The sequence below is a fragment of the Aegilops tauschii genome, chromosome 7 (genome assembly GCF_002575655.3).
Source record: "Aegilops tauschii subsp. strangulata cultivar AL8/78 chromosome 7, Aet v6.0, whole genome shotgun sequence".
Taxonomy (NCBI): Eukaryota; Viridiplantae; Streptophyta; class Magnoliopsida; order Poales; family Poaceae; genus Aegilops; species Aegilops tauschii.
The window spans coordinates 623,313,818-623,385,906 of NC_053041.3; the positions used below are offsets into that span (position 1 = coordinate 623,313,818).

At 44.7% G+C, this 72,089-nt stretch overlaps 2 protein-coding genes and 2 non-coding genes across 5 annotated transcripts; 3 read left to right on the forward strand and 1 right to left on the reverse strand.

Annotated features, from left to right (window-relative positions):
- The first annotated feature begins 1,266 nt into the window (after positions 1 to 1,266).
- Positions 1,267 to 5,735, forward strand: LOC109780883 (uncharacterized). 2 transcript variants are annotated; one of them, XM_073505447.1, is made up of 4 exons: positions 1,267 to 1,773; positions 3,664 to 3,712; positions 3,794 to 4,719; positions 4,877 to 5,356. In XM_073505447.1, the coding sequence occupies exons 1-4, from the start codon at positions 1,567 to 1,569 to the stop codon at positions 4,970 to 4,972; spliced, it is 1,278 nt and encodes a 425-aa protein (XP_073361548.1). In that variant the 5' UTR covers positions 1,267 to 1,566; the 3' UTR covers positions 4,973 to 5,356. The 2 variants fall into 2 exon arrangements, with proteins under 2 accessions (XP_073361548.1, XP_040251022.1); XM_040395088.3 differs by lacking the exon at positions 1,267 to 1,773 and adding an exon at positions 5,367 to 5,735 and having other exon boundaries at positions 3,059 to 3,712; positions 4,877 to 5,004.
- Positions 5,736 to 29,105: 23,370 nt separating this feature from the next.
- On the forward strand, positions 29,106 to 29,265 carry LOC120970213 (U1 spliceosomal RNA). Its single transcript, XR_005764944.2, has one exon. It is a non-coding gene; the product is annotated as a U1 spliceosomal RNA (small nuclear RNA).
- Positions 29,266 to 43,637: 14,372 nt separating this feature from the next.
- On the forward strand, positions 43,638 to 43,798 carry LOC120970018 (U1 spliceosomal RNA). Its single transcript, XR_005764790.1, has one exon. It is a non-coding gene; the product is annotated as a U1 spliceosomal RNA (small nuclear RNA).
- A 466-nt stretch (positions 43,799 to 44,264) lies between these two features.
- LOC109780886 (probable transcriptional regulator SLK3) lies at positions 44,265 to 52,532 on the reverse strand. The gene is made up of 10 exons (XM_020339480.4): positions 52,347 to 52,532; positions 49,978 to 50,794; positions 49,772 to 49,897; positions 49,256 to 49,304; positions 48,209 to 48,423; positions 47,995 to 48,063; positions 46,327 to 46,427; positions 46,091 to 46,184; positions 45,871 to 45,940; positions 44,265 to 45,599 (listed from the first exon to the last, which is right to left on the reverse strand). Exons 2-10 carry the CDS (start codon positions 50,689 to 50,691, stop codon positions 44,533 to 44,535), a joined length of 2,505 nt encoding a protein of 834 aa, XP_020195069.1. The 5' UTR covers positions 50,692 to 50,794; positions 52,347 to 52,532; the 3' UTR covers positions 44,265 to 44,532.
- Between the last annotated feature and the right edge of the window lie 19,557 nt (positions 52,533 to 72,089).

The following is a 72,089-nucleotide window of genomic DNA, read 5'->3' on the forward strand; positions in this document are numbered from 1 at the left end:
GAAACTGGTGGTTGTGCAAAGGGCAGACCTGATGTCCGGGATGCCATCCGAACGATCTGGACGTAACCGGATGAAAATGCCATCTGTTTAGTCATCCGGGTGTAACCCTATGAACACACTCTCTGTTTAGTCATTCGGGCATTCCATCCGGGCTGCGGTCGGATGATCCGGATTGGGAACTGGACGATCTAGGCAACGCCTGGACGATCCGACTACCTGTCCGTATGATCCGACTTCAGCTCAACCCTTCGGTGTCTCCTGGTCCTCTAGCCAGACGATCTGGGATAGAGTCCGGATGATCTAGGCGATGCCTGAATGATCCGACAGAGAGACCATGTAGATGAATATCTTGACTTGGGTTTTGGCTAAGTGGTTTTTCTGAGTGCAATTAAGTGAGGTACTGGTCATGACATATATGAAGATGGGTATGTGTAGGATGATAGTGACATGAAGATATCTTGAGCAAATCTTGAATGGACCCCTTCGATCCCCTCTTAATAGTGCAGAATCCCTATAACTCAAGGTTAAATGAAAAAGCCTACGCTTCTTTTCTTATTATAGTCATGCTTGAGTCATATATCGTTTTGATGTGTCCATGGTCCCTATACAATGATGCCAAAGGGACGAACGTCCTGTGTACACTTAGCAAACATAATTAGTCCCCTGTATGTATTTCTTCATCAAAATCAAAGTATGATTAAGGGCATGATTGCACTTTCAGTCAGGAATAGAGCAACAATTTCTACATTAGCTGTCGACACCATGCAATTTAATTTACCTTTAGGATTTGTAATGAAACTCGATAATTGTTATGAAGCTTCAACTTTAAATTGAAACATTATATCTGCCTTATGCTCTATGAGACAAGGTTATGAATTCAGTATCAAGGACAACGGGTTTTTTTTTTATATTTGACTAATATATTTTGTTTCTTTGCACCGATTGTGAATGGGTTATTCATATTAGTTCTTGAAGGTGAATCTGTCTATAAAATAAATGTCAAGACTTAAGCCTAACATATGCGATTGCATAGTTTTAGATTAGATACTTGAGCCACTCATCATGTTTATAATTGGACGGAGCCGGGTACAGTATATGAATTACTTGTGTACTCTCCACATCACACACGCCACTATCATAGTTTCCCCGCTCGATTCTCACTACTAAGTAAGGGTTTCCCATGGACACGGTCACAGTAAGGGTTCTCCGTCAATCCCCTGTCAATTGCAAAGGCGGGGACGAGAGGATATTACTCTCACCTCTTTACCCCTATATCCCAACCTTTACAATGACATTAACATGCACCATGGCCATACATGGCGGATATGCTGAGTAGGGGCCCTTCACAACATTAACGGAGGTTATCAAATCAAACATTCAATAGAGGATCTCATATCTCTATAAGCGTCCAACACCTATACATACTAGGGTTTACCCATAATCCTGAGAACTAAGGGGATTACTTAGACATGAAGATAACAAGCATTATATGAATGGCGGTGACAAACATGAATGATAAATCAAGCAATCCTCTAGGGTTCGGTATTACAATGGAATGGAGATGAGATGGCAGTGAAGATGGTGATGGAGATGGTTGACGCCGGCATCTCCTTGTACGTGGTGTTGGTGATGGCGATATCCTCCTTGCTGATTTCCCCTTCAAGCCCCTTGAGGCTAGGCCCTCACATTGAAGGGACACAACGAGGCTGCCTCACCACCACCGCCATGACCGATAGGATCAGAAATGACCCAACATGCCAAGTTCAGGAAGAGGTGTTGCTGGGACACGAGAGGCATTGCTATAGAGCGGTGGAGCGCTCGCTATAGCTTTAGGACACACAAACCAAACCTTGCTTGCCCGAGCTACCATAGGTTAAGGGAGCACGCGTCTAAACTGAGCTGGCCCGTAATACGCAAACAAGGAAGAAGAGAAAACACGACCGAGCCATAAGCCCCGCCGACAACATCGGCCGCCCCGTGGCCTCCTCCATTGGTGGTGAGGGGTTTGGATGGGTTGCTTTAGGAGTGGCTTCCAGAGTCGTTTCTCTTGGCGTTGACCTCGTAACCAAATCAAACTACTCTCATACCAGTAATATTGAGTTCATTGCACATGTAAATAAAAAAGAATATGTTTTGGAATTCGCTGTCTTTATGCACATACACCAGCTAACTCAGCTGCATAAACCGAAATAAGAATGAAATGCGTTTTTCCCTAATGAAAACAACAATTTGAAAAGCTCTCCGAAGAACAAAGAAAGCAGATATGCGAACCTCTGTTCCTCTCCCGTCCAGCTCGACTCCTCCGCCGTCCACCGCTCGCCCACCGTGCCGTCGCCTTGCCTCCCCCTCCCGCTCCCCCGACTCCTCTCTCGAGCCTCGGCTCGACGTCGGAGCGGTGAGCCCCAGGTCAACGTCGTCGCCCAGGACCCCTTTCTCTCCCGCCGATCCCCCGGCCGTCGCGGACCCGCGCCGCCGCCTCCACAGGTTAGGCCTCTGAAATCGCGTTTCTGCATACACCCAGCAACGGTCAATGCGGGGATTTGTATTCCCGAGCACTCTAATCCCCCCATTGCTAGCTAGGATGTCCACGGATTTGTATTCAACTGTTGTCCCCAACTCACCATACCTTGAACATGCGATTCCTGAAAACCGCCATTCCCCGTTCCTGAAAAAGTTCCATCTCAACTGGGGGCAGATCCTTCCGCATTTGAGTATAGGCACGGTCTTAGCCCATCTTCTAGTAGTTTGTCAAGCTAGGGCACCCTTGCTTCTTTCTTTTTCTTTTTACAGCACATCCTGCTCTTGTTTTAGTACCACATTGTTTCAGTATACTTGTCTGCATTGCAATACCTTGTAGTATCTACGAAAAGTTGCTATGTTGTTACCGTGTGGCGAATAGAGTGGCTCGTGCATGAACTTGTCATGAAGATGTGAGTCCATGGCTTCAGCAGGGATGGGCTTGTGCATTCTATTCTTGCTATTGTGCTGCCTGATTAACTGAGTGAGTGGTGTAGCATTTATCTGCGCTAATAACTGGTTTCCTAATTATAGAACATTCTGAACGTTGCCTCTTTTCGCCCTCTCAGTCAGTTTAATAATAGATAGAGGGGTCAGTCCCTTGCTGGCTAATTATAGGAACATTCTAAACACTGTCATTCCCCTCATCGCTGTCAGTTTTACCCAGAGCAAAGCAGTCTCTCGATCCATCTGGACCCAATCCCTCTTTGCTGGTAAGGAAACCTGTCTTGCTTGGATCGCTGTTCGTTCGATTCGCTCTCTTGTTTTCTCTGCTGTGAACAATTAAATCTGTTTTCCTTCGAAGATCAATCAATCCCAGTCGACGCCATCCCATCCCATACCCCCGTTTTGCAACTTCAATACTAGCTGACCGGGTTTTGTTCACATTTTTTTCTCTTCTTTTTTTAGATGTTTATTCGCAATTCCTGGGTAGACATAGTACCATCCAGGGGCGGTGCCAGGGCCTCCAGATCAGAATGTCAAATGCATCTTAGAATTTTAAGCTTCTCCTCTTGTTGATCATCGCCCTTTTCTTTTCTTTTTAGAGTAACAGGGAGATCAAGGCCCCTGTTCCATTATGCATGATTAGTTGATCCTGGTCCTGACCATGTTGCTTGTCATGCATCTATAGGTGTTTGATCACAGGTTGAGATGGACCCTCCAGTTGCCGATCCTGGACCAACCAAGGATGAAGGTCAGCAACACATATCAGAATGACGAACATTGTTTATCAACTTTAAGTCACTGATGGTGATTCCAAGTTATGTGTTTGCAGGTGTTGGATCTAAGGGTGAAATGGATCTTCCAGTTGCCAATCCTGGACCGGTGAGGGATGAAGGTCAGCTTCTCCAGTGCCCGTATTGTGATTCCGAAGCAATGCACAAACTAGCGCAATTCTTGCTCCCTGGTTTGGCTGCGGTCTGTGTCGACGGTACGACGGGTGATCTGTTCAGGAGCCCGTCTGTTGTTGCTGTTGACCTCAGGCAAGAAATGGTGGACTACATTACACAAAGAAGTGAAACGTTCATAGCTGATACTCTCATTGAATCGGAGGTGGAACAAAACGCTGACAATCAAATGCCAGATGACCCTTATGAGGTCATATCAATCTTCATGGATGATTTCAGTCGCACGAAAAGGAACATCATTGGCCATGTCTCTGGGTGGTTGTTGAGCGACAGCCGCGAAGATAAGATCGATGATTTTGTCCAGGAAATGGATATGACCCGCTTCTGGCCACTAGAAAGGAGAGAAGGGATCGCCGAGGTCCTCCTCAAGAATGTGGACATTAAAACTAAGTTCCACTGCCCTGAGAAATATGAAAACGAGGAACGTCTTGCTGATCACAAGGCACAGTGTAGCTTCAGGCCTGTCACTTGCCCGAACGATGGATGCCGAGCGAAAGTTTCTGTCCGGTGCATGCAGGATCATGATGCAGCTTGTCTCTTCAAGATCCTTCAGTGTGAGCAGAACTGCGAGAAACGGCTTCTGAGGCGTGATATGGATAGACATTGCGTTACTGTCTGCCCCATGAGGCCCATGAAGTGCCCTTTCGGCTGTGATTCTTCGTTCCCTGAACATAACCTCGAGGAGCACTGTTCAGAGAGTCTCCAGCAGCACCTGCTTAAGGTCCTTCAGGTGATTCACAAAAAAGGTTTTACGGCCGATCAGCTGAACGACCGTGCTCTAGAGCTGGAGAAGGTTAGGCTTTTGATCTTGCAATTTGCAAAGTGTAACATATCTTTCTTCACTGCCCTCTTATTTGCATTTAAATATTGTCATAAATAAATACATATCCTTGAAACAAATGAATAGACTGAACATGTGTTATTACTAAAATGATCTGTACTTTCTGCAGTCTGAAGATCGTGGTAAACTGGCTAAAGCTCGGGATGCAAGATCTCTTACTAATATTGTGAAGGATCTTGAAGCAAAGAAGACACCACCAAGTTGATTAGCTTGAAGGATCTAATATACGCCAGAAATGTGAGCTGGATATTGGCATGGATTAGTTGCAGAGTTGTTTCCGCACAAAGTATATAGAGAAGTAACCTAAAATTTGAGTCTTTCTGTCACTTTTTTTCTTTTCGTTATGATTTTGCAGACAATCAGTTAGGTTTTTCCTGCGTGTTTTTGTTTGAACGGAAATCGATCCAGTTTTTTTAGATGTATTTTTTTCCGTTATTGATGTATATTTGCAATTTTTGTTTCTATGAAACAAGAAGTACATGAGATGATAATGTATTTTCTTGAACAAACAGTTCTATGCTTGATTAGAGCTTGGAGTGTGTGTTCTAGTTCCTGGTGGTCCTTTGGAAACATAATTGATATTTCGTTCCCTATTACAGTTTCTACATCAGCCCCATTTGCAGAAGCTCGTGATCATTCAACCAAAAACTCCAGCACCAGCCCACCCACAAGGGTTTTTGCCACAGGGCAGATGCCCACCCAAACATTCAAAATACATGTTCATGCCATATGAATCCTGTTATGGTAGGTTGCTCAGTTTGATATGGAGGCATTGTCCATGAAAGGTGGTAAACTTGTCTCTGGGATGCAGTGTTTTTCCTCCTGTGCTGATTTGTAGCTCATGTTGTTGACACTGGTGGGAAAAAATAACGGACTCACTGTAATGCTTATGTACCCTTTTGGGAACTGCCGGATAGATCATATTGACATTCCGATATATGTATTTTCCAAACTTATTTATTAGTCTGTTGAAAATTTGACAGTGGAATAAAATGGAAAATATTTGTACTTCATTCATGGTTTCTTGAGTTGTTTGGAGGGCAATTCTTGGTTTGTAGCCTAAGGTTTTCATGCCATAACACCTCAGACATGTGTTTGGTTCATTGTTATAGTTGTGGCTTTGCCACAATTCCTGAACTATATAGTTCACATGCTAATTAATACTAGAATTCTTGCCAAATCTTGTGGTGAACATTTTGTTCGCCACACTTTGCCTAAGAACAGTCGTGCCAAAGTTAGTCATCAACTAAACACAGTCTGAAAGACAGGGGACATGCCAAACTTTGATACGTGGCCTATGAGTAGTTTGATCGATTATGTTTTTGTCAGGGTTTTTTTCGCGTTGTCCAATGCAAATTTTTGGTTACAATTCTCAATTACAATATGTTATAAAAGCATAACAAAAAAGGCCATACCACAAAAGGAAATCTTCAAGACACATCCAATGTGAAAAATTTCCAAACAGGCAAGCGCTATCCTTTGAATAGATGAAGAAGAATATTACCAAAAATCAGCATATTTCGCTTACAAAAATGTAGGACCACTTCAGCCGCTATCATGGAGACGTAGAACAAACTATTTCCTCCGACTTTCAATTTCGTTTTGAAATTTAATAGATTATAATAGATTAATAAATGTGTTGTATCTAGGCAAAAAATAAATATGATAAGTGCCACATGTGTCGCACGAAGGCATTCGGTCCAAACGCCTTAATCACCATTGGATCAATTAGCATATGAATATTGAAACAAAACCAGCACCCACACGTGTGGCACCTAAGAGAATCTACAACCACTCCGCGCCCGTGGACGTCCACTCCGCGCCCGGGCGCATCTGCGGACACTGGCCGATCCAGCCTCAAGTAATGCAATTCATATCTGAATACCTCAAATTAGAAACCTCAAATCCATAACATGCAACATAGCGATCTTTAAGCGGAGCTCGTCCGGTCGGCGACTCGCCGTGGCCATGTCCGACGGCCGGCTGCGCTCCCCGGAGTATTGGTCCGGTCGCCGGCAAAGTAGAGTAGGGCATGGGACACGAGCCGGCTGAGGGGACTCAAGGCGTCGTCGACTCCCATGCCCTACTCTTCCTCGCCGGAGCCCGAAACCTGTTGGGTGCCGGTGGACATCAGATCGATGCACTAGTAGAAAACAGGGCTTTGGTTCGGCCAGAAAAGAGCATTAATCCCGGTTGCATTATGAACCGGGGCTAATGTGAGCATTAGTCCCGGTTCGAGCGGCTAGGGCACCATACATCCATTAGTCCCGGTTCAAATGGGACCTTTAGTCCCGGTTGGTGCCACGAACCGGGACTAAAGGGTGCGATGCCCATTAGTACCGGTTCGTGGCACCAACCGGTACTAAAGGTTAGACCTTTAGTCCCGGTTCGAGCCACCAACCGGTACTAATGGGGTTCGAGGCATTAGTACCGGTTCATGGCACGAACCGGTACTAACACTACTAGGAAAAGGCCTGCTAGTGGCGCACCTGTTTTGGCTACTAATTGCGCACTACAGGTGCGCCACTAGCATCACGCCATTAGAATTTTTTACGAATGGCGCACCACAGATGCGCCATTAGTATATCCCACGGTGCGCCATTACTATCTGACTTAGTAATGGGACCTTTAGTCCCGGTTGGTGCCACGAACCGGGACTAAAGGGTGCGATGCCCATTAGTACCGGTTCGTGGCACCAACCGGTACTAATGGGGTTCGAGGCATTAGTACCGGTTCATGGCACGAACCGGTACTAACACTACTAGGAAAAGGCCTGCTAGTGGCGCACCTGTTTTGGCTACTAATGGCGCACTACAGGTGCGCCACTAGCATCACGCCATTAGAATTTTTTACTAATGGCGCACCACAGGTGCGCCATTAGTATATCCCACGGTGCGCCATTACTATCTGACTTAGTAATGGCGCACCACAGTGCTTAATCTCAAGTCAAATCGCACTCCGTGGTCAAACTTTCCGGAAGGTCACCCATCCTCACACTACTCCAGCCTAAGCACGCTTAACTTCGCAGTTCTATCCAACCCCAGCACCAGCTCACTGTTGGAAATATGCCCTAGAGGCAATAATAAAATGGTTATTATTATATTTCCTTGTTCATGATAATTGTCTATTGTTCATGCTATAATTGTGTTATCCGGAAACCGTAATACATGTGTGGATACATAGACCACAACATGTCCCTAGTGAGCCTCTAGTTGACTAGCTCGTTGATCAATAGATGGTTACGGTTTTCTGACCATGGACATTGGATGTCGTTGATAACGGGATCACATCATTAGGAGAATGATGTGATGGACAAGACCCAATCCTAAGCATAGCACAAGATCGTGTAGTTCGTCTGCTAGAGCTTTTCTAATGTCAAGTATCAGTTTCTTAGACCATGAGATTGTGTAACTCCCGGATACCGTAGGAATGCTTTGGCTGTACCAAACGTCACAACGTAACTGGGTGGCTATAAAGGTGCACTACGGGTATCTCCGAAAGTGTCTGTTGTGTTGGCACGAATCGAGACTGGGATTTGTCACTCCGTGTGACGGAGAGGTATCTCTGGGCCCACTCGGTAGGACATCATCATAATGAGCTCAATGTGTTCAAGTAGTTGAACACGGGATGATGTGTTATGGGAACGAGTAAAGAGACTTGCCGGTAACGAGATTGAACAAGGTATCGGGATACCGACGATCGAATCTCGGGCAAGTATCGTACCGATAGACAAAGAGAATTGTATACGGGATTGATTGAATCCTCGACATCGTGGTTCATCCGATGAGATCATCGTGGAGCATGTGGGAGCCAACATGGGTATCCAGATCCCGCTGTTGGTTATTGACCGGAGAAATGTCTCGGTCATGTCTACATGTCTCCCGAACCCGTAGGGTCTACACACTTAAGGTTCGGTGACGCTAGAGTTGTAGAGATATTAGTATGCGGTTAACCGAAAGTTGTTCGGAGTCCCGGATGAGATCCCGGACGTCACGAGGAGTTCCGGAATAGTCTGGAGGTAAAGATTTATATATGGGAAGTCCTATTTTGGCCACCGGAAAATGTTCGGGATTTTTCGGTATTGTACCGGGAAGGTTCTAGAAGGTTCCGAAGTGGGGCCCACCTGCATGGGGGGACCCACATGAACGTGGGTAGTAGGGGCAAGGCCCCACACCCCTGGTCAAGGCGCACCAAGATCCCACCTTAGAAGGAATAAGATCATATCCCGAAGGGATAAGATCAAGATCCCTAAAAAAGGGGGATAACAATCGATGGGGAAGGAAAATGATGGGATTTCTTTCCCCCACCTTTGCCAACGCCCCAATGGACTTGGAGGGCAAGAAACCAGCCCCCTCCACCCCTATATATAGTGGGGAGGCGCATGGGAGCAGCACCCCAAGCCCTGGCGCCTCCCTTCCTCCCGTGACACCTCTTCCTCCCCGCTTGCGCTTGGCGAAGCCCTGCCGGGATCCCGCTACTTCCACCACCACGCCGTCGTGCTGCTGGATCTCCATCAACTTCTCCTCCCCCCTTGCTGGATCAAGAAGGAGGAGACGTCCCCGCTCCGTACGTGTGTTGAACGCGGAGGTGCCGTCCGTTCGGCGCTAGGATCATCGGTGATTTGGATCACGACGAGTACGACTCCATCAACCCCGTTCTCTTGAACGCTTCCGCGCGCGATCTACAAGGGTATGTAGATGCACTCCCCTCTTTCTCGTTGCTAGATGACTCCATAGATTGATCTTGGTGATACGTAGAAAATTTTAAATTTCTGCTATGATCCCCAACAGTGGTATCAGAGCCAGGTTCATGCGTAGATTCTATGCACGAGTAGAACACAAAGTAGTTGTGGGCGACGATTTGTTCAATTTGCTTACCGTTACTAGTCTTATCTTGATTCGGCGGCATTGTGGGATGAAGCGGCCCGGACCGACCTTACACGTACTCTTACGTGAGACAGGTTCCACCGACTGACATGCACTTGATGTATAAGGTGGCTAGCGGGTGTCTGTCTCTTTCACTTTAGTCGGATCGGATTCGATGATAAGGGTCCTTATGAAGGGTAAATAGCAATTGGCATATCACCATTGTGGCTTTTGCGTAGGTAAGAAACGTTCTTGCTAGAAACCCATAGCAGCCACGTAAAACATGCAACAACAATTAGAGGACGTCTAACTTGTTTTTGCATGGTATGCTATGTGATGTGATATGGCCAAAAGGATGTGATGAATGATATATGTGATGTATGAGATTGATCATGTTCTTGTAATAGGAATCACGACTTGCATGTCGATGAGTATGACAACCGGCAGGAGCCATAGGAGTTATCTTAATTTATTGTGTGACCTGCGTGTCAATGAAAACGCCATGTAATTACTTTACTTTATGGCTAACCGTTAGCCATAGTAGTAGAAGTAATAGTTGGCGAGACAACTTCATGAAGACACGATGATGGAGATCATGGTGTCATGCCGGTGACGAAGGTGATCATGCCGTGCCTCGAAGATGGAGATCAAAAGGCGCAAGATGATATTGGCCATATCATGCCACTTTACGATTTGCATGTGATGTCTGTCATGTTTACATCTTATTTGCTTAGAACGACGGTAGCATAAATAAGATGATCCCTCACTAAAATTTCAAGAAATGTGTTCCCCCTAACTGTGCACCGTTGCGAAGGTTCGTTGTTTCGAAGCACCACGTGATGATCGGGTGTGATAGATTCTAACGTTCGCATACAACGGGTGTTGACGAGCCTAGCATGTACAGACATGGCCTCGGAACACATGCGAAACACTTAGGTTGACTTGACGAGCCTAGCATGTACAGACATGGCCTCGGAACACAAGAGATCGAAAGGTCGAACATGAGTCGTATAGTAGATGCGATCAACATGGAGATGTTCACCGTTGATGACTAGTCCGTCTCACGTGATGATCGGAGATGGCCTAGTCGATTCGGATCATGTATCACTTAGATGACTAGAGGGATGTCTATCTAAGTGGGAGTTCTTTAAATAATTTGATTAATTGAACTCATTGTCACGAACATAATCTAAATTGTCTTTGCAAATTAAGTTGCAGATCAATAGCTCGTGCTTAAGCTCCCTGTTTTAATACGTTCCTAGAGAAAGACTAAGTTGAAAGTTATTGTGAGCAATTGTGTGGACTAGGGCCGTAGTCTGAGGATTGTCCTCACTGCTACACAGAAGGCTTCTGTCCTTGATGCACCGCTCGGTGTGCCAACCCCTCTAGCGTCGTCTGTGGATGTTGTGAACATCTGGCAGACACGTTCTGATGACTACTTGATAGTTTAGTGCGCCATCCTTTACGGCTTAGAGTCGGGGCTCCAAAAGCGTTTTGAACGCCATGGAACATATGAGATATTCCAAGAGCTGAAATTGGTATTTCAGGCTCATGCCCATATTGAGAGGTTTGAGACCTCTGACAAGATCTTTGCCTACAAGATGGAGGAGAATAGCTCAGCCAGTGAGCATGTGCTCAGAATGTCTGGGTACTTCAATCGCTTGAATCAAGTGGGAGTTAATCTTCCAGATAAGAGATTAATTGACAAAGTTCTCCAGTCGCTATCACCAAGCTACTAGAACTTCGTGATGAACTATAACATGCAGGGGATTGAGATGATCCCAGAGCAGTTCGCGGTAGGCCGCGGAAGTAGAAATGAAGAAGGAGCATCAAGTGTTGATGGTTAACAAGACCACTAGTTTCAAAGAAGGGAAAGGGCAAGTAGGGAAACTTCATGAATGGGAAGCCAGTTGCCGCTCCAATGAAGAAACCCAAGAACCCAAACCCGAGACGAAGTGCTTCTATTAGGGGAACTGTCACTGGTAGCGAAACTGCCTCAAATACTTGGTAGATAAGAAGGCTGGCAACTTCAACAAAAGTATATTTGATATATGTGTTATTGATGTGTACCTTACTAGTACTCCTAGTAGCACATGGGTATTAGATACAGGTTCAGTTGCTAAGATTGGTAACTCGAAACAAAAGCTACGGAATAAATGGAGACTAGCTAGGGGCGAGGTGACGATGCGTGTTGGAAGTGTTTCCAAGGTTGATGTGATCACCATCGCACGCTCCCTCTACCTTCGAGATTAGTGTTGAACCTAGATAAATGTTGTTTGCATTGGTGTCTGCGTTGAGCATGAACATGATTAGATCATGTTTATTGCAATGCGGTTATCCATTTAAGTCAGAGAATAATGGTTATTCTGTTTACATGAATAACACCTTCTATGGTCATGCACCCCATGTGAATGGTTTATTGAATCTCGATCGTGGTGATACACATGTTCATAACATTGATGCCAAAAGATGTAGAGTTGATAATGATAGTACCACTTTTGTGGCACTGCCGCTTAAGGTCATATTGGTGTAAAGCGCATGAAGAACCTCCATGCCGATGGAGTTTTGGAGTCACTTGATTTTGAATCACTTGACACATGCGAGCCATGCCTCATTGGCAAGATGACTAAAACCCCGTTTTCTGGAACAATGGAACGGGCAAGTGACTTGTTGGAAATCATACATGCTGATGTGTGCGATCCGATGAGTGTTGACGCGTGCGGTGGATATCGTTATTTTCTCACCTTCACCAATGAATTGAGTATATATGGGTATATTTACTTAATGAAGCATAAGTCTGAAACATTTAAAAAGTTCAAGCAATTTCAGAGTGAAGTTGAGAATCATCATAACAAGAAGATCAAGTTCCTGCGATCTGATCAAGGGAAAAGTATCTGAGTTGTGAGTTTGGCAATCACTAAAGACAAGGTGGAATCGTTTCACAGTTGACGCCACCTGGAACACCATAGCGTAATGGTGTGTCCGAGCGTCGTAGTCGCACCCTATTGGTTATGGTCGATCTATGATATCTCTTACCGATCTACCGCTGTCGTTTTGGGGTTATGCATTAGAGACAGCTACATTCACTTTAAATAGGGCACCATCTAAGTCCGTGGAGACGACACCGTATGAACTATGGTTTGGCAAGAAACCTAAGTTGTTGTTTCTTAAGGTTTGGGGCTACGATGCTTATGTCGATAGGCTTCGGCCAGAAAAGCTCGAACCCAAAGCGGAAAATTGTGTCTTCATAGAATACCCAAACAAGACGATTGGGTATACCTTCTATCTCAAATCTGAGGGCAAATTGTTTGTCGCTATGAACAGGTCCTTTGTTGAGAAAGAGTTTCTCTCGAAAGAATTGAGTGGGAGGAAGATATAACTTGATGAGGTTGTTGAACCTTCACTTCAATCAGAGAGTAGCGCAGCACAGAAAGATGTTTCTGTGGCACTTGCCTCGGTTGAAGAGAAAGCTAATGATGATGATCATGGAGCTTCAGATCAAGTTACTATCAAACCTCGTAGGTCGACAAGGGTGTATACAACTTCTGAGTGGTCACCCTGTCTTAAAGGTCATGTTGTTGGACAATGATGAACCTATGAGCTATGGAGAAGCGATGGTGGGCCCAGATTCCAACAAATGGCTAGGAGCCATGAAATCCGAGATAGGATCCATGTATGAGAACAAAGTATGGACTTTGGTGGACTTGCCCAATGATCGGCAAGCCATTAAGAATAAATGGATCTTTAAGAAGAAGACAGACGCTGATGGTAATGTCACCATTTATGAAGCTCGACTTGTCGTCTCAAAGAAGTTTCCGACAAGTTCAAGGAGTTGACTGTGATGAGACTCTCTCAATCATAGCGATGCTAAAGTCTATTAGAATTATGTTAGCAGTTGCTGAATTTTCATTTACGAAATCTGGCAGATGGATGTCAAAACAAAAGTTTCCTTGACGGTTTCCGTGAGGAAAGACTGTATGTGATACAACCAGGCTGTATGTGATACAACCAGAAAGTTTTTGTCGATCCTAAGGATGCTAAAAGGTATGCAAGCTCCAGCTATCCCTCTATGGACTGGAGCAAGCATCTCGGAGTTGGAACATACGCTTTGATGAGGTGATCAAAGTTTTTTTATACAAAGTTTGCAAGAAACTTGTATTTACAAGAAAGTGAGTGGGAGCACTGCAACATTTCTGATAAGTATATGTGGATGACATATTGTTGATCGGAAATGATGTAGAAATTCTGGAAAACAAAAAGGGTTGTTTGAATGGAGTTTTTCAAAGGAAGACCTTGGTAAAACTGCTTACATATTGGGTATCAAGATCTATAGAGATAGATCAAGACGCGTGATAAGACTTTCACAGAACACATACCTTGACATGATCTTGAAGGAGTTCAAGATGGATCAGTCAAAGAAGGAGTTCTTGCCTGAGTTGTAAGGTGTGAAGTTAAGACTTAAAGCTCGACCACGGCAGAAGAAAGAGAAAGGACGAAGGTCGTCCCCTATGCCTTAGCCATATGCTCTATACGATATGCCATGGTGTGTACCGCGATGTGCCTTGCCACGTGTCTAGCAAGGAGGTATAAGAATGATCCAGGAGTGGATCATTGGACAGCGGTCAAAATTGTCCTTGGGAATAAGGAAATGTTTTCTCGATTGTGGAGGTGATGAAGAATTCGGCATAAAGGGTTACGTCGATGCAAGCTTTAACACCAAGCCGGATGACTCTGAGTAGCAAACCGGATACGTATAATGGAGCAACCATTTGGAATAGCTCCAAGTGGAGCATAGTAGCAACATCTACAATATGAAATAGAGATTTGCGAAGTACACACGGATCTGAATGTTGCAGACCCGTTGACTAAAACCTCTCTCACAAGCAGAACATGATCAAACCCTAGAACTCATTGAGTCTTAATCACATGATGATGTGAACTAGATTATTGACTCTAGTAAACTCTTTGGGTGTAGTCACATGGCGATGTGGACTATGAGTGTTAATCACATGGCGATGTGAACTAGATTATTGACTCTAGTGCAAGTGGGAGACTGTTGGAAATCTGCCCTAGAGGCAATAATAAAATGGTTATTATTATATTTCCTTGTTCATGATAATTGTCTATTGTTCATGCTATAATTGTGTTATCCGAAAACCGTAATACATGTGTGAATACATAGACCACAACATGTCCCTAGTGAGCCTCTAGTTGACTAGCTCGTTGATCAATAGATGGTTACGGTTTCCTGACCATGGACATTGGATGTCGTTGATAACGGGATCACATCATTAGGAGAATGATGTGATGGACAAGACCCAATCCTAAGCATAGCACAAGATCATGTAGTTCATCTGCTAGAGCTTTTCTAATGTCAAGTATCAGTTTCTTAGACCATGAGATTGTGTAACTCCCGGATACCGTAGGAATGCTTTGGCTGTACCAAACGTCACAACGTAACTAGGTGGCTATAAAGGTGCTCTACGGGTATCTCCGAAAGTGTCTGTTGTGTTGGCACGAATCGAGACTGGGATTTGTCACTCCGTGTGACGGAGAGGTATCTCTGGGCCCACTCGGTAGGACATCATCATAATGAGCTCAATGTGTTCAAGTAGTTGAACACGGGATGATGTGTTACGGGAACGAGTAAAGAGGCTTGCCGGTAACGAGATTGAACAAGGTATCGGGATACCGACGATCGAATCTCGGGCAAGTATCGTACCGATAGACAAAGAGAATTGTATACGGGATTGATTGAATCCTCGACATCGTGATTCATCCGATGAGATCATTGTGGAGCATGTGGGAGCCAACATGGGTATCCAGATCCCGCTGTTGGTTATTGACCGGAGAAATGTCTCGGTCATGCCTACATGTCTCCCGAACCCGTAGGGTCTACACACTTAAGGTTCGGTGACGCTAGAGTTGTAGAGATATTAGTATGCGGTTAACCGGAAGTTTTTCGGAGTCCCGGATGAGATCCCGGACATCACGAGGAGTTCCGGAATGGTCCGGAGGTAAAGATTTATATATGGGAAGTCCTATTTTGGCCACCGGAAAATGTTCGGGATTTTTCGGTATTGTACCAGGAAGGTTCTAGAAGGTTCCGAAGTGGGGCCCACCTGCATGGGGGACCCACATGAACGTGGGTAGTGGGGGCAAGGCCCCACACCCCTGGTCAAGGCGCACCAAAATCCCACCTCAGAAGGAATAAGATCATATCCCGAAGGGATAAGATCAAGATCCCTAAAAAAGGGGATAACAATCGATGGGGAAGGAAAATGATGGGATTTCTTTCCCCCACCTTTGCCAACGCCCCAATGGACTTGGAGGGCAAGAAACCAGCCCCCTCCACCCCTATATATAGTGGGGAGGCGCATGGGAGCAGCACCCCAAGCCCTGGCGCCTCCCTTCCTCCCGTGACACCTCTTCCTCCCCGCTTGCGCTTGGCGAAGCCCTGCCGGGATCCCGCTACTTCCACCACCACGCCGTCGTGCTGCTGGATCTCCATCAACTTCTCCTCCCCCCTTGCTGGATCAAGAAGGAGGAGACGTCCCCGCTCCGTACGTGTGTTGAACGCGGAGGTGCCGTCCGTTCGGCGCTAGGATCATCGGTGATTTGGATCACGACGAGTACGACTCCATCAACCCCGTTCTCTTGAACGCTTCCGCGCGCGATCTACAAGGGTATGTAGATGCACTCCCCTCTCTCTCGTTGCTAGATGACTCCATAGATTGATCTTGGTGATACGTAGAAAATTTTAAATTTCTGCTACGATCCCCAACACTCACTTCACAGGCACTTGTTGATATATCTACCATATCAATCCTATTAAACCTTGTTGATGTCTAGGACTTTGTTCATGTTCATGAGTGTGATGAAATTTTGAAAAAATATTTCAAACTTCCCGGTCATATTACGTATCATATTTTGAAAAAAAATCCGAAAAAAGTTTTTTTAAACCAAATTTTTGAAAAAAAAAATAAACTAGTAATTTGTTAGTAGTGGCGCACCGAGGGTGTGGTGCGCCATTACTTGTTTTGAAAAAAAATAAAAAAAATTGTTAGTAGTGACGCACCGTGGATGTGGTGCGTCATTAGTATTTGGACACTAATGACGTACCAACACATGCTGCGCCATTAGTATATAGTAGTGGCGCACCATACATGTGGTGCGCCATTAGTGTCCATATTATCTATAGCCCTTTTCCTAGTAGTGTAAAGGTCCCATTTTCAAACTCTACCCCCCCCCCCCCCGATCGCCTTTTCAGTTTTGTAAAAAGCAAACGAAAATGATAAAAACTTCAAAAATTAAAATCCTTCCAGATGTAGTTATGTTACTACATGTACTAGTTAGGAAAATTTAAAAAACTTAAATTTGGACATGTTTTGCAAAAAGTGTAGGGAAAATGTAAAACGGCTATAACTTTTGCATACGATGTCAGAAAAAAGGTATAATATATCAAAATGTTCAGCACAAAAATCCGCATCCGATTTTGATGGCCTACGGCCTGTTTGCAAATTTTTAGAATCCTCAAATTCTAAAAGGAAAAAAAGTTATGCTCAAATTTCTGTTTTTTTTTGAATTTTTGTTAAATCTGGTCAAACTACTTATTCAAGAAGTATTAGTGTTACTAAATAATTATTCAAGAATATTAGTGTTACTAAATAATTATTTCAGTTTTTTTGAATTTTGGTCAAATCTGGTCAAACTGTGGTCAAACTATGGTCAAACAATGGTCATACTAATTATTCAAGAAATACTAGTGTTACTAAATAATTATTTTAGTTTTTTGAATTTTGGTCAAATCTGGTCAAACTGTGGTCAAACTATGATCAAACTACTTATTCAAGAAATATTAGTGTTACTAAATAATTATTGTTTTTTAGAACAATAGTTTCAAACTCAAACAGTGAAATGTGTGACTTCATGCTGAAGCTAAATTTCCGAGGGTTAATAGGATTGACATCTTACTATTGTCAGGAAAACAACAAGTGCAGACTTGGAAACGAGGGAGAATAGAACCCGGAAGTTAAGCGTGCTCAGGCTGGAGTAGTGAGAGGATGGGTGACCGTTCGGGAAGTTAGATGATTTGGAATGATGAGAGGTGATTAGAGATTAATTGAGCAGTGATGAGGGGTGATTAGAGATTAAAGGTTAAAATAATTCAGAAATTTGAAAATAAAAAAATCAAAAAAATTCAAAAAAAATTCAAAAAAAAAATCATAAAATTTCCTTTAGTACCGGTTGGTGTTACCAACCGGGACTAAAGGTGGACCTCCAGGCAGCGGCCACGTTGAGGGCCTTTAGTCCCGGTTCGTGTAAGAACCGGGACTAAAGGGGGGGCTTTAGTAACGACCCTTTAGTCCCGGTTCCAGAACCGGGACTAAAGGCCCTTTTTCTACTAGTGATGATGGATCTGTCTTGGGACGAGCCGGCGACATCCATCATGACGTGGTTTGCGGCGCCCGGAGTGGTGCACCATACGAGGCGCCGAAGAATGCGACTCCACCTGGCCAACGTCCACCGGCGCGAGCGCTGCCACCACCTTCCGTGCCCGCTGCCGCGCACGGTGGGCACGCCGCGCCATGCATGTTTGCGTTGGACAACACCCATGATGCGTCCATGGCCTCGACGCCAACAGAGTGGTTGCGTGTCTACCACCACGTTCGAATGCCACACGGACCGCACCGCCTCTAGTGAGGCTACGACAGCTGCCCTAGCGTCGGATCCATGCGCCATTTGGGCGGACACAATGGATTCCCGATGGAAGGAGTCTGGGCGCCGCCATGCACGGGCCTCCTCCCAGGATGAGCTCGGGGTCGACGGATCTGGAGGTGAATGACTCGGATCCGCTGCCCGCCATGCCAGAGACGGCCGGGCGCCGCCGGAGACGAGCTTGGGTGGCGGAGGGGAGTGGAGTCAAGTGGCTAGGATTTGGTCTGACCAGCGGATGGGGAGGAATATATGTGGGGTCAGGTGGGCCGTATACGACATTGCGAGAGCGTCCGGACGTGCCCATGCGCCCCCATATCCGCCCCATATTTGGGCTGGATATGAGGGGTGTCGGTCAGTCCGGGCGTTTGAGGCCCATCTGAGACGCCCAACTGAGTCGAAATTTCGTGACCGGTCAGTGATCGGGCGGCATGCCCGGACGTTTGAGGAGGGTTTGGGATGCCCGGTTGTAGATGCTCTAAGGGTTCATGCCACACGTTTCCCCTTTCCGTTCACATATGCATGCATATAAAGAAGAAAGAGATGATGTCAGCAGGAATCTTTTTGTTCTTTCAAGCTTTAAAATATTGTATTCCCTAAATAAAAAAACTGATTAAAATTCTATTTTCACCATTTAATTCACCGCGATGAGATCTTCAAAACTAGATCACATATTGGTATGCTTCACAAACTTTTTTCAGGGCAAAAGTTACCATGTCTATAGCACTAAATTTGCCATGGTGTTTACACTATAGTTACCATGTGTTGTTTCAACTACCTTTTCTCCTAGTTTTAAAGCTACCATTGCATTTCAACTACTATTCACTCATCGGGCGAGGGTCCTAGTGAGCTACGGCGACGACCCGTGGATCCCGAGCAGATATGGGGGGGTGATGCGCGCCACGGTGGGCTCCTGGGACACAAATTCGTCGAGGAGATTCTCAGGTGCGTCTCGACGTGTGGTGGCAGGGGGAGAGGGGTTGTGGGTCGGGTGGAGAGGTCGGCGGTGTGGTGCTGCGCCCGCGGCGACTCTTTTTTCTGTCCATGGCAAATCTACTATACACACCTATCACCCATGTCAAACTCTTTTCCCTTTTTTATCCAATGCAAATATATTTTTTCATGGCAATTTAAAATGTTTTCTTGCGATGGCAAATAAACATGTGTACTTCATGGATCACTAAAATGTTTACTAGTTCATCACGGCAATTTTATTATTTTGATTGCAATTTTTGTTTTTTGGCCATGACAATTAGTTTTTTGGTATGAACGATGGTAAATTTGGTGCATGGGTCATGGCAAATTTGCGTAATCCACCATGGCAATTTTAGTATTTTGACCATGACAATTTTAGTACTTTGGCCATCGTAATTTTTTTTCTATGAACCATGGCAAATTTAGTGCATGGACCACGGCAAATTTGAGTAATTCACCATGGCAATTATAGTTTACGGTTCGTGGCAACTTTTAGTTATTGACCATGACATTGTTTTAGTAATTGATGATGATTTTTTTAATTATAAACCATGTCAATTTGTAGCTTTTATGAGATTAGGGCAAGTGCAGTCTACACATCACGACAATTTTACCTTTTCGTACATGGCAAAATTCATTTCTTTTGTAACATGTTAAATTTTACTTTAAACATAGAATGAAAAATAGTCAAAACATATCATGGCAACTTCAGTGCAAACACCATGGCAACTTCTGACCCAAAAAAGAAGTCGTCAAACAACACCGTGGACGTCACTTCAAGTCACACCCAAGGCTCTCTTCGACACCGTTGGGGTACCATCCAACGTCAATGCAACCGATGGTCTGGTTGTGATCTAAGTCAACCATGCGCCACCGAGCGGTGTGAAACGGAGTATGGGCCTATCATCCAAGATCTTTTCAAGCAACAAAACAAGAAGTTTGGTCATAAGCCTTTCATATTATTTCATTGCTACAAACAAACTCCAACAATAAGAAGTGCATTAGGAGAAATTCAAAAACTACACTAAAGAGATTAAGGTTAATTACACCCATTAAAGATGTTGACAAGGAGGATGAAAATCCCAACAAAAGACCGGATGATAACAAGTATGCAAAAGAGAGACATAAAAGAGGAGCATTCGGCGACACATACAAAGAAGAGTTTGTGATGATTGAGACCAAGAAAGCCTTGGAGGCAGAACGAAAGAAGAGAAGGCGACAAGATGAGTTGGAGGAGAAGACATGCAGGTCAAAGGTTGTGGCCGAAGAGAGGAAGTGGGAAGCGGAGGAGCGTATTATACTAAATATTTTTACTTATTTTATACTATCACTAGCCTTATGTTTCCGTTGATACACCTTACAATCTTGGCAAGTTATTACATATATGTGACAACATTTCACACATATATTTATATTGTAACTCAAAATTGATCATTATATATACATGTCAAACTCTTATCGGTACACATACAAAAGTAGAATGGTGGAACTCCATTTTTTCTTCATGTTTTTGTAAATTTGTTTCAAAAAATATTCATTGAATAATCTAAATCTTGGCCAAATCACATTCACCTAAGCTGTAATTTGTGCCACTTAGATGCACTATAGTGTGTTTATATGTTTTGTATCTGTTTTTAGTATCTTTAAATATCGTGATCAAGATTTTTTGACAACGTACAAGTCCAAAACAAATATCATAAAATAGGTTTGCAGAGTAGGTTTATATAGGTTAGGTGTACCTAAGAGAACAATTCAAAAGCGTATGAGGTTTAAATGTTGTCCTTGAATTATTCTCGCGCCGTCAAATCCACATTGCTTGTTTTATCATGGTTAAATATTTCATACTTCTCCTTAGGCCTCGTTCGGGCCGGTGTTGACATGGTTTGTAGACTTTTTGTGGGGCCATGCTGAACATCCCTGTCGGGGATATACCCCGCGGTATGACCCGGCCGGAAGTATGACCCGGCCGGACTTGGCGCTTCACCGTGACCCGCCGGAGGACTGGCGACTCACGGGTCTGGCGGCTCACTGTCAGATGACTCACGGATGGCCCCGACGACGGGTCAGATAGAAGACTAGGCCCAAGGCTCAGAAGGCCGGCTCATGTGATGATGGGCCGGCTTAAGAAGAAAGGGATGACGAATATTTCCTTTATGAGGAAGCAAGACCCGGACTTGTAATTAACTTGTAAGAGAAGATAGACTAGTCCTAGTCCTACTAGGACTCCACATGTAACCCGCCCCTCTAACTTATATAAGGAGGGGCAGGGCACCCCAAAGAGGGACGGGCAACAAGAAACAATCTCTAGGGCTAAACACCGAGAGCCGGAGCCGGCGACTCTCCCGTGATCATAATGAGACCTAGCCTCAAACAGCATGTAGGGTTGTTACCGGATGATGTTTCTCGGGGCCCGAAGCTGTCTAAACCCTTGTCTTGTGCGTTGATCCGCCCTGCGTCTCTCACCCCAATCAACCCCTCTCAAGCTACTACATAGATGCGCTAGCCTCACGACGTCCTTACACCTAGGACATCTGACGTGTTAATTCCACGACAGTTGGCGCCCACCGTGGGGCCCGCACACGGTGGTGATGAGTTCTTGGAGGGATCTCTCACATGGATCGAGCAGGTCGCAATTGGCCGAATGAAGAAAATTTGACAGGAGATAATCTTCGGCATAAGCCGGCGAATCCCATGGTTTGGAGTTTTCTGTTGTGTGCCACCGATACAACGTGATCCGTCGAAGTCCAAAGTTAAGATCAATTTTTCTACAATCACTTGTCGCCGAGGTTGGCAGGAATTATGCTGCATCCGCTGTGCGCTATGTCAGTTCAATCAACAAACGTGTGTGCAAGCAAGGATCCAACCCCGAGGTGGTTTCATAAAGAGATCTGTTGTTACGGTTCAGAGTAGTATTACTTTGATTATGCTACTGTTCTCATGAAGGCGACACTACTGCAATAAGACTCCTCGGCGGCTGTTCGTATAAGGGGCTTGAAAGGTTCAGATTCGTTTTTAATCTTTGCTTTGGTCAAGGTCAGCAACTAGTACTAGTACGTGAAACTACAGGTAATATTGATTCAGTTTTTCGATCATCAAAAGAAAGACCACACCCCGATTTGTTCAATTGGGGTCGACCTGGAAACAGTCACGACCCGAGAGCAAGTTATCCATGGACACGGACTCCTACGTTTGACCTGCCACTTCCTTGCACGACAAAACGCCGCCGTCGTCGCGGTCCGGTTCAGAGTCGTCCTTGATTTTGCCGCCTCACTCCGAGCCGCCCTCGGCTCCCAACCTTCCTCGGCCGCTGCGGCGCCTCGAGCTGCCAGATCGCCTGCTGCTGCGTCACCTCTGCCTTGGCGCGAGTCCCTGTGCCAAGTCGCTCCTGCAACATGCCGCTACGGCTGTGCTCCGGCCTCAGTCTCTGCCCTCCTCAGTATACGAGTCAGCCTCCAATGCTTCTGTATCTGAGCCGCTGCCGCCGCCTGATGTTTGCTGCTCGTCACGCTCGACATGACTCGTGCGCCTCTGGCCGCGGCCACTCTAATTCAGCTCCCGGGTGTGTATCCGTGGATGGGACGTTCCGGTCAGGCGCATGCATGGAAAACAGAGAAGATGGCGATACGAGAGCTCCATGAAAACAGAAAACTGATCAGAAGAAATACAGAGAAGAAGCGGCCAGGCTAGCCATGTGACGTCAAGCCAATGTGCTTCTCACGTCCCATCAAATTGGCGTGTACGTATGCTGTTTTCACGTCGTGCCTGTGTCTAGCATTATCCAAAATCAGCATCCACGATCCATCCAACAAATCATCAGTCCGGTCTACATCAACATACTGCTGACTTGGCCGTCCGAGCTGGTTTACAATACTGATGCTGACTCTCCCCGTCTGCACCGGTTTACAACGCCGCAGCCAACTCGTCCGTCCAAAAAATACCAGGTGTTATTTTTCCTATGTATTTTATCAGTACATATTAATTCATCCGACAACAATTACTCTGGCTTGTAATATTTTTACGCAGGGCGACTATTAAAAGAAAAAGGGGTGGTGTTATACCACGGATACACGTTCGGCTATGTCGCGCGGCTTCACGGACAGGCGTGTCGTGGTCCGGTTTACATCAACGCGCCGGCCGACTCGCCCGTCCGCACCGCCTTACAACGCCACGGACGACTTGCCCGTCCGCCCTCGCGGCCGGGTCACGCGTCCACGCCGGCTTACAACGCGGAGGACAGCTTGCTCGTCCGCACCGGCTCACAAACACCGTGGCCGGTTTATCTGTCTGCTCCCGCGGCCGATTCACCCGTGAAGGATTCCAGTTTCACCTAGTGATCATCAACTTCATGGCGGATTATTTTCGGCCTAAACACATCAGGTGATATCCATCTAAAATATATTTTTTAGCACATATTATTTTTGTCAAAGAATAGTTTATCTTTGCCTTGGTCTGCAATATTGCTTATACAGGGCAATTATTTATGACAAAAAGTGATATTATACTGCGGAGATGGAGGCACGCCAACATCTTTTGGCACAGGTGGTCTTCGTTATTCAACGGACCCTCGCACCGGCTTACAACGCCGTGGCCGTCTCTCGCGACCGCGCCGGCTTACCACGTCGTGGCCGTCTCTCGCGACCACGCCGGCTTACAACAAGGAGGACAACTCACCCGTCCACACCGGTTTACAATGCCACGGCCGACTCATCTGTCTGTGCCGCCTCTGATGTTACGGTCGTCCTTACCGTCCATCTCTCGCGGCCTGATCTACATCAACACACCAGGCCGCACTTGTCTGGATGAGTTGTTTATTGATTATGAGCAAGTCACTACTTGGGAAGCCCGGTTTTCTTCCAACAAACTGGAGGCAAATTATCATATATTATCAGCCGTCGTCTGCACTGGATGGTTCAATGAGCAGGCGCACGAGTCGCCGCCACTACAGTTTGGTTAACTTCGAACAACCAGTTGGAAGGAGCCATTGGCCGAGTTGTTGACACGGCTCATATGGGATCATTTATAACCCGCCGCAGTCGCTTCAACCTTCTGTGGGTTCACATCGTGTTATCAACACCAATGATATACAAGTTATGCCGGTTTATATCACGGTTAAATATGGAGAATCTCAAGCCAACTCCTCGAGTCATCTTGAGACTCGGGGGCTACAGTGACATGACTCGGGAACCCCGGGTCGTTGGAGGGAATGATAACCCGGTTCCGGAGGCTGCTACCATATTGATGAAACTTTAAAGGCCGTCAGAAAATTGCCGGTTCAAATAAAGATTCCGGTTTAAATCCGGTTCAAGAGATATCTTTCTCCCGCAAAGTTTTGAAGCTCTCAAATCCGGTTCAAACGTCCGGCTGAAGGTAAATTTATATCTTATAAAGCTTTGAAGCTCTTAATATCCGGTTTACAAATTTCCGGTTCAAAAAGAGGTTATCTCTCGCAAAGCTCGAGTTCTCAGGAAAAATTAAAAGGACCAAAGAGAGTCTGTTAGAAAGCACAACTCAAATATAGGTACCCTGCTTTAATGACCATTGAGAGCTGATCGTATTTGAATTTAGCTTAACCCTTTTGGTGTGACCCTGATCGTATTCGAATCAGAGTCGTTAAATATTCTCATGATCACTAGGGGGCTTCCTGTTCAAACATAGGTCGTATTCGAACCAAAGAGAACATAGCTGTCGATACCCTTTTGATCGGCACACTGCCGAGCTCATTGGGGAGTTTCTTGGTCATATTTGAACCATAGCTCAACCCCCTTTGGGAACCGACGTGGATCGTATTCGAATCAGCGTCGTTAAACAACTCTCAAGGTCATTTGGGGGCTTCCTGTTCAAACATAGGTCGTATTCGAACCAAAGAGAACATAGCTGTCGGTACCCTCTTGATCGGCAACGCCAAAGCCACTGGGGGCTATATGATCGTATTCGAATCTTAGCTTAACCCCTTTGGGATGGTTTTCTGATCGTATTCGAATCAGAAGCCTAAAAAATTTTGAAGTCTCTTTTTGCAAACAATTTTTGGATTTTATTTGAAGCTCTTTTTCATATCTAAAGTGTATATGAGTGGTTGTTATTTAACCCGGCTTGATTTTCAATGGTAAATCGCCAGCTTATGACAATCATCATCTATGTGGAAGCATTGGCTTCTAAGGATTGGGTTATCACCCTTACTGCACAGGTCATGTAAACCGGCAGTACAAAATCAATATCACAGTGGTTATATGTGAGATATTATGACCCGCCCTGCGGTAAACCGCCAAGGGATCTTGTGATCTACTTGTGTAGGATAAGACTACATTTGGGTGGTTACCCGCCCTGGCTTTTAACGTTAAGTCGCCAGGGCATATGTTGTTTAAACTCTGTGCAGGATTTACATGGCTATGACTTACATAAATGATTAAGTTCAAGCCCATCATCCAAGATTGAAATTGGTGTCTCAAAAGGGTTGTCAATTCTTGGTTTTCTCAAAGGCTATAAGCCGCCGGGTTATAAAATTTCCGGCTTACAATGGAGGCGTAATAAATCGCCATCGGCCAAGAGTCGCCGGATATTTAAACTCCGGATTTACTTGTCAACAGATAAGGTATTTGAATCTTTAAATAGCCAAACTTGGCTGGATTTTCACTATGATATTGAATGATTGAGGTTTCAAACCGGGTTATTCAAATGTTTAATAGCCAGCATGGCTGGATTTTTATTATGGTTATCAGTAACTAATATTATGATTGAGGTTTTCAAAGTCGCTTTGGCGCAATGGCTATTATTTTATCAATGGATATGATTTATTCTACAATGAAAGGAATAGTCCCGAGTCGCTGCAGGCTTACAACCCGGCACTTGGGGGCTACATTATTCAAGTTGAGATTACATCAAATATGCAAGTCCCATGTCACTGCCAGCATGCACCATGGCACTTGGGGGCTAATGCAAAGTCATTTTTTGCTCACTTCATTGAAGACCCGAATCATCACATCGTAATGAGCCGGCCCTTGGGGGCTACCAATTGCTCCTGGCAACAATTCAAGACAATTCTAGGATGACCCGGCTACACTATTATGACTATAGCCGACTCATGGGGGCTACACAACTGGATTTTATTTAAAGCCATGGTGATAAGTCCCGGCTTATTCATGCTGATTAAACCGGCCCTTGGGGGCTACAGGTAATATGGATATAAGGGAGAAATATCTTCAAATTCTCAGTTTTGAGTAAATCAAATTGACCTGGTGTCTGCAAAAATCATAAACCGGCGTCGGCGATAATTATGACTTGGCGTCATCTATTTATAACCCGACAATTTTGGTACTCATAAGCCGGCAAGTTTTATATCTTTAAGCCGGCTGAATATAAGTTGAATATTTGAAGACCAATATTTTTTTCAAGACAGAGCATTGAAAGCCGACTCAAGTGGATTATCTCTTACAATATTTCTCAACAAGAGACCAATGTCAGCAAATTGACTCTGAAGCTGGCCTGTTGACCCGGATTTTTCAAAGGAAGTATCTGGATTTTTTGCATTGGCAAAATTTGAACATATCTGCTAAAGAGATTTGCTATGAGATTATGGATACATATCAAGAAGGAAGATGACAAGGACTTAAGGATGATCATGTGCCGGCTTACAAAGAATATTTAACCCGGAACACAACCTGTCAAATTTGTTCTTATGTTTATATTGCAGATTAGTTTAACATGGATAAATCCAAATTAAATTGGGGGCTAATGTCGGGGATATACCCCGCGGTATGACCCGGCCGGAAGTATGACCCGGCCGGACTTGGCGCTTCACCGTGACCCGCCGGAGGACTGGCGACTCACGGGTCTGGCGGCTCACTGTCAGATGACTCACGGATGGCCCCGACGACGGGTCAGATAGAAGACTAGGCCCAAGGCCCAGAAGGCCGGCTCATGTGATGATGGGCCGGCTTAAGAAGAAAGGGATGACGAATATTTCCTTTACGAGGAAGCAAGACCCGGACTTGTAATTAACTTGTAAGAGAAGATAGACTAGTCCTAGTCCTACTAGGACTCCACATGTAACCCGCCCCTCTAACTTATATAAGGAGGGGCAGGGCACCCCAAAGAGGGACGGGCAACAAGAAACAATCTCTAGGGCTAAACACCGAGAGCCGGAGCCGGCAACTCTCCCGTGATCATAATGAGACCTAGCCTCAAACAGCACGTAGGGTTGTTACCGGATGATATTTCCCGGGGCCCGAAGCTGTCTAAACCCTTGTCTTGTGCGTTGATCCGCCCTGCGTCTCTCATCCCAATCAACCCCTCTCAAGCTACTACATAGATGCGCTGGCCTCACGACTAAGTCCTTACACCTAGGACATCTGACGTGTTAATTCCACGACAATCCCCGAAATTCCTCTATGGACCATTTGGAACAAAAGACTGTCAAGATGTTTGTAAAAAGGCGCGAATAGTTTGATGTTTGGAATGAAACACTGGATCAAGGTGTTGTCTAGGTAACTGAAATTTAAGTTTTCTGTATCCACAATATGATGTTCCAGCAATTATGATGTTCCAAGAAACTAAGATGTTGCCTTGCCTCAACTAATTCCAGCCATCTATCATCCAAAGACCGAGGATGATAGATTAATTGTAATCGTTAATTTTTAAATACCATGTGTTCTAAACAACTGGATTATTAGTTGATTGTAAACGACTATTAATTTACAATATTACGATCCGTGCCCACTAAAAAAGTACTTCAGTAGAAAGAGGACTATGACTGGAAGATAATTCAAGGAAATTGGCTCATGTAATCCAGCACCCCTAGGGCTTGAAATACCCCTCTCCCAACAAATCCTTGGGGACTATGACTAGTTAACTAGCGGTCATAGGTGCTATGTCCAAGCTAATAGCATGATTCAAACTTCAAATATCGCCTTCACACATATGTGAACGTGTCTCAATACAAATGAGATCAACATAATTATCTAGTCGATCAAATAATGAGGTATTAGAAATTAATAAGTTACCAGCTTATATCACTGCCGATCATGGAGTTGTAACTTGAGAAGTATCTTTCCACTGGTCAATTAATAAGGGAATATATGTCGAACTAGGAGATTCGGCTGAAAAACATATCTTCTTCTTTTGGCGAGGAAAAACATATCTTCTTCGGCGGGCCATAACAATGGGCTGCACTGTTCTCGAATATCTAAGCCAGATCACTCACACTCTCACATAATTGAAGGTTTCATCAGTCAATCAGTGGCAGTGCATCTTCATGGGAAACAATCACACGCAATGGCACAAAGCGATCATTGTTACCCTAAAAAAGCGACCAGTACATTTTTTTTTGTCTGTACATGGTCTGGCACGCACGTGCACATGCTCAACTAGTTATACAACAAATCACAAACCCATGACCACGCCATGCATGCATACGCACACGCATCTAACAAAAGTTAACCAGCTCAACTAGCCAATACACCATGCGAACACCGATCAAATTCTGCCTCACAAAAAGGAAAACAAAAAAGAACACGATCGAATTATTGAGTATCATTGGCAGCAGAGCAACCACCAGTCAACGAGCAAGTTTTTCTTTCTTTTCAAGTTCCTATTCGGGGAACTGGGCCTAGCCCTCAGGAGCCCATCAGTAGCCACAAGTCCAACACGAAACAGGCCCACGTCCCAGCAGCCCGTAAGCTGCAGCAGCAGCATCCCTCTTGTCTTGTTTATTAGTACCACATCGACGCCACAAGAAGATTAGAGGAGGAGGGCTGGCTACATTAGGACTGCTAGGTGCGACGTTGCAACATACTTACCTGGACAGGGTTGACGGCTGATCAAGAAGGGCCGTGGCCTAGATCAATGGCTCACAATGCACTTGGTGAGTGCGTTGATCTACCATCTTCCCAAGTGGAAGAATGGACGTCATAATTTATGGTAGAGGGGGTACGCGTTCGCGCGGCCCCTGCCAATTCAAAAATTTAAAATTTAGTGATTTTGCTTTACTACGTGACTTGATTATTATTTTCTACTTTTTGAAATTTTGATTTGATAATTATTTTCCTCCTGGATTTTTAGTTCAAACAAGAGGCAATTTGAATCGAAGAAAATGGGCAAGAATGCAGAACCCATCCCAGACACATTCCATAATTAACAGGACTGTGGGTTGCACTGCTCTCATGTTTCCTAGCCAGATCCCTCACACTCTCACATACCTGAAGGCTTTATGAGTCAATCGGTGCATGACCATCAGAAAATGTTCAGTCAGCGGCACACAAACTCGAATAAAGAAGAACTAAAACTCAGAGTAACCTAAGGCGATTTTACATAAACACAACCGGTTTAGCAGTGCGTCCATCACATGTTCCACGAGTAAGCTGCCTCGCAGATGAATAATAAAATGAAATGAAATCAGCCGCACAGATAAGATAGACACCACTTGTTATGGTATTAATGCTATGGTATTGTTCGGTACCAGTCTTGTTCCCCTTTATAGCAACAGGTATATACGCCAGTGGATGCATCTTTCAGTTTTGTGTATGGAGGCTAATTTGTAGTTCAGTGCATGATTTAGTGATGCTGCTGTTGGAAAATGTTGCGTGGCCTCCTATCTAGGATAGTATTGATGCATTTCTTGTCTGCAACTTACTCCCTCCGTCCCATAATATAAGAACGTTTTTTACACTAGTGTAGTGTTAAAAACGTTCTTATATTTTGGGACAGAGGGAGTAGTATTTTGGTGACAGTTTCTTATCTGAATAATACAGATGCATGCACGAGGCTAAGGTTCTGGCTTGACCGGTGGTTAAATGGGTTATGCTTGCGTGTCAGCGCACCGGAACTGTTCCAATTCCGCACCGGAAAGAAGCTCTTGGCTGAGGCATTGCTGGATGGACGATGGACCAGACACCTACCTGGACTACTGCCATTGTTCAGTTTACCAAGGCTTAGAATGATGCGTCCCGGGTTCTGTTTTCCTGGAAATGGATCGCAGAGGGGGAACTCTCCTCGGCGTCTGCCTACGGCTTACAGTCGGAGGGATGCGGTCGACCTGCTTCTCAGCATCTGATCTGGTCCTCCAACACGCCCCTATTGTCCTTGGGCTTCTGAAGATGCTTCACACTTGCTGGCTAGGTGTCTTTGAGGGCTCATGATAAACCATATTGTAGGCTGCCGGCAACTTTGGACGACCACCACAGTTAACCCTGCCATCCCCAACAAGAAACGAAGGTTGGTGCAATCCATTTAGTTTTTTTTTAGAAAAGGAGGATGACCCCCGGCCTCTCCATCTGGGAGATGCATACGGCCAGATTATTCTCAAGGAGCTTACAAAGTATTACAACAATATGCCTGAATCCACCATCTTGACAACATCTGCCGCTACTCCTATCCATACGATGAAGGGGTGCTAGCTGGGCCACTACCCAGACCACTCAGCCATCGACGTCACCATGACGCCAGACAGCTACCTCCTCCTGCGCGAGTCCATCCCGCGCATCGGACGCCGAGCCTCCACAGCGCCATGCCGCCGATAACCGCCGCCATCAATGTGTGAGATGAAGCACCGCTCCACCATCCCCCCAGCCATCACTTGCTCCAAAATGATGCCCCCAGGAGGGTTGGCGATAAAACGCCATCATCATCTGATCCGGAATACCCAGATCTAGGGTTTCCCCCGGAGCATCCGGAGCCTGATGACGCAGACTGCAACGACGATGCCTCGACAAGGGAACGACATCTAAGACGCCGCCATCGTCCGCCATGACCGTAGTCGGCGCGATTTTCATCGGCAGTTGCTCCACCAGACGTGCGCCGCCGACGTCGCTGGTCCCTTCAACCGGAGTAAACTCCAAAACGATGCCCTAAAGAGGGAATACGACGCAAAAGCGCCGCCATCGCTCGATCCCAAGAAGATCTAGGGTTTTCCCCGGAGTTGCCCGCGCTGTCAAGGACCAGACAAGGGTAGAATTCCGGCGGATCTGCCCAGCTGCCGACGAGTCGCACCCGCTACCGTGCCGACGGCAATCCAGCGATCAAGGCCCTGGCCGCGCCGCCGCGAACCGATCCGGTCACGCCGCCGCCGTCCCTGGCGACCGCGACGCACCAGATCGCGAGGCCATTTGCCGCGGGGGAGCGAAGTCGCCGAGGCGCCGCCGCCACCCGTCGTCGCGTCCGGCCCGCCACCACGCTCCGGCCCGGGGGCGCCGGCCCGCGCCAGCCCCACCCGAGCGAGAGGGCCCGAGTCCGCGCCCTTGGGCGGCGGCGAGGGAGGAGGAGGAGGAGAGGGGGAGGGCCGGCCGACGGGATCTGGGGGCCTCCCGGCCGCCCACGCGGGGGGCGACTCGGGAGGGGGCGACTCGGGGAGGTTCACCACAATCCATTTAGTGGAAAGAGAGAAAAGAGAGGGTTATCGTCAGCAGAGTTTCTGCGGTGGATTCAGTTTTTTTATCTTTTCATGGACGAGATCACACACCGGAAGGAGGCCAGCCGTCGCAAGATGCTGACTGAAGCTTGCTGCTCGCTCACTCCGCAATGATGCTGTACTGTAACTTAGTTCCCTGCCATTGCCTTGTTTCTCACTTTCTTATTTGTATTTACTTCGCCTGTAAAGAAAAAGTTTGTGCCGTGTGAACACATGTTATCGTGTTTCCTAGTGCCAGATGTATTGATTTGTTATTGCAAACGTGGAAAATGTATGGGCAATTTCTGTTGCTACTGCCAACGGAGTACGGACACAGTTATGTTTTCTACACACGGAGGCAGCGTTTTGCACAGTCTTGAGCTTCTATCCACCGATGATTTACTTGGAGCAATGAATTTATCTTTCCATCATGTTAACTGGATTGAGAATGATTTTTCTTTTACATCATTGGATTTGTGATATCTTTTGGAATTTCTTAGAAGCCTTTATATGCTATGGAAATTGCTATAGTGCTACTCTTGAATAGCAGGGTTTTACGATTATCTGAAATTCTTGCAAAGAAAATATCTTTGATAGCAAACACTAACTGAGCTGACATATACATAACTAACGTTATTGCAGGATCATATCGTTCGAGCTTGTTCGTCCGTTGCTAGTCAGAATGTCTCAAGTCATGGATTCTCCTTTTGTTCTATCTTCTGCTAAAACTAAGGGCAACTCTAACCGGTCCCTTAAAAAGCATTAGAGGAGGGAAATAGGCGCCTAATCAGACCTAGTCAAACTGTCAAACTGTTAGAGAAGGATAATTTATCCTCTGAGCTGCAAAACTGAGCCCAAGTCTCCTAAATATACTCGCTCGGCGCCATGCAAAGTCGCCGCCTCTGACCATAGTCGCTGCAGCCACCATCGACACCCCCGATTCCAGCCGGGGTGGAGAGGGAAGATCTTTCCGTCACCCCGCCACCGGCGTTGACGTGAAGCCGCAGGAAACGACTCGTGTCACTAGTGGAAAAAGGGTCATCTGTCCCGGTTGGTAAGGGCCTTTTGTCCCGGTTGTTGAACCGGGACTAAAGGGTCGTTACTAATGCCCTAGCCCTTTAGGCCCGGTTCTTACACGAACCGGGACAGATGGGCCTCCACGTGGCCGGTGCGGCGAGCCCAGGCAGGAGGGCCTTTGGTCCCGGTTGGTGGCACTAACCGGGACCAATAGGCATCCACGCGTCAGCATTTCAGGGGCTGGGGTTTTTTTTTTGAAAGGGGGGTTGGGGTTTTGGGAGTTAATTTAGGTGTTTCATATATTGTGTTAGCTAGCTAATTAATAGAGAGAAGTGTCCTCTCTTATCTCCGTGCTTGGTCGACGCTACGTACTACTATATACGTATAGAGAGGACTAGACACGCTAGCTAGTAAGCAAATGAAGGAAACAGAAGATCGTCATGAACATATGCATACAGAAAGAAGTGATATCGACCACCTCTCCTTCTCCGAGAGATTGGTCGAACAACAAGTTCTCGTATATCCGACACTACCGGCTACATATATACAATAATTATCTCTTACAATATAATCTCCTAATTATATATGAACACAGGGTCCACATAGTATTCTCCGTTTTCAACGATCACGTGGTTAAGGAAGAATGCCGCCAATTCCTCTTGAATTGCTCGCATACGATCTGGTGCTAGGAGTTCATCCCGCATCCAAAAGATCTAATTTGAAGAAGGGGGTCAATACATATATATGTGAATAAATGAAACTCAACACAAATTATGGTAATAAAATAAAATTATGAATATTATTGCTTACGCACTTCATATTGTTCGTCAGAGTAGCCCCGCTCACAGGTCGTGTGGCGGATGGACTCGCAAACGTAGTATCCACAGAAATCACTCCCTTTTTCCTGCCATAACCACTTTACAAGAAATAGAGGTCAATCAAACTGATAAGCAAGCATGCTAAATGGTATTGATGAAACTAGTGCTTGAATCACTAGGAGATGCGTGGAACATGCTACTATAGTACTTCCTTTCGGGTGTCTAAATTGCAGCTTCTTCGGCAGTCCCGGAGCTTTTTTGGTGAATTTTCTCCAAACCCTGCCAGACAAAGAAAACAATTACTTAATATCAGGAAATGAACAAAGTTGCTGATATGATGGATAATGATCGATTTAACTTACTTCTCGAGCATTTGAGTCATGTCCGCATAGTCCTGGGGATCTTTTCGTCTTGAGTCTAAGACGGTAATACTCCTTGCTCAAGCTTAATCTCTTAGGAGAATATAGTGGAAGCTGCGCACGCATGCATAAGTCATCAATTACATTACTATAACTTAGACTAATAAGGGAAACCGAATATGCACAAGACAGTAACACTCACTTGAAGTTGTAAGGAAAGAGTATTATATCTTTGTTTTCATTTATTACCAACGATCGTAGCAAGTTGGCCTTGGTATTATCGGCATGATATTTAACCTCAGTTGCATCTATGAGATTTGTGTTAATGAGGAGAAGATTGAAGAAAAAAAAGAAGAAGAAAAAAGAGGAGAAGAAGAAAGAGGAGAAGAAGAAAGGAATAGAGGAGATATCTCCTCTATTCTTTTCTTCTTCTCTCTCCTCTATTCCTTTCTTCTTCTCCTCTTCTTTTTCTTCTTTTTTCTGATTGAAGAAAAAAAAGAAGAAGAAAAAAGAGGAGAAGAAGAAAGAGGAGAAGAAGAAAGGAATAGAGGAGATATCTCCTCTATTCTTTTCTTCTTCTCCTCTTCTTTTTCTTCTTTTTTCTTCTTCTTATTTTCCTTTTTCCTCTCCTTCTTTTTCTTCTTCTTCAATATCTTCCTAGCTAGATATATAATACTTTTCTAAAAATGTAACTTTTGCATATATAAAACTTTTTCTTCTTCTTCCTTCTTCCTTCTCTTCCTTCTTTTCCTAAATATATAAAACTTTTCTAAAAATGAAACTAACCTAAAATGTACTAAATCAGAGAACATATATAGATAAAACTAACCTAAAATGTACCCAAATGTACTAAAAATCTAACTTCTATATGCACAGAGAACATACATACATATATACATTTTTAAAAAAATGCAAAAAACAAATCATCATATATATGAACAAAAAATCTTAAAAAAGGACATATAATCAGATATACACACATACATTACTCACACATATACATATAATCTGGAAAAAATCATAAATATGTGAAAAAACAGAGGAGAGGACAGGAGGGGCGGCGCCGGCCTGACCAAGGGGAGGTGCGGCGTGGTCTGGGCAGGGGCAGAGGCACGGCGCCGACGTCGGTGTAGAGGGCGGCGACGGCGGCGTGGTCGGGGCAGGGGCGACGGCGGCATGGTCGGGGCAAGGGCGATGGCGTCGACGGGGCAGAGGGCGGCAACGGCATCGACGGGGCGGGTCGGGGGCGTGGCAGAGGCACGGCGAGGGCGCACGGCGTGGTCGGGGGGCAGGGGCGACGGCGGCGTGGTCGGGGCAGGGGCGATGGCGTCGACGGGGCGGGTCGGGGGCGCGGCAGAGGCACGGCGAGGGCGCGCGGCGTGGTCGGGGGGCAGGGGCGACGGCGGCGTGGTCGGGGGCGCGGCAGAGGCACGGCGAGCTCGGGCAGCCTGGCGGCGTCGTCGGAGGGATCGAAGAACTGATGAAATTTTCACAAGTGTTGGCGTATATAGCAAACCCATTGGTACCGGTTGGTGACACCAACCGGGACCAAAGGCCTCTTTTCAGCAGCCCAAAGGGCGGGAAGCGGCGGCCTTTGGTCCCGGTTGGTGGCACCAACCGGGACTAAAGGGGGGGCATTGGTCCCGGTTGGTGGCACGAACCGGGACCAAAGGGTGGCATTGGTCCTGGTTCGTGCCTTGCACAGCGGCGTGATGGTGGGAGTTTAGTCCCACCTCGCTAGTTGAGAGCGTCGACTACCTGTTTATAAGCACTGATGCCTCCTCTCTCTCGAACTCCTCTGAACTGCAGGCCTATGGGCCTAATTTGACACTGCTTTGCCTGTGGGCCTGCTGGGCCTTCTGCGGGCCTGAATCCTGGCCCAACTAGCTGGGTTTCTAGTCGTATTCAAGCCGTGGTGGCCCAGGAGGTGGCATTTTTTTATTTTTTTCCAGTTTTTTTCTTTGTTGCTTTATTTTTTTTATTTTGTTTCCACTTACAATAAAATACTTACTGTTGCTATTTATTTTATTTTATTAAGGTTTATTTATTTTGTTTTATTATAGTTTATTTTATTTTATTTTATTTTGTTTCTACTTATTTATTTTATAAAAGTTTATTTTATTTTGTTTCTACTTATTTATTTTATTTTATTTTATTTTATTTCTACTTATTTATAAAATTTTATTTTGTTTATACTTATTTATTTTATTTTCTTTTTTGCTTTTTGTATTTATTTTATGAAAATTCTTTTTGCTTTTAATGTTTTGAACAGAAAATACTTTGATAATTTTAGTTGCATAAATTCTATATAATTTTAGTTTCAATAATACTAGAGGTTTATAAAAGCTTTTTAGTTGATTCCTTTAGTACCGGTTCTTTCTGCCCTTTCTAACTTTATTTGTTATTTTTCATGCATTTATTGATTATTTTGAGCTATAAGGCCCTGAAATTGAAAAGCATTTCAAATGAACTCTGAAAAGGTTGAAAGTTGGCATGGTATCATCATTTCATCCACATAGCATGTGCAAGAAAGTTGAGAGGGTTACGGCAAAAACTGGATGCACTTCGTGTACAAAACGGACAATGGTATCATACTCGTCTGTTACAAAGTTGGCATGGTATCATCATAATAGTTGCGGGAGAAAGTCTTCACTTTTTCTTCGCTTGTGTCATTTGCTTATTGCGCCGTAACCATGGATAATCTTCATCGTTTATCAGGATGGTTGGGTCAGCCTTGACTTTGAAGGGAGGAATTTCATGAAACTTTTCATAATCTTCGGACATGTCTGTCTTGCCCTCCACTCCCACGATGTCCCTTTTTCCTGAAAGAACTATGTGGCGCTTTGGCTCATCGTATGATGTATTCGCTTCCTTATCTTTTCTTTTTCTCGGTTTGGCAGACATGTCCTTCACATAGATAACCTGTGCCACATCATTGGCTAGGACGAACGGTTCGTCAGTGTACCCAAGATTTTTCAGATCCACTGTTGTCATTCCGTACTGTGGGTCTATCTGTACCCCGCCTCCTGACAGATTGACCCATTTGCAATTAAACAAAGGGACCTTAAAATCATGTCCGTAGTCAAGTTCCCATATGTCCACTATGTAACCATAATATGTGTCCTTTCCTCTCTCGGTTGCTGCATCAAAGCGGACACCGCTGTTTTGGTTGGTGCTCTTTTGATCTTGGGCGATCGTGTAAAATGTATTCCCATTTATCTCGTATCCTTTGTAAGTCAATACAGTCAAAGATGGTCCCCTGGACAACGAGTACAGCTCATCACAAACAGTGTTGTCACCTCTGAGACGTGTTTCCAACCAACTGCTGAAAGTCCTGATGTGTTCATATATAATCCAGTCGTTGCACTGCTCCGGGTGTTTGGAGCGCAGACTGTTCTTGTGTTCATCGACATACGGGGTCACCAAGGTAGAGTTCTGTAGAACTGTGTAGTGTGCTTGAGACCAAGAATGCCCGTCCCTGCATATTATTGAGTCCGCTCCTAGCGTGCCTTTTCCAGTCAGTCTCCCCTCATACCGCGATTTAGGGAGACCTATCTTCTTAAGGCCATGAATGAAGTCAACACAAAACCCAATGACATCCTCTGTTTGATGGCCCATGGAGATGCTTCCTTCTGGCCTAGCGCGGTTACAGACATATTTCTTTAGGAGTCCCATGAACCTCTCAAAGGGGAACATATTGTGTAGAAATACGGGCCCCAGAATGACAATCTCGTCGACTAGATGAACTAGGACGTGCGTCATGATATTGAAGAAGGATGGTGGGAACACCAGCTCGAAACTGACAAGACATTGCGCCATATCACTCCTTAGCCTTGGTATGATTTCTGGATCGATCACCTTCCGAGAGATTGCATTGAGGAATGCACATAGCTTCACAATGGCTAATCGGACGTTTTTCGGTAGAAGCCCCCTCAATGCAACCGGAAGGAGTTGCGTCATAATCACGTGGCAGTCATGAGACTTTAGGTTCTGAAACTTTTTCTCTGGCATATTTATTATTCCCTTTATATTCGACGAGAAGCCAGTCGGGACCTTCATACTGAGCAGGCATTCAAAGAAAATTTCTTTCTCTTCTTTCGTAAGAGCGTAGCTGGCAGGACCTTCATACTGCTTCGGAGGCATGCCGTCTTTTTCGTGCAAGCGTTGCAAGTCCTCCCATGCCTCAGGTGTATCTTTTGTCTTCCCATACACGCCCAAGAAGCCTAGCAGGTTCACGCAAAGGTTCTTCGTCACATGCATCACGTCGATTGAAGAGAGGACCTCTAGGTCTTTCCAGTAGGGTAGGTCCCAAAATATAGATTTCTTCTTCCACATGGGTGTGTGTCCCTCAGCGTCATTCGGAACAGCTAGTCCGCCGGGACCCTTTCCAAAGATTACGTGTAAATCATTGACCATAGCAAGTACGTGATCACCGGTACGCATGGCGGGCTTCTTCCGGTGATCTGCCTCGCCTTTGAAATGCTTGCCTTTCTTTCGACATTGATGGTTGGTTGGAAGAAATCGATGATGGCCCAGGTACACATTCTTCCTGCATTTGTCCAGGTATATACTTTCAGTGTCATCTAAACAGTGTATGCATGCGTGGTATCCCTTGTTTGTCTGTCCCAAAAGGTTACTGAGAGCGGGCCAATCGTTGATGGTTACAAACAGCAACGCGTGCAGGTTAAATTCCTCCTGTTTGTGCTCATCCCACGTACGTACACCGTTTCCATTCCACAGCTGTAAAAGTTCTTCAACTAATGGCCTTAGGTACACATCAATGTCGTTGCCGGGTTGCTTAGGGCCTTGGATGAGAACTGGCATCATAATGAACTTCCGCTCCATGCACATCCAAGGAGGAAGGTTATACATACATAGAGTCACGGGACAGGTGCTGTGATTGCTGCTCTGCTCCCCGAAAGGATTAATGCCATCCGCGCTTAAACCAAACCATACGTTCCTTGGGTCACCTGCAAACTCAGCCCAGTACTTTCTCTCGATTTTTCTCCACTGCGACCCGTCAGCGGGTGCTCTCAACTTCCCATCTTTCTTACGGTCCTCAGTGTGCCATCGCATCAACTTGGCATGCTCTTCGTTTCTGAACAGACGTTTCAACCGTGGTATTATAGGAGCATACCACATCACCTTCGCAGGAACCCTCTTCCTGGGGGGCTCGTCGTCAACATCACCAGGGTCATCTCGTCTGATCTTATACCGCAATGCACCGCATACCGGGCATGCGTTCAGATCCTTGTACGCACCGCGGTAGAGGATGCAGTCATAAGGGCATGTATGTATCTTCTGCACCTCCAATCCTAGAGGGCATACGACCTTCTTTGCTGCGTATGTACTGTCGGACAATTCGTTATCCTTTGAAAGCTTCTTCTTCAATATTTTCAGTAGCTTCTCAAATCCTTTGTCAGGCACAGCATTCTCTGCCTTCCACTGCAGCAATTCCAGTACGGTACCGAGCTTTGTGTTGCCATCTTCGCAATTGGGGTACAACCCTTTTTTGTGATCCTCTAACATGCGATCGAACTTCAACTTCTCCTTTTGACTTTCGCATTGCGTCCTTGCATCGACAATGACCCGGCGGAGATCATCATCATCAGGCACATCGTCTGGTTCCTCTTGATATTCAGCAGCTTCCCCCGTTGCAGCATCATTGGGCACATCGTCTGGTTCCTCTTGATCTTCAGCAGCTTCCCCCGTTGCAGCATCACCGTATTCAGGGGGCACATAGTTGTCATCGTCCTCTTCTTCTTCGCCGTCTTCCATCATAACCCCTATTTCTCCGTGCCTCGTCCAAACATTATAGTGTGGCATGAAACCCTTGTGAAGCAGGTGGGTGTGAAGGATTTTCCGGTCAGAGTAAGACTTCATATTCCCACATTTAGGGCATGGACAACACATAAAACCATTCTGCTTGTTTGCCTCAGCCACTTCGAGAAAATCATGCACGCCCTTAATGTACTCGGAGGTGTGTCTGTCACCGTACATCCATTGCCGGTTCATCGGAGCTTCGAGAGGAAAAAGCTTAACTAGTGTGGCTCGGGCATTTCATCGAACACCTCATGTGCATAGGAGGTGAGCTAGAGCACCACAAAGCCCTCCCCTCGCCGGCCAGAGAAAAACAGAGCACTGGAGTGCTCTACTCGCGGGCGAGGGGTATATATAGGCACCTCATTGGTCCCGGTTCGTGGCATGGACCGGGACTAAAGGGCAGCCTGTGGTCCCGGTTCAAGCCACCAACCGGGACCAATGGTGGTGGGCCAGGAGCGAGGCCCATTGGTCCCGGTTCGTCCCACCAACCGGGACCAAAGGGGTCAGAAGAATCGGGACCAATGCCCCCACGAGGCCCGGCAGGCCCCTGGCCTCACGAACCGGGACCAGTGCCCCCATGGGTCCCGGTTCTGGACTGAACCGGGACTAATGGGCTGACCCGGCCTGAACCAAAGCCCTCTTTTCTACTAGTGTGTTGTGCCGCCCAGCCCAAGAAAAAGGTTGGGCAACAAAAACCTCCTCGAATTTGGTCGGTGCCTCTTACCCCGTCATCGGCTACCGCTCCGTCGCGTCCGGCAGCTGCAGCCATCTCCAAGGTGCGTGTGCACCAAGTGGTCGATGAAATGCCATCAAGATAAAAAAAATGGACTTTCCATTCCGGCCGATGCATTGTTCGGTGATAGTTTGAGGCCATAGGGTGACGCGCTTGTTGTTGTTGTCCTAGTGCAAAGATGAACACAGCCGAATTCTTGTCATCTTTGGAGGACTCATTTATGCTTGGGGTTGGAGATCTCAATTATGATTCATTCTTTGATCAACAGGAAGACTGTGAGGAGGATTACAAGCCCGAAGTGGGGGGAGGAGGTGGGCGAGGAGGAAGTGGCTGAAAAGTAGGTGGAGGACACACCAGCAACTGTGAAGTCAGCATCAAGATCAAGAACTCACAACTATTCCCAAGATGAAGATGTAGCTTTGTGTCATGCTTGGTCTCATTTGATGCATCAGGTGGAATATATCAATCAAAGGACCGATATTGGGGTAGGATTGCCGAGTTATACAACAATACCGTGGACGTCATATCAAACCGCACCTAAGGCTTTCTTGGGCACCATTGGGGTACCATCCAAGGCCAATGCAACCGATGGTCCGGTCGTATTGATCAAGTCAATCATGCACCATCGAGTGGTGTGCAAGTCTCAGAGTATGGCCTATCATTTTAGATCTTTTCGTGCAATGGAACAAAAGTTTGGTCATGGGCCTTTCACACTGATTCATTGCTACAAAAACTTTGCAAGAATAAGAAGTGGATTTGGAGAAACAAGGTTAAGCATACCCATTGAGTATAATGACGAGGAGGATGAAAATCCCAACAAAATTCTAGATGGTAGCCAAAGAGAGCAAGAAAAAAGAAGCATTGGGCGGCACATACAAAGAAGAGTTTCTAGCCATTGTAGAGATATGATAGGATTAACACACATGTATTCACGGGCATCCAGTGCCAATATACAGATGTATAGGGAGACTGTCATGACCAAGACTAAAACCCTAATAATACTAGAGAAGATGGGTGGAGATTAGAGTACAAGTATATATGTACGCATATACATAGGGCAATACCCCCCGGGTGCACAGTCAAAGCGTCGGCACTGACGCACTGACTGTAATAGAACTCCTTGAAAGTCGACGTCGGCAACCCCTTGGTCATGATTTCAGCAAACTGCTGGTGGCACATAAACAACTCGGGCATGAGCAAGAGCAACCTGCTCTCAAACAAAGTGAATATCTAGCTCAATATGTTTGCTGCGGCGGTGATGAACATGACCATGTATGAGGAGTTCGACACCCTGCAACGTAACCGTATGTGGCAGCTCGCTCTTCGTCGGCGTCACGCCAAGGTTATCTTCGGGAAGTGGGTGTTCAAGTAGAAACTAGATGAACGGAGATTAGAGCACAAGTATATACGCATATACATAGGGCACTCAACAGCCATGACTGAGACCAAGAAAGCTTGGCGGACAAAAGCAAAAAAGATGTTGGAGGAGGAGAAATGGAGGTCAAATTTGACGGCCCAAGAGAGGAAATTGAAGGCGGATGAGTGTTATATTAAATATTTTTACTTATTTTATACTATGGGCTATCATTAACCTTACCGTTGATAAACCTTACAAGCTTGCCAAGTTTTTCAATGTATGTGACGACATTTTGCACATGTATATATAGATATATTACAACTCAAAATTGATCATTATATATATATATATATATATATATATATATATATATATATATATATATATATATATATATATATATATATATATATATTTGAAACTCTTATAGCTACACACATACAAAAGTAGTACGGTGGAATAATGTGTGCCGGTTAGATGCACTATAGTTTGTTTATATGTATGTGTCTCTGTTTTTAGTATCTTTAAATATCTAGATCAAGATTTTTTGACAATGTACAAGTCGAAAACAATATTATAAAAAGATTTGTAGAGTAGATTTATTTAGGTTAGGTGTAGCTAATAGAACAATTCAAAATCGTATGAGGTATAAATGTTGTCCTTGAATTATTTTCTCGGCGTCAAATCAACATTGCTTGTTTTTTCATGGTTAAACATTCCATACTTCTCTTTAGGCCTCGTTCGGCAAGCCGGTATTGACATGGTTTGTAGACATTTTTCCGGGCCAAGCCGAACATCTCCGAAATTCCGCTATGGGCCATTTGGTAGACAAGACTGCCAAGATGTTTGTAAAAGGCTCAGATAGTTTGATGTTTGGAATCAAACACTGAATCAAGGTGTTGTCTAGGTAACTGAACTTTAACTTGTTTGTATCCACACTATGATGTTCCGACAATTATGATGTTGCAACAAACTAAGATGTTGCCTCAACTAATTCCAGCCATATATAATCCAAAGATCAAGCATGATAGATTAATTGTAATCGTTAGTTTTTAAATACCATGTGCCATAGACAATTTGATTTTTATTAGTTCATTGTAAACGACTATGAATTTTCAATATTACGATGGCTTGAAATACCCCTCTGCCAACCAAATCCTTGGGGGTCATGATTGGTTAACTAGCGGTTATAGGTGCTATGTCTGAGTTGATATCATGATTCAACTTCAAATGCCGTCTTTGCACATATGTGAATGTGTCTCGATATAAATGAGATCAACATATTTATCTATTTTCCCTATCAACCGAATAATGAGGTGTGAGGAACTAATAATTAGTTACCAGCTTATAGAACTGCCGATCATGGAGTTGTGGCTTGAGAAGTATCTTTTCACTGGTCGATCAACAAGGGAATGTCAGAACGAGGAGATTGGATTGAAAATTAACAAGAAAAAAAAAATGTATCTTCTTCTGAGGGCCATAACAATGGGCAGCACTGCTCTGGAATTTCTAAGCCAGATCACTCACACTCTCACATGATTGAAGGTTCCATCAGTCCATCGTCGGAAACTGTTTCATACACCATGCAAACACCGATCGTATTCCGCATCGCAAAAAAAGAAAAGAAAAAATGAACACCGATCGAATTCTTGAGTGTCACTGGCAGCAGAGCAAGCGGCCATTCAAGTTCCTGGCCATCCAGAGCCCATTAGTAGTCACAGATCCAACACGAGATAGGCCCACGTCCCAGCAGCGCTCATGCTCCGTTTAGTATCACATCGACGCCACACGAAGATTAGAGGAGAGCGGGCCGCTAGGTGCGACGTTGCAACTTACTTACCTGGACGGGGTTGACGGCTGATCAAGAACTATCGTGGCCTAGATCAATGGCTCATATTGCATCTGGTGAGTGCGTTGATCTACCGTCTCTCCAAATGGGAGGGTGGACGTTTTAATTTGTGGTACCTGGGATACGCCTTAGCGTGGCCCTTGCCAAATCGAAAATGTAAATTTTGGTTTTCTTTTTTTGCACTAAGATTTTGAAATTTTGATTTGAAATCCTCTGAGAGAATAAGAGATATAAAAAATTTTGCAGCCAATCCAACTAGTACACCTGGTATTCAGATGGGCGACAATGCTTACGAGGCGAGAATTCACGCCATCTTCAATGTGCATCCCAAGATTGAACGCAACCACTATTTATCTCTGATTCTGCATCATTGCACAAGCGCGATGCTAATCTTCTTTGTATCGTTCCAATTTAGTTCCCAAAGGGACCCAATTCTGCATTCATCGCTCCAATTTAGGAAGATGAAACAAGAATTTTAAGTTTGCATCCGTTCATGGTGTACAAATTATTAGTTTAAACAAGAGGCAATTCGAACTGAAACCCAATAAGGAAAGAAGAGAGTATATTTTCTTCCGAGGGCCAGAAGAAAATCAGTAAGAATGCAGCACAATGACAACAACACAGAGCATGGCATTCCTTACTTGATAACACTGGGTTGCAGTGTACTACTCTCAACAACTTTCCCAGCCAGATCCCTCACACTCACACAACTGAAGGTTCAATCAGTGCATGATCATCAGAAACTGTTCCAGTCAGCGCAGCACGAAAGCTCAAAAGAAAAGAAGAAAAACTCCGAATAACTTGCGGCGATTTTACATCAAGCACGACTCAGGGAGTAGAGAGAAACTTTAGGTTGAGAGATTTCACGGTCCCTCCCATCACATGTTCCACGAGTACGCGCCGCCACCCTGCTGCTCCCCCATGAACAGCCCGCTCTCCGCGAGTTCGCTGCTGATGAGATGGTCGAGCTCGTCCTCCTCATGCATGGACTCCGCCGGCTTGGGACTCGCTGGGTTGCCGCCGGAAGCAGCCACGCCGGCAGCCGGGTTGCTGCTCACTGACTTGAAACTGCTGCATCGTTGGACGATGCCGACTCCACTGTTGATCAGATTGCTGGGCCCTGTCGTACCTGTTGGAGCGGCACCCTTCACGGCTCCGTTATTCATCTGATGTGCCTGGTCTCCACTAGCAGGGTTGTTGGTGATCACGGGTCCCGACACGCTAGGAGGCTGCTGCTGCTGCTGCGCCATTACACGGCTGTTGCTACTCTTGGCTTCTTGCAGCAGCTGCTGGATAAGGTGCTGCTGGTACTGTGTGCTCGCACCAGCCCCGAAACTGTTCTGCTGATGCTGGGGCATGGCTTGCTGAAACGACATGGGATGCTGCTGGAACTGCCCAAGCTGACCCGCACGGAAGGATCTGGACACTTCCAGCTGAACGCCATTGTGCATTCCTGTAGGACCTTTAAACATACTTGATGCCTCGTGCTGAAGCAAGCTCTGGTTCGCGCTCGAGCTCCTGAGCATGGTCTGGTAATTGTTCAGCGCCGCAGCGTTCTGCGATGCCTCCTGCTGAAGCTGGTTTGCGCTTGAGCTTCTAAGCATGTTCTGGTAATTGTTTAGTGCTGCGGCATTCTGGGACGCCTCCTGCTGAAGCAAACCCTGGTTTGCGCTTGAGCTTCTAAGCATACTCTGGTAATTGTTTAGTGCTGCGGCATTCTGTGACGCCTCCTGCTGAAGCAAACCCTGGTTTGCACTTGAGCTTCTCAGCATACTCTGGTAGTTATTTTGTGCCACGGCATTCTGCAGACTGCTACTAACGGTTCCGACACCTGGGGCCTCGTTATTCCCATGGGTGCTAATTTCTGTGTTGGCCCCCTTTGCCTCATGCATGTTCTGCATTGTAAGCTTTGGCCCGTTTTGTCTGGGATAGTTCTTCAGGCTCTCTGCAGTTACAGGCAAACCATTAAGCAATTTACACCAGAGATCACTTGGTCAAAACAGGAAGAGCTGAGCATCAGAACATTGCTGAATCTTCTAGGGAAAAAGATCGGCTGTTTTTCAAAGAAGTGAACACAAATAGTATGCCTAGTTCTACAGTCTGATGCAAACTACAGACAAATCATTGGTCATGAAGAAACTGTTTTACAAAAATATAATTCAGCACCCAGGTGAACACTTAAGATGATGCTGATTGGTGAATGTGCATGGTCATACCTATAGGGCCAAGCTTGTTCTTGTGGCTGAAATCAATCAAGTCCTTCATGTTATTCACCACCTCTGATATCTGAGAAGAGCACAGAAGCAATCAACACACTGTAGACAGAATCATATAAGGGAAAGAAGCATCCAATATAACTAAGTAAAAGATCAAAGTAATTTTCAGATAATATCGAGGGAAGACATGGATAAATACTACAAAGGGGACCCTGATTACCTGCAAGCACCGAACGTATCTTTTAGAAAGCCCATGTTCATTTAAGCTGTGGTGGTCTAGATTTTTCGCTAGTTGTTGTGATGCTGACGCAAACCTTTGAGAACAACCAAAAAAATTCCTCACATTGATTAGAATATAACAGAAAGCTAGCTCTTATGTCTGTGATTTATAATGCCAAAAGGAACTGTAAGAAGCAAATGAATTATAAAGTAGCAATGCATGCTAGGTTTACTAACATGTTGCAAATGGCTTGTGCATCATTGGTCGATACCCCAGCAGGCCCACTTTCATTGGCAGCAGCTTGATACTTCTGGGCAATTTGCAGCAGATGATTAACCTGATAAAATAGAAGCATGTATGTAAGAAATATACAAAGGTGCCAAAATTAAAAGATTTATAGTTTGCAGACTGGTCTTGCATAATTGCCTGGAAAGCAGAAGCCACACATCAAAAGACTGAAATTGACCAAAACACAAGCTTTTAGAGTAACAAAAATGTCGTATCCACACTTTGCACCTTGAAGCAGCAGATGATGAAAAGAAAAGCAGTTTCACTATGCTAAACAACTTAAGTTCCTCAAAACATAGCAAAACAAGAAATAGCTTCTGCCAATAATGATTCCAAAATTCAGCAGCCATAACACATAATATCTAATTTCATGTAGTCAATAAATATCGAATTTTTATCTACACAGCCTGTTCTCCAACAAAGAACCAGTACTCTTAGACAGCTGGTTGAAAACACACACCTGGCATGGCTCGTTCCAATCACCAAGCATTTCATTAATTAGAATCTGGCGCTATTAGCTCAACATATATAATGGTAACTATTTAGTAAGCTAACATGAGAAAATGCAATATGGAGGTATACCACCCATGGTACGATAGTTTTGCACAAAATCATAGAAAAGAAACAATACCAGATTACCAGTATCTTGTAACATAGAAAAGGCACACACAAAAAACTCATCTTGGCCATAAAGATCGATATTACACATATGAAAAACCATATTCTGCAGACCAAAGCAAACAAAAGCTGCTAGTAATACATGGGATTTCAGGAGAAGAAACCAGCTCATTCTACAAAGAATAAGGAATGTGCGGGTCAATATGATTATGAGCAGCATTACTGTTCGACTTCCTTCGTGAATTCATCCAGAGCAACTGCCAAAGCATCAGAACTTTCCATGTCCAAGTGATTTGTAAACCGCGCGACAGGTTCTTGCTGGCCCACCTTGATTGGTGTGGGCCGTGGACCGCCTTGCCCCCTCTGCGACCAAGCACCACCTCCTCACCTGCCCCTTCTCTCAGCAGGTATGGTACGAGACTGGCCTGGCTAAGGATACCCTGCCACCCACCCCCCGACAGCGAGACACCACTCAACGCTTGGTGGCACTCCGCGCGGCAGCTTACCCCCAAGCCAATGCACAAAGGTCTCGCCTCCGCGGCTCTGCTCTCCTGGATGCTTTGGAAGCACCGAAACAACTGTGCCTTTGATAGAGGCCGCCCCTCGGTCCATGCCCTGGTGACGAAGATCAAGGAAGAGGCAGCCCTTTGGGCTTGCGGCAGTGCGCTGGGACTTGGGGCTGTCATCCCCCAGACCTGGGACGTCCACTGATTTCATATTTTGGCTCTGTAATTGGCTAATTGCCTCCTAGGAGGATTGTAACTCAAACCCTTCCTCTTTAATGAAATGAAACGCAAAAATCTTTTGCGTTTTCTTAAAAAAGTGATTTGTAGACTTGTCCAGCAGGAGAATGTGAGGGTGTGATTATCACACAGATTCAGATTTATAATTAGGTACACATTTGCTACTGCTACATAAGTAAAATATATATAGAGAGAAATGTCGAAGAAAAGAACAGATGATTTCCAAATGTGCAAAACAGGAAGAGCGTCTAATACCTGTGGTGCTAGAAACCTGCGAGTGATATACTCGTCATGCCGTCGTGAACAGAACTCCCAAGACATAATCTGCATAGGCAGCAATCAGCAGATAAGAATGGTTCTTGTTTGTACCTCATTTGTAACATCCAGATGCTCACAAATAGTCCACAAAATAAGGCACCCAAGACATGGGTGCCATGGCATGGGCAAGCTACTACATCTAGCAACATACCTTTAGTTCCGGAGTAAATATTATTCTCAGTTGCCCCTCGTGCGTAACATGTAGATGATCATAGATGCTCTTCTGAACAACTTTGGTATGCTCCAGGAGAAGTAATCCATTGGGCAACCGGAATTCATTGGGCACGTCAAGGAATAGATATTCATCTACAACACCATGGTCAAATCGAATTTGACAGAGTCTAGGAAGTATTTCGTAGGTAGCCTCTGTAAGATGGATATAAGAAATGAAAGGGGTAAGCTCAAAGAGATACATTTTGATATAAATACAGAAAATGAACTAAAATATGTACAAATTAAAGTACAAGTTAGGCTGCTGGTATACTTCCGATTTGAACCGTCCACAAATATTTTTACACTATTAACGGCCTCCAGATTACTAAATTTTTTTGCAAACAAAAAGAAGATTATTACTCCCTCTGATCCATATTAATTGTTGCTGACTTAGTACAACTTTGTATCAGAGGGAGTACTTAATTTTTAGCCTACTATCCTTATTTTTGCTTTGGGGGTGTTTATGGCAGAATAAGTCCAAAAAATTAGGTGACTTATATTTTAGATATGGTTTTCTTTCATATGTGAGTATATACTATATACTATACAAAACATAAGATATGTAAATGCGCATTGCACATGCACATGTGTGTTTTCTAGTCTGAGTAACACACTGAAGGAGCAAAACAGAAAGAGCCCGAAAAGGAGATGTTAAGGTGTACACCAAAAAACAGGAGGAGCAAAGTGCAGGATTACATAAACAAAACGTTGCTGTAGAAGAAATGCAAAGCCAAAACCACACACTGCAACACTACCATCTTTCCAAGAGTTCCTTATGATAAGGTGTTATGTACAACTAAAGAAAATTATAGCATGCTTGAGTAACACAACCTATACAAGTTATCATGCTTAACTGTTTTCGCACGAACTACAAGAATACTGAATTTGGTGATTATTACAGAATAATCCCATAAGAAAACAGCATTCATCTTCCAGAAGCAGCCATGGAGAAGGATTGAGCAAACTTAGCCAGAAATCAACTTACCATATCCTTTCCCAGTATGTGTATTACAAATATCACAACGCCATGTATCCTGTAACAAGGAGAAATATGACCATGTGATAGATGATTTCATAGATTTTATCTACCATAGAAGGATAACTACCCTTGCTATTGACCATATATGCAGACTAGACAAAGAATCAGCTTTATCAGCTTACAATGGATTCGTTACATGGCACATATTTTACAATCATATTAATTATTGCATGACAGATTACAATAGCCATTGCCAGCTACTCCCTCCGTCCCAAAATAAGTGTCTCAAGCTCAAGATAGTACAAAGTTGAGACACTTATTTTGGGACGGAGGGAGTACAATACAAGTATGGTGTTCCTCACTACCATCAAAGATACTTCATAATCAAAGTGTTCAATGATCCTAGCAGAGCCTTAAGGAGATGTTAAATAACTTTATTTTGAACATCAATATGAAAGTGATGTTGGACATGGCAACTTTCAAGTATTCGACGGAAATTTCAGGTGAAAACTTTCAACTAACCTGAGCTGTCGGAATAGCAATTGGAGAATTCCCTCTTTTTTCATATGATGACACACACCATCTTTCTCTTGCTCGTGGTGCAAAATATTCATCAATAAGCTTCCTCCAGTATGTTATGGGATTATTCTACAAGACAATATGTGAGTAAACTGATATTTCAATGGCTCACGTCTTCTAATCAATGTATATAATGAAGAGACTCTCACCTCTGGACGCTGACGCTTATGATACAAATACTGCATTAACCTTCGAGAACAAAGCCCGCTCTCGACAGGAGTCCTAACAGGCCCAGGTAGTTGCATCCCAGGCTGTGCTAGCGGCGGCCTCAACTGCGGCTGTCGAGGTATGCCAACTTGAGATTGCTGAATCTGAGGAAATTGTTGCGACAACTGATGCTGCTGTAGCTGCTGAATATGTGCCAGTTTCTGCTGCCGGATTAATGCTTGAAGCTGTGGGTTATGTTGGCCCTGGAAATGAAGAGAACTCTGACCTTGGAGCAGCTGCTGAATCAAGTGCTGTTGCAGGATATCATCTTGCCTAATATCAACCCTTGGCTTCTTCTGACCATGAAATGCACCATCAGCCTCAATTCCAGGTTGTGATGTTGCACTAGATGATCTCCGTTTCTGCATCTGCTCTTGGGGTGGACTTTGCTGCATGGTGGACCCATCAATGACGGACGAGCCAGATATGTTATTGGATGAAAATGACATTGGTGAGGAAGGAAGGCGCATGAATGAGTCAGCATTCATGCTCGTACTATGCTGAAACTGGGCACCTCCAGAGAGTGATGAGTTGCCATCGGTCACCAAAGAGCTAACACCAATACTTGGCCCAGAGGAATTTGCAGAACTAACTGGAATACCACCATTCATGTCCCTGGGAACAAGTCCAAGATTGAAGTGTGGAGCCACAGACATGGAGATCAGCAGTGTTGCGATTCAACCATCACCTTGAAGAATCTTGCTTATTGGCAAAGAACACCACTCGATGGATGCTACTGAGGTTATTCAGATATTCTAGCTGGAAAATTAAAAAGTGTGATTATCAGTAAATACTTGGAACAATGTCCTGATTCTAAATTCTAAATCTCAACACTAGAGCAGCCTTTGTGTTCTCCGTCCATTAGATATCGAACTAGCTGACGTAAAAATGCTAGTGCTGCTCAGAGCTAACAGGTGAGATACATTAATTTGAACTTACAAAAGGAATTCTGTAATAATGTAACCAATGTCAAAATTCAGAAGAACAATAGTAGACAGAAAACAAGGCAGAACAAAGATGAAGAATATGAACTTCTTAAATTTGAGTTACAAACCAACCCACGGATACAATGAAACTCAGCAACGCACAAAACAAAAGAACAACAAATAGATTCGATTTGGTAAATAGCATCTACAGGAGGATCAAGTTCATCACAGGGTCAGTCTAATGAACAGAAATTTACCTAGCCAGAGAATCATGTGAAATTCGAAGGACATATTTTTATTGCGCAGCATAGAAAGGAGAATTTATTATGTATTTCTTTTAAATGTTGATTAAGAGAATCACTAGGAATTTAAATCACTAACAAGGAACCATGAAAGGTGTCAAAAATATTCTGCAATATCTGTGTGGACATCGACGGAAAGTTACTGCTTTTTTAGCTTCTGCAACTAGTGAACTCCTCCAAGGCTAGACATTTCAAACACAGGAGGTGATCCTTCTGCTTTTTTGGTCTATATCAGCTTTCACCAAGCACTAGTGACCGACTGTCAAGACTATTATCTTCCGAATCAAGCTAAGGAAACAAATTTTAACACAAACATTCACACTACAACCTACCACTAACTGACAACACTCTGGCATAATGCGCATAAAAAACTAGTATTTCTTTTAAAAAGAGGGGATATGAGAACAAGCAGGAGCTGAAACTAGATGCACACACAAAAGACAGATCCCTCCTACAGCTAAAGTGCTAGAATAAGAATCTACCACCAACACCTTGAAGAACCTTGCTTATTGGCATCAAGCTTAGGAACTAAAATTAACACCGTGATGGAATGCACATAAAAAACTACTATTTATTAAAAAAAACAAGAGGGGATATGAGAACAAGAAGTAGATGGAACTAGAAGCACACAATTGGCAGATCCCTCCAACAGGCTAAAGTGCTGGAACAAGATTCTCCTGCCACACAGCATAAGCCACAGATAATGAACGAGAAACAGCCTCGACCCCTCTACCAACTCTACCATCCGCGCTAAGGGGGCCAGCAGAGCACAAAAATCCCCAAATCTTTCGTCCCCGAGCCGCCGCGGGTAAAACCCTAGCCTTACTCGCCCTGCGCGGACGCAATCCGCCCCCACAGAGGGAAAAAGAGAGGGCGGTAGACTCCCGAACAAAATCCGCCCGGTGGCCGGGCGGAAGCTGCATTGGGGGGAGCCGGGACCCCTCTCCCCGGGCCCAAGAAACGGAAAAAAAGAAGCTCCCCCGGGACGCCCGAGCGCGGACGAACCACCGCGGGAGGAGGAGCGCGGGCGGAGAGATTTCGCGGCGTTGGAGCGGTGGCCGGAGAGCGGGGAAAGGACCTCACCTTCGCCGGCGGCCGACGGCCGGGCTGCTCCAGTCGCTCCTCCTCTGCTTCAGTTCGTTCCTCGCCTTGCCTGGGTCTGCGGGACGGGTGGGCGACCGACCGGGACCCGGCCCGCTTTGACCGCCCTTGAAGCGGCCCCGGCCGTCGGATCGGGATCGCTCGCGCGTGGGGGTTCGGCTCGGGGCCGCGTGCGCGGCGCGGCAGGATTGGGCTCCCGGCCCAGGTGTCGGCCGTGGCGGAGGGGGCCGCGTGCACGTGGAGCGTGGCGCCGACACGCGGGCTCCCCCGACGGGGCCCCGCCTTCCGGTGAGCGGTGGCGTGCGCGCGGGTCAGAGGAGCGGTGTAAGTTTTTCTCCTTTAAAGTCCCCGTGCGCGTGGCTAGCAGGCGCGCGAGCGCCCGTTGGTGGGATCGAGCGCTCTTTCAAATATGGAAAGACCTGCTGGTGCGCCCGATGTAGCTCATCAAAAAAGGAATCTTGTCCCATGTGCATTTATTTGGAGGTTCAAAAAATTTAAAAATCTATAACATTTGATTTAAGTATCGAAATCTAATTTCGCTTTCACAGCTGGATTTCTCGCGACGAGTTCTTCAAAACTAGATCTCATATAGATAGGTTTCATCGATCTTTTCTTCGAGGCAACTTTGGGTACGATAGAGACAACTTTAGTGCTACAGGAAAGTAACTTCTTTTTTTTGCCTGGAAGGACTGTCTATTAGGTTGGTTTGTGTAAAAAATGCTAAAATTATCACAACTGGCATACCATGGTTGCTCAGTTGCCTACCATGGATATTCAGCTGCCTATCAGTGATGCCCGCTTACCTACAATACTATGAAATTGACCTACCATTGATGTCCAGTTACCTGCTATTGATAATTAGTTACCTATCATTACTGCTTAGTTGTCTAACTTTGCAAATTAGTTGCCTACAATTATGAGGCTGCTTATCATTGTGTTTTTCCTAAGTTGCCTAAAACACTATGAAGTTACCTATCGGTGATGCTCAGATGACTGGCATTTTAAGATCATTATGAAACCCGAGTATCACACAAAAATGTTAGCAACTTTTGGGGTGTTTTTGTGCAACTCCAATGCATTCAACAAGCAACTCATGCGTGTTTTTCATCATTATATCTGGAGATTTCAATAATTTTCATGGGCAACTCATGCAAAAATTATGAACAACTTGTGTAGGCTTGTGGGCAACTGTCTGATCCGCCCCTATGAAACTTCTCATCACCCCCTATGCAACTTATCATATGTCCCTACTTATGCAACCAGTAACACCCACGTGCTCGATAGCGTTGGCCGACAGACTCCCCCAGAAAAGGAAAGAATAATGCTATCACACCATCCATCTCCACATAGTTTCGAAATTTGAAATCATGATAGACAACATATATCCCAGAAAAACTTTTCAACATTGTAGGCAACTTAGGTCCCTTGATGAACAACTTTCATACTATTTTAGGCAATTGGGGTGTGTAGGCAACTTCGTAGCAATACAGGCAACCTGGTTTCCGAGGCAGGCAACTTAGAAGCCATGTTAGACAACTTTCCACTCTGCGGTAAGCAACTTTCATAGTATCGTAGGCAACTAAACTATCGACAACTTAGTTTTTGATGTATGCAACTTAACAACCATGATAACCATCCATTAGACTATTGCACACAACTATTAGTAGGCTAGTAGTGAATCACTAACACACACAATGCACTTCATCTAGCATTAAAGTTGCTCCAGTTTAGCACTAGAGTTGCCTCATCTAGCATCAAAGTTGCTTTAAAAAAGCATCAAAACATATTCATATGGGATCTAGTTTTGAAGAGTTCATCACGAGGAACCCAATGATGAAAACGGATCATAATTTCAACACGCAGTTTGAAAGTTATAGCCTTTTGGAATTTCCTTGTACTGAAATTAATGCATGTTATGTCATCGTTGGGTTCATATGGTTGTCAGACGAGTTCATGAAACATCAACATACTATAGTAGATGAATCTTTCCATATATGGGCAACTTAGGATGATGTTAAGCTACTCGTTAGTCATGGCATGCAAAAATTGTGCCCTTGCTTATTATTGTTTTCCTAAATTGCCTACAAACACTCTGAAGTTGCCTAACAGTGATGCTTAGTTGCCTGACATTACTTTTTCAGTTGCCTACAATAAAATTGAAAAGTTATCCATAAGTGTTACTATGTTGCATATCTATGAAACTAAGTTGCTTAACATACCGAAAAGTATTTTATGCAACTAAGATGATGTTAAGCTATTCGCAAACTAGGATAAATGTTAGCCTAGCTCGAAAACTAAGTTGCCTAGAGGCAAAACTAAACTAGTTATGGTAGGAAACTTAGAGGTGAAGCTAGCTAACTTCAAAGGGATTTTCGATGATACACAGTCATCCTATGCAGACTGGCAGTAAGTTGCTTTCCTATAGTACTAAAGTTGCTTCCGTTTCACTCAAAGTTACTCATAAAAAAAGTTAGTCAAAACATACTCATATGGGATCTAGTTTTGAAGAGCTCGTCGCGTGGAACCTAGCCGTGAAAACAAATTTGAGTTTCGATGATTGGTTCAAAAGTTATAGGTTTTTGAAATTTTGAAAACACAAATTAAATGCATGCAACATGGGATCTTGTTGGGAAATCACGACATGGATGGGCGCACTGAGACACGATGGACCAGCTCCTTTTTCTGTGCGTTAATTCCTTTCTGTGGGCTGTGTATTGGGACCACGTGCGAGAGAAAGGCGGGAGACAGGAGCATATAATTTCTTGTCGTGTAGCGCGTGCGCCAGCCACGACGAACGAGCGCAGCTGCGCGTTTAAGATTTCAGGAAGTTTATTGTAGTAGCTTGGTCCCCGTACACGTACAGCGGTTATTTCCTCAATCGATAACGACAGTTGTCGTTGACTCGTCGGTCCATTTTATTTTTTATTACTCACACAAAGGAAAACTAGTTTTTTCTCAAGTGAAAACGATTTTTTTTGCATGGCAATATGTGTCTCATTCATATCATAAAGATTAAAGTACAAGTCACATAAAGACCGACATGACAAAACTGAAAAGATAGCAGAACGTCTCTGAGCTTGGCACCAACGCCCATCACCTGCCTCCGGCACCACCATAGCAGCCACTGAAAGATAAAAATGACGAATCACTTTCTCACCCGAGCTCAACGCGGCTACATCGCTGATATGCAGCTTTGCGGACCTCCAAGGTGGCTCGCCAAAGGCGAAACCATTGCCGTTGAACGAATCAGACCGGGGCAACACCCCGGACACGCCATCGAACTCCATATCTGGCACCCCCACATGACTAAGACGTCGTAGGAGGAAACCAATCCAGATGTCGTTGATGCAGACCACAATCTGCATCCGCTCCTCGACTACCTCCCAAGCTTCGCGCCGACGTTGGAGCAGACGCCGTCGCAACGGCGGAGCCCGAGGACACATGTCCACTACAAGGATGCCGCCGCCGCCATGACATCCCCGCTTGAACAGACTGGTTCCCAGATCCTTCACCGACCATAGAGACGATCGCCTCGCTGAAGAAGAATACGGGGCTTCTTTATTCAGCATCGCCGCCGAAGCCAAGACGTCGAACGATCCAAAACCCTAAGCTTCTTGGGCCCTAAGACCTAAAGCTATAAACGATCCACACGCGCGGGATCCGGCGACCCCCCTCACCACTGACGACCAAAAGATCGCCGACGGAGGAGAGCCGCTGGAAGACGGCGCGGGAAGGAGCGGCTCTCCTGTGGCGGCGGCTAGGTTTCTGGCTACATGAGGAAAACCCTCGACCCGCTTATGTTCCATGGTAGCTCTGAGCCGTTACGGGAAGTGAAAACGATTATGACCACTTTCGCATATACCTAATACGAGTAGCCAAACGCGGACGTGCCGGTAATTAAAGGGAGACTAGCAGGCGGAGGTGCGGCGCCGCGCCCGTTGGGAAGCCCATGTGCGTGGCTACGTTGCTTTTTTAGAGAAGAAAATAAGATGGTGGTTAAACGAGCTAACAGTTGGTAATGTGCAATTCAAGTTAACTTAGATAAATACCAAAAGATACCCATAATCAGTTCACCCATGGTTATAAACACATAACCACTCCGGAGGTTGCAGGCGTCCTCGCTCCTAGCCTTCGTCTCTGCTACTCCCTCCCTTGGCGTCTTCGGAGGAGGCCTTAAGGCGGACGGTGGCGGCGGGGACGTGTGTTGCCTCACCTTGGTGCCTACAACCCGTCAGCATCTAGATCCAAGGTTTCGGAGCCGCCATATCTTCTCTGGTCGGCGTGTGATGTCCCTGCTTTAACAAAGCCCTCCTTTAGGTAGTTTTATTTTTACTTGGTCCAAAGACTTCTTTCGCTTAACTGCGAAGGCCTGCCACGTGGGTAGGCAGGTGAGTGGGCTGAGCCCTCACAACTTTATGGCCGAGAACCGAACCGCCACCACTTGTGGTGGAGCAGAGTCGTCTTGTCAATAGTTATTACTGAGCATGTCACGACTCGAGAACGTTTCTATTGGCACGACTTGTCAATAAAGAGATCGTGCTCCGAGGTTCCAGTGATATCATCAACGCAATCCCTTAATCCTCGCTCGCATATATGACACGGTATGTTGGGAACTGGCGATTTTTACAGCGCGGCGTGGAGACCCTTGGCCTTTTACTAACCTATAACAAGGAAGTGGTAAATCGATTTTACCCAGGCTCTCCTTCTCTGCTCCATTGCCAAGAACTTCTCGAAAGCTCAATCGCGGCAAGGAATCAGACATAGGTTGTAGTTGAGCCAAAGGTATGAACTCGACCAAGCGAAACAACAAGTCATCTCTCCAAGGGAGAATAAGAGCTTATTCGCAGTCATAGTGCAGCGACACTCTCTGTTATCAAAGCTCAAAGGAATGGCGGTGTTAGAGGTCTGAATGTAACGCCGATTTCTAGATTCCAGAGCATTCTAAAATCTATTGAGATATGTGTCCATGTGGGTAAGCACTAGATCATTGGCTCGACGGGCACGAACTCATAGCATATCCTGAGCTGAAAGGAGAGGAGCTCACCTTGGCTATTTTGTAGCCGATGCCAAACATCGCCACCACCGTTGCACGGCGACAGGACCATCGGAAGACGCCACAGAAGCCGGACACTAAAAAAACAAGGAATGTATAACTATGACAGAAGTGGCAATGCATTGCCTTAACCATAGGCAATAATTGACAATAAAAAGAAGCAAGATTATATAAGATTTAAGTCATCAAAAACATCACAGTACAACATGATATAATCAATCCACATTTTCTCGATTCCAAGCATTGCACAGTCATCAATTCATCCTATCTACTAAGTCTCGTAACTTATTCAGCAAGGAATCAGACATAGGTCGTAGTTGAGCCAAAGGTATGGAGTCGACTGCGCCAAACAAGTCACCTCTCTGAGGGAGAATAAGAGCTTATTCGCAATCATAGAGGTCACAGTGCAGGGACACTCTTTGTTATCAAAGCTCAAAGGAATGGCGGTGTTAGATGTCGTGCTTTCCGTTTCCAGCTCTCTCTCCATAAAAAGGATCAATCTTTTCCCTTCGCTACCAATACCATAGAGCGAGTGCAGCGGCGAGGAGGCGATCTCCACGTGTGTGGTCTGAGCACCACCGCCCGTCCACGTCGCTTTTGACGCCTCTCCGGGCTCTTTTGAGTTGCGGTTCCGTTGCCGGTGGCCGTCGAGACCGAGATGGCGGATGTGGTGCCGCTTTGCCTTTTTGCTCCTCCTCTCTCAACGTTCCGGCAAAACTAGCTCGGCCGCTGTTGGGGAAATTGTGGAGATCGGTTCCAGTTGTAACCAGAGTGATCGGACCGGGTGTGGATTAGTCTCGCTCGCATCCTTTTTGGGCGGGGAAGAAGGAGCAGGTGCAGAAGTCCGCCTTGGCCTCAGCATGTCATGGCGGTTGACATGGACTGCTTCGGTGGAGCATCTTCAACGTCACCAGAATGGTTGCATAGAGCCTCAACTATGTGCGCGACCCGCAAGTTGATCCCACGATGGCACAAGCGCTAGCACTAGCAGTTATAGCACTTTCAAGTTCAGCGAGTCTATTTTTTTATTCTTGGTTCCTGCATATTCTATATTTCTATTGCTACACTTAAGTGCTTTTAGCTTTTCAGTCATCTTCATCTTCAATATTGCTCAATAACAACTTTTTGCAGGCAGGAAAATTGTATTTCTCACCGTGGCTGAGTATAATTACACATGAAGAAACATGACCGATGATGAGCAATGATTTCAGATTGCACAGATTTGTTTCGTTTTTCAGAAAGGCTAGCTAGGCAAGTTTTCATAATGTTTTTCAAAAATTCAAGTATTTCTTCGGACAATCTTATTACTATGTACGCACTAATTAGTGTCAAATCTCATTTAACCTTTAATTTTAGGATAAACATTTTAGAAATCAAGGTGTGAAAATTTGTGGTGAATAGCTCACACAATTGTTTATTACTATTTGTCGCTATATATTATTTTCCAGTTTTGTGCACACCTCTTCAACAAGTATTTTGGAGCAAATGTCCCGCTGCAACGCGCGGGTAATTATCTAGTGAGCTAATATAATTAAGCACAAACAGTAGAGAAACCCATGAAACAGAGCATTGTAGAGCAGGGGAAGGAGAGGAGCTGGAGTGGCTCACCGTGGCACTTGTGTAGCCAGCTGATGGCCAACAACAGAAACGTTCCTCCATATCAATTCTTGGCCCATTCTCGTTTTTTTAATGAATATCGGCAGTCTAGTCTACTCTATCTAGTAAAGATTCTATGGAGTAAAAGAAATTCGCTAAGGTTCTGGTAACCATGTGGGCTATATGGTGGGCGAGGCATGAACAAATATTCCAGAGTCCTCTGTCCACAATGAATTTTATTAATAAATATATGGAGGATCTTGATATGATCCCGAGCAAGAATCGATATGGAGGAACGCCAAAGGTTTCAGTGCGGAGAAAGTGATTGATGGCCCCGTATGGATTACCCAAGATTAATGTGGACGCAGCCATATCCAGACATGAGAATGGAGGCGCTTGCGCTGCTATTTTTGGAGACGGTCAAGGTAGATATATTGGTGCATCCGTGACATCCTAAGGGGTCATCGATCTAGAGATTCTGGAAGCGTATGCTTGCTGTGAAGCCTTTTATCTAGCTGAAGACCTGAACATTTCGAGTATGTACATTGTTACTAATTGTGCTGCTACGATGAATCATTTAAAGGGTGAGTTCAGGGGAATGTTGGCGGTCATCAAGGAGATTCATTCCAAGCGGAGAAACTATACTGAATCATCCATGAAGGAAGGGGGCAAACCACGAAGCTCATGATCTTGCGAAGGCGGCAACTACTCTAGCTAGGGGCCGCCATGTTTGGCTTATTACCACTCTAGATATTATGTGTATTAGAGACATTATTAGTGCTTAATAAAGTGGTTGATTGCTCAAAAACAAATCTAGTAGGATAATAAAAGGAAAAAGCTTACCTTCTACCGGCCGATCACGCGCACCGTCCGCTGGCTCCGTGGCCGTTTGATCGTGTGTTCATCAGACGGTCGACAACGTTCTCGCGTCCGTCGAAGCCGCGTCTGTTTTCCTGCAACTCACCTGTTGTTTCAAGACAGTCATTCCTGCAACTGGGTAACAGTAGGGGGGCTCATCTGTAAGTCACATCTGTTTTCCTGCAACTCACATGTTGTTTCAAGACAATCATTCCTGCAACTAGGTAATAGTACGGGGGTTTCGGGGCCCCTCTGGATTAGAGGGCGAGCGGCTGGATTTGGGAGCCGGCGGACGGGCGCGGTGGCGCAAGGCATTGGGCCACCAGGCCTTATCCACCACGGTGGCGACGACGACTTGCTCGAGATGGGCGGTCGCCGGCATCAACTCAAGCAGGTACCATTAAGAGATCGGCGGTTTCTGCAACAAAGATCTTGTTTCAGAAATAAAAAAAAGATTCAGTGGTGAAGTTTTTTGTCAGCAACAGGGTCTTATTTTAGAAAGTTTCTGCAACACAGGTCTTGTTTCAGAAAAAAAATGATTCGACAGCGATTTTTTTTTCTGCAACATGCGTCTTGCTTCAGAAACATAGCCCCGGTTGCAGAAAGCATTGGAGGGGCACACGATGTTAGAGCGTACGAGGCCAAGCATTGCAACACGACGCATGTTTCAGAAACATAGCTTCAGTTGCAGAAATCGTTAAAGGAGTGCCCATCGTGGGAGCTCATCACCGTCATGCTGGAGTAGAGGCTGCGGCTGTTCTCGAAGCAGCCCCCCCCCCCTCGGTGAGCTCGATTTGCGTCAGATCCAACCATGATGCACCATTGTGTTGCAGAAACTTCAATTTAGTTCCTGCACGCCGGCGGCAGGCTGATTTTGCGGCGGATTGCCGGTGGCGCCGCGCGAGGCGCAACTCTATCGGGGTCGGGGGCAATAGTATTGTTTCCGCAACAAAGCGTTTGTTGCGGGAAATAATGAGTGGGCATGCGGGGTACGGACACTAGATCTGGCGGCTATCAGTTCAACCATCCAATGGCAGTCGAGGCGACGGATAAAATCTAAACATCGGCCGGCGGACGCGTAGCGTCGCCCATAATAAAAGGGAAAGTGTTTTTTAGCAGCGTTTATTTAGCGGTTTAGCCATGGATTGTACTCCATATATAGCCGCGTACGTATACAACCGTGAGAGGTTAGGATTCTATAAGACTTATATATATATATATATATATATATATATATATATATATATATATATATATATATATATATATATCCGAATCTGGGTGAACAATACATCTCATACACGACGGCTGGATTGGAAGCTGTACGAGCTGAAGAAGATGCAGATCTTGGTGGTCCTCCCGAAACCCAACCAGCCCAAGCACCCCAACCGCATCGCGCTGGAGGTCTCGGCCGGAGACACGGTGGCGAGCCTCAAGGCCAGGATCAAGAACGCCGACGGGGTCCAGCCGTCGGAACGCTTAAGAGACGCACAGACGTTGAGGTCGGTGCTGTGGGAAAAAGGATCAAGATGGGGCCCGATCAGGTGGAGCAGATTCCGGCCGTGCAACGGAAGCGCTTGACCGTCATTCTGACCGATCCGCGCCCTGAACAATAACAGAACCGTCTCTGTCTTACATGTCTTTAATCATCGGATATACTAACGCCCACACGTATGGACGTTTCTCAACTCGTCCACACGCCTGGATCGTCGTTCATTGTCTTTTGCATGAATCTTGACACGAAAAGGTGAATTTGGTGTGCCACGTAGGACGGGGCTGGTGTGTGGGCGTTGGAGAGTTTGCCCACACGCCCGCACCACGCTGTTTGCCAGCTGCGCTGTGTGGGCGAACAAGTTTCTGCCCACACAGCCACCACCTAGTTCATGCGCGTGCGGGCGAACTACTTTTCGCCCACACGACACTCCCAACTGTAGTTACGCGAACATGGCAACTAGGTAAACACACATGGCAACTGTGCTTCTTTGCTAGACGGCAACTGCAGTTGCACGTACGTGGCAACTAGATAAACACACATGACAACTGTGATTAACAATACATGGCAACTATGGTTGGACCACACGTGACAACTAGATAAACACACATGACAATTACTGTTTGACCCTATGTGGCAAGTAGTTAATCACACACGGCAACTACGGTTTGATTATACACGGCAACTATCATAAATTAGACATGGCAACTATAGTTAACCAAAACAGATAGAGTTGCCATGCTTTTACAACTACACTTGCCATCCCGGATAACTACATCTGCCAACCAGGATGGCAACTAAATCGTCATCCCGCGGGGTACCTAACGTAGGTGCGCCAGGACGTGTGGGCATTTTTGCTTCGTGCCACACGCGCGGGATGGAGATGAGTAGTACTTGTTGGGCGTGTGGCACGAAGTAGCCGCGCCCACACGTGTGGGCAATTCTAATGTCCGCCCATACAGCCCGTGTGGGCTGCCTCCTGCTCACACCACACACCGTGTGTGGGCGCATGTCAAATATACCACACGTGTGGTGGATATCGGCGTCCTTAATCATTCATGGCTCGAATCCTAGAAGTAATTTTCAGTTTTTCCCTCATATTTCATCCCAGATGTTACATCATTTAGCAAAATTGTCTAATAAATACTCCTTCCGTTTTTTTTTTGACACTGTTTTATACTACATGAAAAGGTCTTACATTATTGAACGGAGGGAGTACTAGTTTATCTTGTCTCCCACCTGCCTAGTTCGGCTCCATGTGACACCTTTTTTTATTTTGCATCTAATCATGTATTTTATTGATGAATCATAGTTCTATTACAATCAGCTCGCAAGCACTTCAACTATAGTGTGGGATCTCAGACAGCCAGCACTCTGTCACTCCCGGCTTTCAAGCAAGTTTACCACAAAGATGAGAAGAAAAAAAAAATACCTCGTTACATGTTGTATCAAGAACGAAGCCAAGTTAAGGGATCTTCCCCCTAATTCTTGCAGAATAAGTGCTGCAATTGAATGCGATTTCTGACATGACGCCTAGAGGTTGACCACCTCTAAGCAATCTACCTCCATCACCATAAGGTATAGCCACACAATTGAGCAAAGATATATAACACCCTCTCAAAGAGCCACTCGACTAAACTGTAAGACTACACACCACTCCGAACACTCTGCACCCACTTGTATGTGTGTCTAGAGTTAGGTTTTCGCAAACGGCAGCAACTTTGATCATCCACGGCATAGACACAAGGGAATCAAGAGGCGCGTGGGGGAAAGAAGAGATCTGACTCGACGCATCTCGATCGTTGGCGATCACCTCCTCGTTGTGTCTGCCACTTCTCGCCTCCTGCGTCCTCCCTTTCGAAGGGCAAAGAAGTGTGCAGAGATGGCAAGGAGTCAATGGGACCTAATTCGACCATGTAATGTGATAGAGGCACGCAATGCCATATCATTGGTTGGTTACCACACATTTTGTAATAATATACTAGTTTTAGAGGGAAGCATATCACATGTTTTGGTTGTGCACTTGTGCTTTGTTCTGCACTTGAGTCTATTGCATGTCCGCAATTGATCTGCACGGCCTGTTCACATGACATTGCTGTTGTTTAGCTGTGATTTCTGAATATATTTAGAGAGTTTTGTGACCATGTGTTAGCTATATGTTCGTATGAGAGTGGTTTTAGCCGATTTCCATGATCTGCTTACATCTCGTTACCGGTGTTTAGCTGTTTTGGGAGTGATGTGTTGATGCTCTCTCTCTTTGTCCCATATTCATGTGAGTGTTTATAATTGATTAGCACAACATCTACTCATTGTATTGGCAAATCTATAATTTTAACTAATTTTGTATGAGTTGTTGCTCTTTCCACTATGTTCTGAACAGATCATGGTTGAATTCAAAACTGTCTGCCTGCAAATGACACATGAATATATTTTTCCATCAGGAGTTTAGAACCGTTGGAGTGGAGGCCATCGACGAAGCTCTGTTGACATGAGTGGTGACTGAACTAAAATAAAGCCCCTTGCGTCATCTGCTAGAGCTACTCAGGTGGCGACTAGGGTTCCCGAGCACCTCTGGCTTCTCTCCCCTTCCACTAGTAGAAAAAGGGTCATTTGTCCCGGTTTGTAAGGCCCATTTGTCCCGGTTGGGGAACCGGGACTAAAGGGTCGGTACTAAAGCCCTAAACCTTTAGTCCCGGTTCTTACACCAACCGGGACAGATGGGCCTCCACGTGGCCGCTGCGGCGAGCCCAGGCAGGAGGGTCTTTGGTCCCGGTTGGTAGCACCAACCGGGACCAAAAGTCATCCACGCGTCAGCAGCTGGCAGGAGCTGAGGTTTTTTTTTGAAAGGGGTGGTTTAGGGGGTTTTGGGGGGTTAATTTAGGGCGTTAGCTAGCTAATAGAGAGAAGTGCCCTCTCTTGTCTCCGTGCTTGTTTTACCAACGCTACTGCTATGCCTAAACATGGCTTACATTGAAGTGAAGGCAACATGTGTGGTGCACGTCGAAAGTAATACTAATCCTAACTTGATCAAGTTTGGATTAGTACTACTTTCGACATGCAGCACATGTTGCCTTCACTTCAATCCAATTCATGTTCATTTCACCCACTGATATATAATAACTCTTCATGCTCGCATCATGCATCATCATAATAACAAGTCCTACTAATCATCATCATACAACTTCTACTCGTTATTAATAATAAGTCATACGATCATCATCCTCATAGTCATCGAACCAACCCAACATAATTGTTCTTAGCACATGATCATCAATATTAATTAGGTAGGACCTAAATACCCTCTTTCAGGTAAAATAGCATAAAACAATATAGGCCCTGACTCTCCATTATGGAGAATGGAGATCATCCTGTCTCCAATTCTTGCGCTTCGCTTCCTTTTGCTTCCAAGAACCTCCTTACGACTGTCCATAAATTTTTTTCCATTCTTTGATTTTCATGTCTCCACTTCTTTTAGAAATCCGATATGAACATGTGAGATTCGTAGGATGACCTGGCCGTATGTTGAAAACATCCAGGCGACCATTCTGATACATCAGATGAGGCACACAATCATTCGGGATTTTTTGTTGAAAAACATAGTAATAACTTCGTAGTTAGCAATGTAGTTAAGTTTCAAAATAATTTATGCAAAAGATGCACAGATGTCGTAATAGTAAAAAATCTTACCATGACATCTCCATGGATGTTACCGTAGTTCAACACGTGCACTAGTGTCACGTATTCACCATAATGTGGAGGAGTTTTATAATAGATATTGTAATTCTCAAGATCAGTACAAAATGCGACCAGATGATTTTTCTCTTGATAAGTTAACTCAGAGCCATCGCTGTAGTGGGTTTTGTCTACCATCTTCCGCACATTGTTTGAACAATGAAAATAAGCTGTCAACTATTTTGAAATAAACAATATAAATTAGCTAATAACTATGTTTGAGAAACTCACATAGCGGTAGAATTGGAAGCGTATCAACAAGGACCCAAATGTCCATATTGTTTTGCTCAATGTCAGGTTCACCAAGATCCATGGTGACAGGCATATCCTCATAAAAACCATACATCTTGCAAAGTGCTTCCCAATTTGGGCAACCAAAATGGGTTACGCTCTCAGAATTATACATATTTACTTCAAAGTCCATACCATGATGAGTCCTTAGGTGAATTTTCTTTGTTTCGAAACTTTCATGGTCTTCAAAATCCATCCTCTCCAAGATATAGCGTCTTGCATGGCATGGAATAAGCTAGTTGAATTGTAAAAGATGAAAATTACACGTTGAAATAGTTGAAGTCGTGCTTAATTACGAAAAAAACACTTGTCGTTGTTGCGTACCGTTTCAACATCGAAGGTCTCCTCGACCTTAATGCTGAAGTGCCGATCTTCGTCCAGGTGAGGCCTGTCGCACAGACCTCGGTCGTCGTGGCACCAGTCGCACTCCCCCGGGAGACTTTCGTCGTCCGAGTACGACATTTCCTATGTTCATAATTCAAATATTAAACTTGTACAATTAAATACATTTACTAAAAAACCTAAATTAGATCATTATTATTCATCACGGGTTGACTATCGGTCTGTCGAGTGTTTTCTTGAAAACTCTCAGCTCACGTGGTGTATATATTCGACCGTCGGTGATGGTAGCTCCTCCTTTCGTTCCCGAGTGCATTACACCAAATTGTCTAGCACACGGGAATGAAGGAGAAGCTACCCCCACGACAACAGTCGGGATTCTTCGTCCTCTCATATATATATGGTGGAGACTCTCCCTCACTGATTCCTCTCTGACATTTGCGACCGTCGGTGATGGTAGCTCCTCCTTTCGTTCCCGAGTGCATTACACCAAATTGTCTAGCACATGGGAACGAAGGAGAAGCTACCCCCACGACAACAGTCGGGATTCTTCGTCCTCTCATATATGGTGGAGACTCGACAGACTTAAATTCAACCCGAAATATTGTTTAATTATCTTTCTAAAAAAGGACATCGAGCGCCTGAAATTTGCCGGAACGGAAATATACATGTTTTTATCTACATCATATGAGCATTCAAACTTGATGGCCATTACATTTCAATGGTTGAAAATATGAGCAAACACATTTCAAAATATCTTATAGGACTCATATTGACATGGAGATTTGGCTGGTCCCACCTCGAGGTCGGAGGGGGGGTCAGTGACGGGGACGACGGCGGGGATGATGGAGGGGGCTTCTAGATTTCTGCAAAAATAAAAACCCTATAAGCTATCAACTAATCAAATGCATACGCCTTGCATAGTGCTCTCCAATTTTAGCATTCAAAGCAGGTGTAGTTTTCCAATTTGAGCATTCAATAAGCCAAACCAAATCGTAAAATAAATTAGTATTCAAATTAGCATGCATTCAATAAGCAAAACTACATCATCTCTTGCGTCCGTACATCGTCGAATATTATCACTAATACACCTCGAATAGTATCATACATATAGCATCGCTAATACAGCTAGAACCGTAGTGCCCGACGGGTATTGATAACCCACAAGTATAGGGGATCAATTGTAGCCTCTTTCGATAAGTAAGAGTGTCGAACCCAACGAGGAGCTAAAGGTAGAACAAATATTCCCTCAAGTTCTATCGATCACCGATACAACTCTACGCACGCTTGACGTTCGCTTTACCGAAAACAAATATGAAATTAGAAGTACTTTGTAGGTGTTTTCGGATAGGTTTGCAAGAAAGTAAAGAGCACGTAAATAAAAGCTAGGGGTTGTTTAAATGAAGACACAACTAAATTAGTTTTAGTAAAGAGCTTGTTGTCATGAGAAAGTTATTTGTCCCTAGGCAATCGATAACTAGACCGGTAATCATTATTGCAATTTATTTGAGGGAGAGGCATAAACCCAACCATAGCATTAAAGCATCAAGTCCTCTTTATCCCATGCGCAACAACCCCCTTACTCGGGTTTGTGTTCAGTCACTCACGCAACCCACTATAAGCGAATCATGAACGTATTACAACACCCTACAACGGGAATCCCTCACGCTTGCGCGACACGGAGAGCACCATAGGACAACACCAATAATAAAACATGCAACTCAAACCAATCACGATCATCAATGAACCCATAGGACAAAACAGATCTACTCAAACATCATAGGATAGCCATACATCATTGGGAAATAATATATAGCGTTGAGCACCATGTTTAAGTAGAGATTACAGCGGGTAAGAGAGAGGTTACACCGCTCCATAGAGGGGGGGGGAGAGTTGGTGATGATGGCGGTGAAGTTGTTGGTGAAGATTGCGGTGATGATGATGGCCACCGCGGCGCTCCGGCGCCACCGGAAGAGAAGGGGAGAGGAGGCCCCTTCGTTCTTCCTTGACCTCCTCCCTAGATGGGAGAAGGGTTTCCCCTCTGGTCCTTGGCCTCCATGGCGTGGGAGGGGCGAGAGCCCCTCCGAGATTGGATCTATCTCTCTGTCTCTCTCTGTTTCTGCGTTCTCTTCTGCTGCCCTTTCACCGTTTCGTATATATATGAAGATCCGTAACTCCGATTGGGTTGAAACCTTCGCCCAGATCTTTTTCCAAAAATTAGCTTTCTTGCGGTAAAAGTAGAGCATCAACCGCCTTACGGGTGGCCCATGAGGGTGGGGGGCGTGCCTGCCTGTAGTGGCCGTGGGCCCCACCCTCGTGGCCACCTCGGGCACCGTCTCGCGTTGATTTTCTTCCCAAAAATCACAAATATTCCAAAATAATTCTCCGTCCGTTTTTATCCCGTTTGGATTCCGTTTGATATGGATATTCTGCGAAACCAAAAACATGCAACAGACAGGAACTGGCACTGGGCACTGGATCAATATGTTAGTCCCAAAAATAGTATAAAAAGTTGCCAAAAAGTATATGGAAGTTGTAGAATATTGGCATGGAACAATCAAAAATTATAGATACGACGGAGACGTATCAGCATCCCCAAGCTTAATTCCTGCTCGTCCTCGAGTAGGTAAATGATAAAAAAGATAATTTTTGATGTGGAATGCTACCTAGCATAATCTTGATCATATGTCTAATCATGGCATGAATATTAAGACATGAGTGATTCAAAGCAATAGTCTATCATTTGACATAAAAACAATAATACTTCAAGCCTACTAATAAAGCAATCATGTCTTTTCAAAATAACATGGCCAAAGAAAGTTATCCCTACAAAATCATATAGTCTGGCTATGCTCCGTCTTCACCACACAAAATATTCAAATCATGCACAACCCCGATGACAAGCCAAGCAATTGTTTCATATTTTTGACGTTCTCAAACCTTTTCAACTTTCACGCAATACATGAGCGTGAGCCATGGACATAGCACTATAGGTGGAATAGAATATGATGGTGGAGGTTGTGTGGAGAATACAAAAAGGAGAAGATAGTCTCACATCAACTAGGCGTATCAACGGGCTATGGAGATGCCCATCAATAGATATCAATTTGAGTGAGTAGGGATTGCCATGCAACGGATGCACTAAGAGCTATAAGTGTATGAAAGCTCAGACTGAAAACTAAGTGGGTGTGCATCCAACTTGCTTGCTCATGAAGACCTAGGGCATTTGAGGAAGCCCATCATTGGAATATGCAAGCCAAGTTCTATAATGAAAATTCCCACTAGTATATGAAAGTGATAACTCAAGAGACTCTCTATATGAAGAACATGGTGCTACTCTGAAGCACAAGTGTGGTAAAATGATAGTAACATTGCCCCTTCTCTCTTTTTCTCTCATTTTTTTTATTTTTTTATTTTTTTGGTGGGCTTCTTTGGCTTTTTTTATTTGGGCTTCTTTGGCCTCTTTTAATTTTTTGTAAAGTCCGGAGTCTCATCCCGACTTATGGGGGAATCATAGTCTCCATCATCCTTTCCTCACTAGGGCAATGCTCTAATAATGAGATCATCACACTTTTATTTACTTACAACTCAATATTACAACTCGATACTAGAACAAAGATATGACTCTATATGAATGCCTCCGGCGGTGTACCGGGATGTGCAATGATCTAGCGTAGCAATGACATCAAAAAACAGACAAGCCATGAAAACATCATGCTAGCTATCTTACGATCATGCAAAGCAATATGACAATACATGCTCAAGTCATGTATATAATGATGATGGAAGTTGCATGGCAATATATCTCAGAATGGCTATAGAAATGACATGATAGATAGGTATGGTGGCTGTTTTGAGGAAGGTATATGGTGGGTTTATGGTACCGGCGAAAGTTGCGCGGTACTAGAGAGGCTAGCAATGGTGGAAGGGTGAGAGTGCGTATAATCCATGGACTCAACATTAGTCATAAAGAACTCACATACTTATTGCAAAATCCTATTAGTTATCGAAACAAAGTACTACGCGCATGCTCCTTGGATAAATGGTAGGAAAAGACCATCGCTCGTCCCCGACCGCCACTCATAAGGAAGACAATCAATAAATAAATCATGCTCCGACTTCATCACATAACGGTTCACCATACGTGCATGCTACGGGAATCACAAACCTCAACACAAGTATTTCTACTAATCCACAACTACCCACTAGCATGACTCTAATATCACCATCTTTATATCGCAAAACTATTGCAAGGAATCAAACATATCATATTCAGCGATCTACAAGTTTTATGTAGGATTTTATGACTAACCATGTGAATGACCAGTTCCTGTCACCTCTCTAAATAGATATAAGTGAAGCAAGAGAGTTTAAATCTTTCTACAAAACATATGCTCACGCTCTAACAAATATAAGTGAAGCAAAAGAGCATTCTACAACTGGCGGTTGTCTATGTAAAGAGAAACAGGCAATCCAAACTTCAAATGATATAAGTGAAGCACATGAAGCATTCTATAAAGCCATACTCAAAAGATATAAGTGAAGTGCAATGAGCATTCTATAAATCAACCAAGGACTATCTCATACCAGAATGGTGCATAAAATAAAAATGAAAACTAAAGGCAGAAGACGCTCCAAGATCGCACATATCACATGAATGAAACGAATCCGAAAACATACCGATACTTGTTGAAGAAAGAGGGGATGCCTTCCGGGGAATCCCCAAGCTTAGATGCTTGAGTCTCCTTGAATATTTACTTGGGGTGCCTTGGGCATCCCCAAGCTTGAGCTCTTGCCTCTCTTCCTTCTCCTCACATCGAGACCTCCTCGATCATCGAACACTTCATCCACACAAAACTTCAACAGAAAACTCGGTAAGATCCGTTAGTATAATAAAGCAAATCACTACTCTAAGTACTGTTGCAAACCAATTCATATTTTGTTTTTGCATTGTGTCTACTATAATATAGCTTTTTCATGGCTTAATCCACTGATATAAATTGATAGTTTCATCCAAACAAGCAAACTACTCCCTCCGTTCCTAAATACTTGTCTTTCTAGGCATTTCAACAAGTGACTGCATACGGAGTAAAATGAGTGGATCTACACTTTAAAATATGTCTACATACATCCGTATGTGATAGTCATTTGAAATGCCTAGAAAGACAAGTATTTAGGAATGGAGGGAGTATGCATCAAAAACAGAATCTGTCTAAAACAGAACAGTCTGTAACAATCTGAACATTAACCATACTTCTGATACTTGAAAAATTCTACCAAAATTAGGAAAAATAAAAAAATTGTACAGCAAGACAGTGCAAAAAGAATCAGAATCATTTGACGTTCCAGTAAAAAAAATTAAAATTCGTGCACTATAGCCAAAGTTTCTGTCCTGCACCGTACAAACCAACAAGCATTGTAAACATCCTAAAGGCAAACCTTGGCACATTATTTTTATAATACAATGGAATTGTACGAGGGGATAATTATTTTTGTTGAAAAGTTTCTGTAATCAAGATTCACAAAGTTGCCGTGAGCATGAACAAAGTTCAAGGAGCTCTCCCACTTCAACAATGCTCGTCTTTCTCACTTTCACTTTCCTTTTTGAAAAGTTTTGGGTTCCCCTCTTTATTTTTGATGTTTTTAAACTATAAGAAAGCACTCAACAGAAATAAATGACTCTCTAAAACTTCCGGGTTGTCTCCCTGGCAGCGCTTTCTTTAAAGCCTTTAAGCTAGGCATATAGTGCTCAAGTAATGGATCCGCCCGGATCCCAAGGTATATCAAAGCCAATTTTAATTAACAATGATTTGTAATTTAGTAGTGAGCACAAAGCAACATGCATCATGTAATGACGGAGTCTAACTCTCTTCCTATGCATCGGCATGTCATAAAAGAACAATTCATGCACACATAGTAAAGGCCAATGCATAGTATAAACAGTTTCTTGCAATTTTATCATGTGGGAAACATAGAGAGGTGGAGATATAGTTCCTCTCTCATAATAATTGCAAGTAGGAGCAGCAAGCACATGCATATTATATTCATCGAAATCATCATGTGTAGTAGTAAAAGGCAACCCATCAATATAATCCTTAATAAGGGTAAACTTCTCCGATATAGTGTAGTTGGGAGAATTCAAAAAGATAATAGGACTATCATGCGTGGGTGCAATAGCAACAATTTCATGTTTAACATAAGGAAATATAGCAAGTTCATCTTCATAAGCATAATTCATATTGGCATCTTGGCCACAAGCATAGCAAGCATCATCAAAAAGGGATATTTCAAGAGAATCAACGGGATCATAATAGTCATCATAGCAATCATCCTTCGGTAAGCACGAAGGGGAATTAAACAATGT

Bases quoted from the DNA above. Each gene is read 5' to 3' on its own strand.
- LOC109780883 (XM_073505447.1), top strand. From the start codon at position 1,567: ATGGCAGTGAAGATGGTGATGGAGATGGTTGACGCCGGCATCTCCTTG. The intron at 1,774-3,663 runs GTGTTGCTGGGA...GTTTGATCACAG, and splicing joins CATGCCAAGTTCAGGAAGAG to GTTGAGATGGACCCTCCAGT. The intron at 3,713-3,793 runs GTCAGCAACACA...ATGTGTTTGCAG, and splicing joins TGGACCAACCAAGGATGAAG to GTGTTGGATCTAAGGGTGAA.
- LOC109780886 (XM_020339480.4), bottom strand. From the start codon at position 50,691: ATGTCTGTGGCTCCACACTTCAATCTTGGACTTGTTCCCAGGGACATG. The intron at 45,941-46,090 runs GTAATCAGGGTC...TGCTCTTCTCAG, and splicing joins GATACGTTCGGTGCTTGCAG to ATATCAGAGGTGGTGAATAA. The intron at 45,600-45,870 runs GTATGACCATGC...CTGTAACTGCAG, and splicing joins GAACAAGCTTGGCCCTATAG to AGAGCCTGAAGAACTATCCC.